The 72,089-nt window shown below is 43.4% G+C and overlaps 1 protein-coding gene across 1 annotated transcript; it reads right to left on the minus strand.

Moving 5' to 3' along the window:
* Positions 1-1,205: 1,205 nt before the first annotated feature.
* LOC135549260 (hormonally up-regulated neu tumor-associated kinase homolog A-like) lies at positions 1,206-54,702 on the minus strand. The gene is made up of 10 exons (XM_064979286.1): positions 54,130-54,702; positions 24,747-24,889; positions 23,643-23,792; positions 20,572-20,627; positions 12,979-13,114; positions 11,528-11,655; positions 10,588-10,714; positions 7,858-8,026; positions 2,920-3,079; positions 1,206-2,152 (listed from the first exon to the last, which is right to left on the minus strand). The coding sequence occupies exons 1-10, from the start codon at positions 54,445-54,447 to the stop codon at positions 1,413-1,415; spliced, it is 2,127 nt and encodes a 708-aa protein (XP_064835358.1). The 5' UTR covers positions 54,448-54,702; the 3' UTR covers positions 1,206-1,412.
* Between the last annotated feature and the right edge of the window lie 17,387 nt (positions 54,703-72,089).

The raw sequence follows: 72,089 nt of genomic DNA on the forward strand, positions 1-72,089 counted from the left end.
TGAATGTAAAATCTTAGTGAATGTTACACTAGAGTCCATAATTAGAACATGTAGTTTTCACAGGTAACATTAATTCACTACCACCTGGTTCCATTTGTCCAGAACACCTTGGCAATACCGGCAGGCAGAACACACACAGTACTATTATAGCACAGACTACAGTCAGAATTACTTAAGGTGACATGAATCATTCAGCTCTCTCTGTGTGTGTGTCACTCAGCTGTCTGTGTGTGTGTCACTCAGCTCTCTGTGTGTGTGTGTGTGTGTGTGTCACTCAGCTCTCTCAGTGTGGGTCACTCAGCTCTCTCTCTGTGTCACTCAGCTCTCTGTGTGTGTGTCACTCAGCTCTCTCTCTGTGTGTCACTCAGCTCTCTCTCTGTGTGTCACTCAGCTCTCTCTCTGTGTGTGTCACTCAGCTCTCTCTCTGTGTGTCACTCAGTTCTCTCTGTGTGTGTCACTCAGTTCTCTCTCTCTGTGTGTCACTCAGTTCTCTCTCTCTGTGTGTCACTCAGTTCTCTCTCTCTGTGTGTCACTCAGCTCTCTCTCTGTGTGTCACTCAGTTCTCTCTGTGTGTGTCACTCAGTTCTCTCTCTCTGTGTGTCACTCAGTTCTCTCTCTCTGTGTGTCACTCAGCTCTCTCTGTGTGTCACTCCGCTCTCTCTCTCAGTGTGTGTCACTCAGCTCTCTCGCTCTGTGTAACACTCAGCTCTCTCTGTGTGTCACTCAGCTCTCTCTCTCAGTGTGTGTCACTCAGCTCTCTCGCTCTGTGTGTCACTCAGCTCTCTCTCTGTGTGACACTCAGTTCTCTCTCTGTGTGTGTGTGTGTGTGTGTCACTCAGCTCTCTCTGTGTGTCACTCAGCTCTCTCTGTGTGTCACTCAGCTCTCTCTCTCTCTGTGTCTGTCACGCAGCTCTCTCTCTCTGTGTCACTCAGCTCTCTCTCTCTCTCTGTGTGTGTGTCACTCAGCGCTCTCTCTGTGTGTGTGTCACTCAGCTCTCTCTCTGTGTGTGTGTGTGTGTGTGTGTGTCACTCAGCTCTCTCTCACAGCACAATATACAACAATGACAGGTACCACTGTGGAGCTTGGTCGGTCACGTGTTCCAGTCACTGGTGTCACAACAAAGGCCTTTCGTCAGCCGAAACACTCGTTGACCATTTTATCCACCTTAGTCTTTCTCTATGTCTTTTAATGTTTAATGCATTAAACTATTGTAATAATAGTAATTATCTCTGTAACACCAAGAGGGTCTCTAGAGTCGTAGTGTTGTCATGGCGACTGCCTCTGCAGAGGACGGAATCCAAGGCTGCTCAGGAGTGAGCTCTCAAAAACGACCCCACCCTATCCCCTCGTTTCATAGTGCACTACTTTGGACCAGAGCCACATCATCATCTGTACCGCTACCCACAATGCTTCAGCAGAGGGTCTTGAGTGCCCCGGAGGCGCAGAGCAGCGTCTGCATGTGGTAAGGGGGCGGAGACACCAGATCCTCCTCCACCGCTTGCTCCGCCCTGAAACTGAACGGCTGGAAGGGAACCTTCTTCTTCAGGATCTGACCGATGCCCATAGAGGGGAACTTACTGTGCTGGGGGCTGTCTGGCTCAACGCTGCCCCCGGCGGACGGAGGACTGAACGCAGATGACGGGTTGAGGGGACTGAAGGCTGATTTGGGCGGGGAGAAGGCAGAACCTCCCGGGGGGCTGCCGAAGATACTAGTGGGGTTGTCACCCGAGTTAGAGGAGGTGTTTTTTGGCTGGGGGTTGACGATGAGGACGGGGGGGCTGGGGATAGTCGCCTTTTTTAGGTAGGACGAATCAGGGTGGAAGGCTGAGACGTGTCGCGGAGGAGAGAAGGTCCCATTGGTCAGTTTGTACCAGGGTGTGGCCGAGGCGGGGACCACGACGTCGTCGATTGTCTCAGCTTTGGCGAGGGAGTCGTAGGAGTGCATGCCGATTGGAGACGGAGCCGGGGGGGCAGGGATGTGGTCAGGGCTGGTATTGGCTGCCTGGAGGGTTTCTAGGTGCCTGGTTGGCTGTGACGTGTGGGGGAAGAGGGGGTGGATCTCTAGGTATTCCATGGAGGATGAGGCAACGGTGCCGGACGGGGCGAGAGGAGATGCACGGTGGAAGTTACCTGTCACCGCTCGCAGCAGACCTGAGAGAGATGAGGAAGAGGAGAGAGAGGAAGAGGAGAGAGAGAGAGAAAAGTGTTACCTTCTGGGCTGACGTGTATCCACACAACGGTGGTCTTTTTACCCTAAAATAAAACCAATCAGTCAATGAGACTGGACCACTCAGGAACACTCATCACCTCTTGGAAAGCCATTCTGGTGTGTCTCTGGCATGAAAATGTGTGTAAATGTCTTACTGAATAATCAAACTATCTTAGGGTTAGATTTTCAGAAGACTGAGGCGGGTTTTCCTCTAACCTTTTAACCAGAGTTCCCTAATGGGAAGTGGAGGGATGGAGTGGAGGGGAGGGATGGAGTGGAGGGATGGAGGAGGGGAGGGATGGAGGGGAGGGATGGGATGGAGTAGAGTGGAGGGATGGGGTAGAGGGGAGGGATGGGGTAGAGGGGGGGGTGGGTTAGAGGGGGAGGGGAGGGAGGGAGGGAAGGGATGGAGGGGAGGGATGGGATGGGATGGAGGGGAGGGAGGGAGGGAAGGGAGGGATGGAGGGGAGGGATGGGGTGGAGGGGAGGGATGGGATGGAGGGGAGGGGAGGGATGGGATGGAGGGGAGGGATGGGGTGGAGGGGAGGGATGGGATGGAGGGGAGGGATGGGATGGAGGGGAGGGATGGAGGGAGGGATGGAGGGAGGGGAGGGATGGAGGGAGGGATGGAGTGGAGGGGTGGAGGTCCATTGTTGTTGAGAGCAGTCAGTGTCTGTCTGCGTGTGTTTCTCTCTCTCCCTGGTCTCACCATTCCTGTGCTTCTTCTCCTTGCTCGGGCCCTTACTGACGGCCAGGTAGACAGGAGTCTGTTTCGGAGGGATGGTGACCTTCTCTACGTGTTTCCTCCACTGGGTTTGGAAGTACTCATTCTTCTCTGTCTTCTTCTCCTTCTCCTGGTACACCTTCTCCTGGAGGACAGAGACGTTATTACAACGTTTATTCAACCTGGTACACCTTCTCCTGGAGGACAGAGACGTTATTACAACGTTTATTCAACCTGGTACACCTTCTCCTGGAGGACAGAGACATTATTTCAACGTTTATTCAACCTGGTACACCTTCTCCTGGAGGACAGAGACGTTATTACAACGTTTATTCAACCTGGTACACCTTCTCCTGGAGGACAGAGACGTTATTACAACGTTTATTCAACCTGGTACACCTTCTCCTGGAGGACAGAGACATTATTTCAACGTTTATTCAACCTGGTACACCTTCTCCTGGAGGACAGAGACGTTATTACAACGTTTATTCAACCTGGTACACCTTCTCCTGGAGGACAGAGACATTATTTCAACGTTTATTCAACCTGGTACACCTTCTCCTGGAGGACAGAGACGTTATTACAACGTTTATTCAACCTGGTACACCTTCTCCTGGAGGACAGAGACGTTATTTCAACGTTTATTCAACCTGGTACACCTTCTCCTGGAGGACAGAGACGTTATTACAACGTTTATTCAACCTGGTACACCTTCTCCTGGAGGACAGAGACGTTATTACAACGTTTATTCAACCTGGTACACCTTCTCCTGGAGGACAGAGACGTTATTTCAACGTTTATTCAACCTGGTACACCTTCTCCTGGAGGACAGAGACGTTATTTCAATGTTTATTCAACCTGGTACACCTTCTCCTGGAGGACAGAGACATTATTTCAACGTTTATTCAACCTGGTACACCTTCTCCTGGAGGACAGAGACGTTATTTCAACGTTTACTCAACCTGGTACACCTTCTCCTGGAGGACAGAGACGTTATTTCAATGTTTATTCAACCTGGTACACCTTCTCCTGGAGGACAGAGACATTATTTCAACGTTTACTCAACCTGGTACACCTTCTCCTGGAGGACAGAGACGTTATTTCAACGTTTATTCAACCTGGTACACCTTCTCCTGGAGGACAGAGACATTATTTCAACGTTTATTCAACCTGGTACACCTTCTCCTGGAGGACAGAGACGTTATTTCAACGTTTATTCAACCTGGTACACCTTCTCCTGGAGGACAGAGACGTTATTACAACGTTTATTCAACCTGGTACACCTTCTCCTGGAGAACATCAAGCTTCCTCACTCAACAGAAACAGGAGATCGGCTCCTGCCATATTACTTTACATTGTTATTAAAACATTATAATAAATATTATTACAATGTCATTCAAGCATTATTCTAGAGTTACGCCTACTGCTTTTCGTGCAGAGAATATAATCACAGTAAGTTCCTGTCATTAACAGGTGGTTTAACAGAGAATATAATTACAGTAAGTTCCTGTCATTAACAGGTGGTTTAACAGAGAATATAATTACAGTAAGTTCCTGTCATTAACAGGTGGTTTCCTTACATTACAGTAAGTTCCTGTCATTAACAGGTGGTTTAACAGAGAATATAATTACAGTAAGCTCCTGTCATTAACAGGTGGTTTAACAGAGAATATAATTACAGTAAGCTCCTGTCATTAACAGGTGGTTTAACAGAGAATATAATTACAGTAAGCTCCTGCTATTAACAGGTGGTTTCCTTAAAGGAAAAACAGTGTTGTTCTACAGATATTTACAGTCTCAAGCGTTCTGATCTATTTGGTGTTAATTCTGCTGTTCTGTTTTGTTGTGCTTTCGTCTTGTTGCTATGCATGTTGCTAGTGAAAGCCCAGTCCTGTTAGTGAAGGACCAGTCCTGTTAGTGAAGGACCAGTCCTGCTAGTGAAGCACCAGTCCTGTTAGTGAAGGACCAGTCCTGTTAGTGAAGGACCAGTCCTGCTAGTGAAAGCCCAGTCCTGTTAGTGAAGGACCAGTCCTGCTGGTGAAGGCCCAGTCCTGCTGGTGAAGGCCCAGTCCTGTTAGTGAAGGCCCAGTCCTGTTAGTGAAGGACCAGTCCTGTTAGTGAAGGACCAGTCCTGTTAGTGAAGGACCAGTCCTGCTAGTGAAGGACCAGTCCTGCTAGTGAGGGCCCAGTCCTGCTGGTGAGGGCCCAGTCCTGTTAGTGAAGGCCTAGTCCTGCTAGTGAAGCACCAGTCCTGTTAGTGAAGGACCAGTCCTGCTAGTGAAGGACCAGTCCTGCTGGTGAGGGCCCAGTCCTGTTAGTGAAGGCCTAGTCCTGCTAGTGAAGCACCAGTCCTGTTAGTGAAGGACCAGTCCTGCTAGTGAAGGACCAGTCCTGCTGGTGAGGGCCCAGTCCTGTTAGTGAAGGCCCAGTCCTGTTAGTGAAGGCCCAGTCCTGTTAGTGAAGGACCAGTCCTGTTAGTGAAGGCCCAGTCCTGTTAGTGAAGGACCAGTCCTGTTAGTGAAGGCCCAGTCCTGTTGGTGAAGGACCAGTCCTGCTAGTGAAGGCCCAGTCCTGTTGGTGAAGGACCAGTCCTGTTAGTGAAGGCCCAGTCCTGTTAGTGAAGGACCAGTCCTGTTAGTGAAGGACCAGTCCTGTTAGTGAAGGCCCAGTCCTGTTAGTGAAGGACCAGTCCTGTTAGTGAAGGACCAGTCCTGCTAGTGAAGGCCCAGTCCTGTTGGTGAAGGACCAGTCCTGTTAGTGAAGGCCCAGTCCTGTTAGTGAAGGACCAGTCCTGTTAGTGAAGGACCAGTCCTGTTAGTGAAGGACCAGTCCTGCTAGTGAAGGCCCAGTCCTGTTGGTGAAGGACCAGTCCTGTTAGTGAAGGCCCAGTCCTGTTAGTGAAGGACCAGTCCTGTTAGTGAAGGACCAGTCCTGCTAGTGAAGGACCAGTCCTGCTAGTGAAGGACCAGTCCTGCTAGTGAAGCACCAGTCCTGTTAGTGAAGGACCAGTCCTGCTAGTGAAGGCCCAGTCCTGCTAGTGAAGGCCCAGTCCTGCTAGTGAAGGACCAGTCCTGTTAGTGAAGGCCCAGTCCTGTTGGTGAAGGACCAGTCCTGCTAGTGAAGGACCAGTCCTGCTAGTGAAGGACCAGTCCTGTTAGTGAAGGCCCAGTCCTGTTGGTGAAGGACCAGTCCTGCTAGTGAAGGACCAGTCCTGCTAGTGAAGGCCCAGTCCTGCTAGTGAAGGCCCAGTCCTGCTAGTGAAGGACCAGTCCTGTTAGTGAAGGACCAGTCCTGTTAGTGAGGGCCCAGTCCTGCTAGTGAAGGCCCAGTCCTGCTAGTGAAGGCCCAGTCCTGTTGGTGAAGGACCAGTCCTGCTAGTGAAGGACCAGTCCTGTTAGTGAGGGCCCAGTCCTGCTAGTGAAGGACCAGTCCTGTTAGTGAGGGCCCAGTCCTGTTAGTGAAGGCCCAGTCCTGCTAGTGAAGGCCCAGTCCTGCTAGTGAAGGACCAGTCCTGCTAGTGAAGGACCAGTCCTGTTAGTGAAGGCCCAGTCCTGTTGGTGAAGGCCCAGTCCTGTTAGTGAAGGCCCAGTCCTGTTAGTGAAGGCCCAGTCCTGTTAGTGAAGGCCCAGTCCTGTTAGTGAAGGACCAGTCCTGCTAGTGAAGGCCCAGTCCTGCTAGTGAAGGCCCAGTCCTGTTAGTGAAGGCCCAGTCCTGCTAGTGAAGGCCCAGTCCTGCTAGTGAAGGCCCAGTCCTGCTAGTGAAGGCCCAGTCCTGCTAGTGAAGGACCAGTCCTGCTAGTGAAGGCCCAGTCCTGCTAGTGAAGGACCAGTCCTGTTAGTGAAGGCCCAGTCCTGCTAGTGAAGGCCCAGTCCTGCTAGTGAAGGCCCAGTCCTGCTAGTGAAGGCCCAGTCCTGCTAGTGAAGGCCCAGTCCTGCTAGTGAAGGCCCAGTCCTGCTAGTGAAGGACCAGTCCTGCTAGTGAAGGACCAGTTATCTTGTCCAGATTGAATTAGCAGCTCTTTGTCATATCATCCAAAGTATTAGGATGGACAACAAAGGATCAAATCAAATCAAATTTATTTGTCACATACACATGGTTAGCAGATGTTAATGGTCACATACACATGGTTAGCAGATGTTATTGGTCACATACACATGGTTAGCAGATGTTAATGGTCACATACACATGGTTAGCAGATGTTAATGGTCACATACACATGGTTAGCAGATGTTAATGGTCACATACACATGGTTAGCAGATGTTATTTGTCACATACACATGGTTAGCAGATGTTAATGGTCACATACACATGGTTAGCAGATGTTAATGGTCACATGGTTAGCAGATGTTAATGGTCACATACACATGGTTAGCAGATGTTAATGGTCACATTCACATGGTTAGCAGATGTTAATGGTCACATTCACATGGTTAGCAGATGTTAATGGTCACATACACATGGTTAGCAGATGTTAATGGTCACATTCACATGGTTAGCAGATGTTAATGGTCACATACACATGGTTAGCAGATGTTAATGGTCACATACACATGGTTAGCAGATGTTAATGGTCACATTCACATGGTTAGCAGATGTTAATGGTCACATACACATGGTTAGCAGATGTTAATGGTCACATACACATGGTTAGCAGATGTTAATGCGAGTATAGCGAAATGCTTGTGCTTCTAGTTCCGACAATGCAGTAATAACCAACGAGTAATCTAGCTAACAATTCCAAAACTACTTTCTTATACACAGTGTAAGGGGATAAAGAATATGTACATAAGGATATATGAATGAGTGATGGTCGGCTGTATTCCAGGTGTTGTTTACCCTAACCTAGCATGTACTCCAGGTGTTGTGATAAAGTGTGTTATTATAAAGTGATAAAGTGTGTTATTATAAAGTTATAAACCTACCCTGTACTCCTTGGAGAGCCTCTTCATCTTGTTGTTGAGCAGGAAGTAGACAGCCAGGGTGTGACAGGCTCTGTTGGTGAGCACGGCACTCAGCACCTCGCTGTGTTTGTAGCCCATCCTCTCTGTCATATGCAGTAATACCATGTGGTTGATCTCCTCAATGTGGATCCTAGAGAGACAGAGAGACGTCAGCCATCAGACCTGTGTGTGTGTGTACCTGTTGAGGTAGGGTGCTCCAGTGTTAGTGTTAGCGTTAACAGGTTCACACACAGGTTAACTGGCTGAGGTAGGGTGCTTCAGTGTTAGCGTGAGCCAGTTGACCTGTGTGTGTACCTGTTGAGGTAGGGTGCTCCAGTGTTAGTGTTAGCCAGTTGACCTGTGTGTGTACCTGTTGAGGTAGGGTGCTCCAGTGTTAGTGTTAGCCAGTTGACCTGTGTGTGTACCTGTTGAGGTAGGGTGCTCCAGTGTTAGTGTTAGCCAGTTGACCTGTGTGTGTGTGTACCTGTTGAGGTAGGGTGCTTCAGTGTTAGCGTGAGCCAGTTGACCTGTGTGTGTACCTGATTAGGTAGGGTGCTTCAGTGTTAGTGCTAGCCAGTTGACCTGTGTGTGTACCTGTTGAGGTAGGGTGCTCCAGTGTTAGCGTTAGCCAGTTGACCTGTGTGTGTGTGTACCTGTTGAGGTAGGGTGCTCCAGTGTTAGCATTAGCGTTAGCCAGTTGACCTGTATGTGTACCTGTTGAGGTAGGGTGCTCCAGTGTTAGCGTTAGCCAGTTGACCTGTGTGTGTACCTGTTGAGGTAGGGTGCTTTAGTGTTAGTGTTAGCCAGTTGACCTGTGTGTGTACCTGTTGAGGTAGGGTGCTCCAGTGTTAGTGTTAGCCAGTTGACCTGTATGTGTACCTGTTGAGGTAGGGTGCTCCAGTGTTAGCGTTAGCCAGTTGACCTGTGTGTGTACCTGTTGAGGTAGGGTGCTCCAGTGTTAGCGTTAGCCAGTTGACCTGTGTGTGTACCTGTTGAGGTAGGGTGCTTTAGTGTTAGTGTTAGCCAGTTGACCTGTGTGTGTACCTGTTGAGGTAGGGTGCTCCAGTGTTAGCGTTAGCCAGTTGACCTGTGTGTGTACCTGTTGAGGTAGGGTGCTCCAGTGTTAGCATTAGCGTTAGCCAGTTGACCTGTATGTGTACCTGTTGAGGTAGGGTGCTCCAGTGTTAGTGTTAGCCAGTTGACCTGTATGTGTACCTGTTGAGGTAGGGTGCTCCAGTGTTAGCGTTAGCCAGTTGACCTGTGTGTGTACCTGTTGAGGTAGGGTGCTTTAGTGTTAGCGTTAGCCAGTTGACCTGTGTGTGTACCTGTTGAGGTAGGGTGCTCCAGTGTTAGTGTTCGCCAGTTGACCTGTATGTGTACCTGTTGAGGTAGGGTGCTCCAGTGTTAGTGTTAGCCAGTTGACCTGTATGTGTACCTGTTGAGGTAGGGTGCTCCAGTGTTAGTGTTAGCCAGTTGACCTGTATGTGTACCTGTTGAGGTAGGGTGCTCCAGTGTTAGTGTTAGCCAGTTGACCTGTGTGTGTACCTGTTGAGGTAGGGTGCTCCAGTGTTAGCGTTAGCCAGTTGACCTGTGTATGTACCTGTTGAGGTAGGGTGCTCCAGTGTTAGCGTTAGCCAGTTGACCTGTGTGTGTACCTGTTGAGGTAGGGTGCTCCAGTGTTAGCGTTAGCCAGTTGACCTGTGTGTGTACCTGTTAAGGTAGGGTGCTCCAGTGTTAGCATTAGCGTTAGCCAGTTGACCTGTATGTGTACCTGTTGAGGTAGGGTGCTCCAGTGTTAGCGTTAGCCAGTTGACCTGTGTGTGTACCTGTTAAGGTAGGGTGCTCCAGTGTTAGCATTAGCGTTAGCCAGTTGACCTGTATGTGTACCTGTTGAGGTAGGGTGCTCCAGTGTTAGTGTTAGCCAGTTGACCTGTATGTGTACCTGTTGAGGTAGGGTGCTCCAGTGTTAGCGTTAGCCAGTTGACCTGTGTGTGTACCTGTTGAGGTAGGGTGCTCCAGTGTTAGTGTTAGCCAGTTGACCTGTGTGTGTACCTGTTGAGGTAGGGTGCTCCAGTGTTAGTGTTAGCCAGTTGACCTGTGTGTGTACCTGTTGAGGTAGGGTGCTACAGTGTTAGCGTTAGCCAGTTGACCTGTGTGTGTACCTGTTGAGGTAGGGTGCTCCAGTGTTAGTGTTAGCCAGTTGACCTGTGTGTGTACCTGTTGAGGTAGGGTGCTCCAGTGTTAGTGTTAGCCAGTTGACCTGTGTGTGTACCTGTTGAGGTAGGGTGCTTTAGTGTTAGCGTTAGCCAGTTGACCTGTGTGTGTACCTGTTGAGGTAGGGTGCTCCAGTGTTAGCGTTAGCCAGTTGACCTGTGTGTGTACCTGTTGAGGTAGGGTGCTCCAGTGTTAGCGTTAGCCAGTTGACCTGTGTGTGTACCTGTTGAGGTAGGGTGCTCCAGTGTTAGCGTTAGCCAGTTGACCTGTGTGTGTACCTGTTGAGGTAGGGTGCTCCAGTGTTAGCGTTAGCCAGTTGACCTGTGTGTGTACCTGTTGAGGTAGGGTGCTCCAGTGTTAGCGTTAGCCAGTTGACCTGTGTGTATACCTGTTGAGGTAGGGTGCTCCAGTGTTAGCGTTAGCCAGTTGACCTGTGTGTGTACCTGTTGAGGTAGGGTGCTCCAGTGTTAGTGTTAGCCAGTTGACCTGTGTGTGTACCTGTTGAGGTAGGGTGCTCCAGTGTTAGCGTTAGCCAGTTGTAGCCAGGAATCAGACATGACCTGGTGGATGTTGGGTCTCTTTGCTGGATCTGGTTCTAACAGCTTCTTCATTAGACAGATGGCCGCTGTGGGGGGGAGAGGGGGAGAGAGAGAGAGAGAGAGGAGGGGAGGGAGGAGAGAGAGAGGAGAGGGGGGAGAGAGAGGGGGGGGGAGGGGGGAGGAGGAGAGGAGAGGGGTAGAGAGGAGGTGAGGGGGAGAGATAGATGGAGAGAGAGGAGGAGAGGGGAGGGGTGAGGGAGAGAGAGAGGAGAGAGAGAGAAGAGGGGAGGGGTGAGGGAGAGAGAGAGGAGAGAGAGAGATGGAGAGAGAGAGAGGAGGAGAGATGGAGGGAGAGTGAGAGAGACAGAGGAGGGAAGAGAGAGAGAGATGGAGAGAAATGGAGAGAGGAAGATGGAGGGAGAGAGTGACAGAGGAGGGGGAGAGAGAGAGAGACAGAGAGAGGAGGAGAGAGAGAGAGAAATGGAAAGAGAGAGAGAGAGAAGAGGGAATGGGGTGAGAATTTGTTAAAGCTACAGTCTGGGATTTGAAAAACAAGAAAACAGCCGCCAGCCACTTGTTTTGGTACATTTGTTTTCTGTGTCTGTCTCTGTGTGCTCTCGTCTCTGTGTGCTCTCGTCTCTGTGTGCTCGTCTCTGAGTGCTCGTCTCTGTGTGCTCGTCTCTGTGTGCTCGTCTCTGTGTGCTCGTCTCTGTGTGCTCGTCTCTGTGTGCTCGTCTCTGTGTGCTCGTCTCTGTGTGCTCGTCTCTGTGTGCTCGTCTCTGTGTGCTCGTCTCTGTGTGCTCGTCTCTGTGCTCGTCTCTGTGTGCTCGTCTCTGTGTGCTCGTCTCTGTGTGCTCGTCTCTGTGTGCTCGTCTCTGTGTGCTCGTCTCTGTGTGTACCTGTAGAGAGAGAGGGCGGTAGAGGGTTCATATCCTTGTCCACCATCTTCTGGTGCAGAGCCCTGAGACTGAAGGGCTCCGCGGTGAAGGGAAGGCTGCCAGTCAGCATGGCGTACATGTTCACTCCTCTGTAAGGGACAACATGCACAGCAACGTTACACACCCGTGCACAACACTCACCCAGCCACTAATACATGTCTTAATAAATGAGTTCCAGTGAACTGGTTGAGAAGTGATCTCGTAGTTCGAATAGACGTCTTTACTGTTTACAGTCCAGAAGTGTATTTATTCTGACAGAGAAATAGGGTGTGTGACATGAAATCTGTTTGTTGTAAACGGTAGACATGAAATCTGTTTGTTGTAAACGGTAGACATGAAATCTGTTTGTTGTAAACGGTAGACATGAAATCTGTTTGTTGTAAACGGTAGACATGAAATCTGTTTGTTGTAAACGGTAGACATGAAATCTGTTTGTTGTAAACGGTAGACATGAAATCTGTTTGTTGTAAACGGTAGACATGAAATCTGTTTGTTGTAAACGGTAGACATGAAATCTGTTTGTTGTAAACGGTAGACATGAAATCTGTTTGTTGTAAACGGTAGACATGAAACGCATTTGTTGTAAACGGTAGACATGAAACGCATTTGTTGTAAACGGTAGACATGAAATCTGTTCGTTGTAAACGGTAGACATGAAATCTGTTCGTTGTAAACGGTAGACATGAAATCTGTTTGTTGTAAACGGTAGACATGAAATCTGTTCGTTGTAAACGGTAGACATGAAATCTGTTCGTTGTAAACGGTAGACATGAAATCTGTTCGTTGTAAACGGTAGACATGAAATCTGTTTGTTGTAAACGGTAGACATGAAATCTGTTCGTTGTAAACGGTAGACATGAAATCTGTTTGTTGTAAACGGTAGACATGAAATCTGTTTGTTGTAAACGGTAGACATGAAATCTGTTTGTTGTAAACGGTAGACATGAAATCTGTTCGTTGTAAACGGTAGACATGAAATCTGTTTGTTGTAAACGGTAGACATGAAATCTGTTTGTTGTAAACGGTAGACATGAAATCTGTTTGTTGTAAACGGTAGACATGAAATCTGTTCGTTGTAAACGGTAGACATGAAACGCATTTGTTGTAAACGGTAGACATGAAATCTGTTTGTTGTAAACGGTAGACATGAAATCTATTCGTTGTAAACGGTAGACATGAAATCTGTTTGTTGTAAACGGTAGACATGAAATCTGTTCATTGTAAACTGTTGTGTAGAAAACCTGTCAGTTGTATGGTTTATGTACTCAAATCAAATTTTATTTGTCACATACACATGGTTAGCAGATGTTAATGCGAGTGTAGCGAAATGCTTGTGCTTCTAGTTCCGACCGTGCAGTAATAACCAACAAGTAATCTAACAATTAAGAAAAAACAGAGCAGTGCATACTCACATGGACCAGACGTCCACCTTGGGGCCGTACTTCTTGCGGGACAGTAGTTCTGGAGCAGCGTAGGCTGGACTCCCACACTGCGTACTGAACGGGTCTGAGTAACCCAGGATCCCTGCACAGTTACTGAGACCAAAATCTACAGGGGGGGAAACAGGTTCTGAATGTCATTTAGGTGTTCTTAAAAGAGGGAGAGCGAGTAACAACGTAAAGACCGAACTGGTTAGAAAGGTGAAAAAACAAGGACATTTCTAAGTGACCCCAAACTTTTGAATGGTTATGTTATCTGTTGTTAATGAGCTGTTTGGTTTTATAATGTATATTATCTGTTATTAATGAGCTGTTTGGTTTTATAATGTATATTATCTGTTATTAATGAGCTGTTTGGTTTTATAATGTATATTATCTGTTATTAATGAGCTGTTTGGTTTTATAATGTATATTATCTGTTATTAATGAGCTGTTTGGTTTTATAATGTATATTATCTGTTATTAATGAGCTGTTTGGTTTTATAATGTATATTATCTGTTATTAATGAGCTGTTTGGTTTTATAATGTATATTATCTGTTATTAATGAGCTGTTTGGTTTTATAATGTATATTATCTGTTATTAATGCGCTGTTTGGTTTTATAATGTATATTATCTGTTATTAATGAGCTGTTTGGTTTTATAATGTATATTATCTGTTATTAATGAGCTGTTTGGTTTTATAATGTATATTATCTGTTATTAATGAGCTGTTTGGTTTTATAATGTATATTATCTGTTATTAATGAGCTGTTTGGTTTTATAATGTATATTATAAACTGGCTGTTTTGAGCCCTGAGTTCTGATTGGCTGGTTGGATGTTGGTAACCAGTTTATAATAACAATAAGGCACGGCTGCTGTAATGATGTTGGTAACCAGTTTATAATAACAATAAGGCACGGCTGCTGTAATGATGTTGGTAACCAGTTTATAATAACAATAAGGCACGGCTGCTGTAATGATGTTGGTAACCAGTTTATAATAACAATAAGGCACGGCTGCTGTAATGATGTTGGTAACCAGTTTATAATAACAATAAGGCACGGCTGCTGTAATGATGTTGGTAACCAGTTTATAGTAACAATAAGGCACGGCTGCTGTAATGATGTTGGTAACCAGTTTATAATAACAATAAGGCACGGCTGCTGTAATGATGTTGGTAACCAGTTTATAATAACAATAAGGCACGGCTGCTGTAATCATGTTGGTAACCAGTTTATAATAACAATAAGGCACGGCTGCTGTAATGATGTTGGTAACCAGTTTATAATAACAATAAGGCACGGCTGCTGTAATGATGTCGGTAACCAGTTTATAGTAACAATAAGGCACGGCTGCTGTAATGATGTTGGTAACCAGTTTATAATAACAATAAGGCACGGCTGCTGTAATGATGTTGGTAACCAGTTTATAATAACAATAAGGCACGGCTGCTGTAATGATGTTGGTAACCAGTTTATAATAACAATAAGGCACGGCTGCTGTAATGATGTTGGTAACCAGTTTATAACAACAATAAGGCACGGCTGCTGTAATGATGTTGGTAACCAGTTTATAATAACAATAAGGCACGGCTGCTGTAATCATGTTGGTAACCAGTTTATAACAGCAATAAGGCACGGCTGCTGTAATGATGTTGGTAACCAGTTTATAATAACAATAAGGCACGGCTGCTGTAATGATGTTGGTAACCAGTTTATAACAACAATAAGGCACGGCTGCTGTAATGATGTTGGTAACCAGTTTATAATAACAATAAGGCACGGCTGCTGTAATGATGTTGGTAACCAGTTTATAATAACAATAAGGCACGGCTGCTGTAATCATGTTGGTAACCAGTTTATAGTAACAATAAGGCACGGCTGCTGTAATGATGTTGGTAACCAGTTTATAATAACAATAAGGCACGGCTGCTGTAATCATGTTGGTAACCAGTTTATAATAACAATAAGGCACGGCTGCTGTAATCATGTTGGTAACCAGTTTATAGTAACAATAAGGCACGGCTGCTGTAATGATGTTGGTAACCAGTTTATAATAACAATAAGGCACGGCTGCTGTAATGATGTTGGTAACCAGTTTATAGTAACAATAAGGCACGGCTGCTGTAATGATGTTGGTAACCAGTTTATAATAACAATAAGGCACGGCTGCTGTAATGATGTTGGTAACCAGTTTATAATAACAATAAGGCACGGCTGCTGTAATGATGTTGGTAACCAGTTTATAGTAACAATAAGGCACGGCTGCTGTAATGATGTTGGTAACCAGTTTATAATAACAATAAGGCACGGCTGCTGTAATGATGTTGGTAACCAGTTTATAATAACAATAAGGCACGGCTGCTGTAATGATGTTGGTAACCAGTTTATAATAACAATAAGGCACGGCTGCTGTAATGATGTTGGTAACCAGTTTATAATAACAATAAGGCACGGCTGCTGTAATGATGTTGGTAACCAGTTTATAATAACAATAAGGCACGGCTGCTGTAATGATGTTGGTAACCAGTTTATAATAACAATAAGGCACGGCTGCTGTAATGATGTTGGTAACCAGTTTATAGTAACAATAAGGCACGGCTGCTGTAATGATGTTGGTAACCAGTTTATAATAACAATAAGGCACGGCTGCTGTAATGATGTTGGTAACCAGTTTATAATAACAATAAGGCACGGCTGCTGTAATGATGTTGGTAACCAGTTTATAATAACAATAAGGCACGGCTGCTGTAATGATGTTGGTAACCAGTTTATAATAACAATAAGGCACGGCTGCTGTAATGATGTTGGTAACCAGTTTATAATAACAATAAGGCACGGCTGCTGTAATGATGTTGGTAACCAGTTTATAATAACAATAAGGCACGGCTGCTGTAATGATGTTGGTAACCAGTTTATAATAACAATAAGGCACGGCTGCTGTAATGATGTTGGTAACCAGTTTATAGTAACAATAATGCACGGCTGCTGTAATGATGTTGGTAACCAGTTTATAATAACAATAAGGCACGGCTGCTGTAATGATGTTGGTAACCAGTTTATAATAACAATAAGGCACGGCTGCTGTAATGATGTTGGTAACCAGTTTATAATAACAATAATGCACGGCTGCTGTAATGATGTTGGTAACCAGTTTATAACAGCAATAAGGCACGGCTGCTGTAATGATGTTGGTAACCAGTTTATAATAACAATAAGGCACGGCTGCTGTAATGATGTTGGTAACCAGTTTATAATAACAATAAGGCACGGCTGCTGTAATGATGTTGGTAACCAGTTTATAATAACAATAAGGCACGGCTGCTGTAATGATGTTGGTAACCAGTTTATAACAGCAATAAGGCACGGCTGCTGTAATGATGTTGGTAACCAGTTTATAATAACAATAAGGCACGGCTGCTGTAATGATGTTGGTAACCAGTTTATAATAACAATAAGGCACGGTTGCTGTAATGATGTTGGTAACCAGTTTATAATAACAATAAGGCACGGCTGCTGTAATGATGTTGGTAACCAGTTTATAATAACAATAAGGCACGGCTGCTGTAATGATGTTGGTAACCAGTTTATAGTAACAATAAGGCACGGCTGCTGTAATGATGTTGGTAACCAGTTTATAATAACAATAAGGCACGGCTGCTGTAATGATGTTGGTAACCAGTTTATAATAACAATAAGGCACGGCTGCTGTAATGATGTTGGTAACCAGTTTATAGTAACAATAAGGCACGGCTGCTGTAATGATGTTGGTAACCAGTTTATAATAACAATAAGGCACGGCTGCTGTAATGATGTTGGTAACCAGTTTATAATAACAATAAGGCACGGCTGCTGTAATGATGTTGGTAACCAGTTTATAATAACAATAAGGCACGGCTGCTGTAATCATGTTGGTAACCAGTTTATAATAACAATAAGGCACGGCTGCTGTAATGATGTTGGTAACCAGTTTATAATAACAATAAGGCACGGCTGCTGTAATGATGTTGGTAACCAGTTTATAATAACAATAAGGCACGGCTGCTGTAATGATGTTGGTAACCAGTTTATAATAACAATAAGGCACGGCTGCTGTAATGATGTTGGTAACCAGTTTATAATAACAATAAGGCACGGCTGCTGTAATGATGTTGGTAACCAGTTTATAGTAACAATAAGGCACGGCTGCTGTAATGATGTTGGTAACCAGTTTATAATAACAATAAGGCACGGCTGCTGTAATGATGTTGGTAACCAGTTTATAATAACAATAAGGCACGGCTGCTGTAATGATGTTGGTAACCAGTTTATAATAACAATAAGGCACGGCTGCTGTAATGATGTTGGTAACCAGTTTATAATAACAATAAGGCACGGCTGCTGTAATGATGTTGGTAACCAGTTTATAATAACAATAAGGCACGGCTGCTGTAATGATGTTGGTAACCAGTTTATAGTAACAATAATGCACGGCTGCTGTAATGATGTTGGTAACCAGTTTATAATAACAATAAGGCACGGCTGCTGTAATGATGTTGGTAACCAGTTTATAATAACAATAAGGCACGGCTGCTGTAATGATGTTGGTAACCAGTTTATAATAACAATAATGCACGGCTGCTGTAATGATGTTGGTAACCAGTTTATAACAGCAATAAGGCACGGCTGCTGTAATGATGTTGGTAACCAGTTTATAATAACAATAAGGCACGGCTGCTGTAATGATGTTGGTAACCAGTTTATAATAACAATAAGGCACGGCTGCTGTAATGATGTTGGTAACCAGTTTATAATAACAATAAGGCACGGCTGCTGTAATGATGTTGGTAACCAGTTTATAACAGCAATAAGGCACGGCTGCTGTAATGATGTTGGTAACCAGTTTATAATAACAATAAGGCACGGCTGCTGTAATGATGTTGGTAACCAGTTTATAATAACAATAAGGCACGGTTGCTGTAATGATGTAATGATGTAAGGCACGGCTGCTGTAATGATGTTGGTAACCAGTTTATAATAACAATAAGGCACGGCTGCTGTAATGATGTTGGTAACCAGTTTATAATAACAATAAGGCACGGCTGCTGTAATGATGTTGGTAACCAGTTTATAATAACAATAAGGCACGGCTGCTGTAATGATGTTGGTAACCAGTTTATAATAACAATAAGGCACGGCTGCTGTAATGATGTTGGTAACCAGTTTATAATAACAATAAGGCACGGCTGCTGTAATGATGTTGGTAACCAGTTTATAATAACAATAAGGCACGGCTGCTGTAATGATGTTGGTAACCAGTTTATAATAACAATAAGGCACGGCTGCTGTAATGATGTTGGTAACCAGTTTATAATAACAATAAGGCACGGCTGCTGTAATGATGTTGGTAACCAGTTTATAATAACAATAAGGCACGGCTGCTGTAATGATGTTGGTAACCAGTTTATAATAACAATAAGGCACGGCTGCTGTAATGATGTTGGTAACCAGTTTATAATAACAATAAGGCACTGCTGTAATGATGTTGTAACCATGATGTTGGTAACCAGTTTATAATAACAATAAGGCACGGCTGCTGTAATGATGTTGGTAACCAGTTTATAATAACAATAAGGCACGGCTGCTGTAATGATGTTGGTAACCAGTTTATAGTAACAATAAGGCACGGCTGCTGTAATGATGTTGGTAACCAGTTTATAATAACAATAAGGCACGGCTGCTGTAATGATGTTGGTAACCAGTTTATAATAACAATAAGGCACGGCTGCTGTAATGATGTTGGTAACCACGGCGAAGGGCTGTGTCCAGACAGTCCGTGTTGTGCATTAGAACAGCCCTCAGCCGCGGTATATTGGCTATATACCACACCCCCTCGGGCCTTCACCGCTTAAATACATGCGTTATAATGTACACTCCCCTTGGTATTTATTTGGACAATGAAGCTAAAACGTTTAATTTCAGCTCTATAATTCAGCCTTTTCAGATTTGATCAAATGTGTCATTTGAGGTGACAGTACTGAACGTCACCTGATATTTGAGGGTATTTTCATAGAGTGGAGCAGCGGTCTAAAAGCCGATGCATATTTGTTGATCAGAGCAGGGTTGGTTAGCAGAGAGACAGAGACAGAGCAAGGTTGGTTAACAGAGAGACAGAGACAGAGCAAGGTTGGTTAGCAGAGAGACAGAGACAGAGCAAGGTTGGTTAACACAGACACAGAGACAGAGCAGGGTTGGTTAACACAGAGACAGAGCAGGGTTGGTTAACACAGACACAGAGACAGAGCAGGGTTGGTTAAGAGAGACAGAGACAGAGGAGGGTTGGTTAACACAGACACATAGACAGTGCAAGGTTGGTTAACACAGAGACAGAGCAGGTTTGGGTAACAGAGAGACATAGACAGAGGAGGGTTGGTTAACACAGAGACAGAGCAGGGTTGGTTAACACAGAGACAGAGCAGGGTTGGTTAACACAGACAGAGCAGGGTTGGTTAACACAGACACAGAGCAGGGTTGGTTAACACAGACACAGAGCAGGGTTGGTTAACACAGACACAGAGCAGGGTTGGTTAACAGAGAGACAGAGCAGGGTTGGTTAACACAGACACAGAGCAGGGTTGGTTAACACATACACAGAGACAGAGCAGGGTTGGTTAACACAGACACAGAGACAGAGCAGGGTTTGTTAACACAGACACACAGAGACAGAGCAGGGTTGGTTAACACAGAGACAGAGCAGGGTTGGTTAACCCAGACACAGAGACAGAGCAGGGTTGGTTAACACATACACAGAGACAGAGCAGGGTTGGTTAACACAGACACACAGAGACAGAGCAGGGTTGGTTAACACAGACAGAGACAGAGCAGGGTTGGTTAACACAGACACACAGAGACAGAGCAGGGTTGCTTAACAGAGAGACAGAGCAGGGTTGGTTAACACAGACACACAGAGACAGAGCAGGGTTGCTTAACAGAGAGACAGAGCAGGGTTTGTTAACACAGACACACAGAGACAGAGCAGGGTTGCTTAACAGAGAGACAGAGCAGGGTTGGTTAACACAGACACAGAGCAGGGTTGGTTAACACAGACACAGAGCAGGGTTGGTTAACACAGAGACAGAGCAGGGTTGGTTAACACAGAGACAGAGCAGGGTTGGTTAACACATACACAGAGACAGAGCAGGGTTGGTTAACACAGACAGAGACAGAGCAGGGTTGGTTAACACAGACACACAGAGACAGAGCAGGGTTGGTTAACACAGACAGAGACAGAGCAGGGTTGGTTAACACAGACATACAGAGCAGGGTTGGTTAACACACACAGAGACAGAGCAGGGTTGGTTAGCACAGAGACAGAGCAAGGTTCGTTAACACAGACACAGAGACAGAGCAGGGTCGGTTAACACAGACAGAGCGGGGTTGGTTAACAGAGACAGAGCAGGGTTGGTTAACAGAGACAGCGCAGGGTTGGTTAACACAGACAGAGCAGGGTTGGTTAACACAGACAGGGCAGGGTTGGTTAACAGAGACAGGGCAGGGTTGGTTAACACAGACACAGAGCATGGTTGGTTAATTAAACAGTTGTACCTATGAGCTTGATGTGTTCATGTTCATCCAACAGCAGGTTTTCAATTTTCAGGTCCCTGTGAGACAGACACACAGAGGTCAACAGAGAACACAGAGGTCAACCTTTTCAGCACAGTGACCACACACACACTGTGACCACACACACACTGTGACCACACACACACTGTGACCACACACACACTGTGACCACACACACACAGTGACCACACACACACAGTGACCACACACACACAGTGACCACACACACACAGTGACCACACACACACACTGTGACCACACACACACTGTGACTACACACACACTGTGACTACACACACACAGTGACCACACACACACTGTGACCACACAAGTTCTGGCCTGGTTTAGATCTTATCTGTTGGAAAGATATCAGTTTGTCCCTGTGAACGGTTTGTCCTCTGACAAATCAACTGTAAATTTCGGTGTTCCTCAAGGTTCCGTTTTAGGACCACTATTGTTTTCACTATATATTTTACATCTTGGGGATGTCATTCGAAAACATAATGTTAACTTTCACTGCTATGCGGATGACACACAGCTGTACATTTCAATGAAACATGAAACAAGCCCCAAAATTAACCTCGCTGGAAGCATGTGTTTCAGACATAAGGAAGTGGATGGCTGGAAACTTTCTACTTTTAATCTCGGACAAAACAGGGATGATTGTTCTAGGTCCCAAGAAACAAAGAGATCTTCTGTTGAATCTGACAATTAATCTTGATGGTTGTACAGTCGTCTCAAATAAAACTGTGAAGGACCTCGGCGTTACTCTGGACCCTGATCTCTCTTTTGAAAAACATATCAAGACCATTTCAAGGACAGCTTTTTTCCATCTACGTAACATGGCAAAAATCTGAACATTTCTGTCCAAAAATGTATCCATGCTTTTGTTACTTCTCGGTTAGACTACTGCAATGCTCTACTTTCCGGCTACCCGGATAAAGCACTAAATAAACTTCAGTTAGTGCTAAACACGGCTGCTAGAATCCTGACTAGAACCAAAACATTTGATCATATTACTCCAGTGCTAGCGTCCCTACACTGGCTTCCTGTCAAAGCAAGGGCTGATTTCAAGGTTTTACTGCTAACCTACAAAGCATTACATGGGCTTGCTCCTACCTAGCTCTCTGATTTGGTCCTGCCGTACATACCTACACGTACGCTACGGTCACAAGACTCAGGCCTCCTAATTGTCCCTAGAATTTCTAAGCAAACAGCTGGAGGCAGGGCTTTCTCCTATAGAGCTCCATTTTTATGGAATGGTCTGCCTACCCATGTCAGAGACGCAAACTCGGTCTCAACCTTTAAGTCTTTACTGAAGACTCATCTCTTCAGTGGGTCATATGATTGAGTGTAGTGTGGCCCAGGAGTGGGAAGGTGAACGGAAAGGCTCTGGAGCAACGAACCACCCTTGCTGTCTCTGCCTGGCCGGTTCCCCTCTTTCCACTGGGATTCTCTGCCTCTAACCCTATTACAGGGGCTGGGTCACTGGCTTACTGGGGCTCTCTCATGCCGTCCCTGGAAGGGGTGCGTCACCTGAGTGGGTTGAGTCACTGACGTGGTCTTCCTGTCTGGGTTGGCGCCCCCCCTTGGGTTGTGCCGAGGCGGAGATCTTTGTGGGCTATACTCAGCCTTGTCTCAGGATGGTAAGTTGGTGGTTGAAGATATCCCTCCAGTGGTGTGGGGGCTGTGCTTTGGCAAAGTGGGTGGGGTTATATCCTTCCTGTTTGGCCCTGTCTGGGGGTGTCCTTGGATGGGTCCACAGTGTCTCCTGACCCCTCCTGTCTCAGCCTCCAGTATTTATGCTGCAGTAGTTTATGTGTCGGGGGGCTAGGGTCAGTTTGTTATATCTGGAGTACTTCTCCTGTCCAATTCGGTGTCCTGTGTGAATCTAAGTGTGCGTTCTCTAATTCTCTCCTTCTCTCTCTCGGAGGACCTGAGCCCTAGGACCATGCCCCAGGACTACCTGACATGATGACTCCTTGCTGTCCCCAGTCCACCTGGCCGTGCTGCTGCTCCAGTTTCAACTGAACCGCGGCCCTAGGACCATGCCCCAGGACTACTTGACATGATGACTCCTTGCTGTCCCCAGTCCACCTGAACATCTTGGCCATGTTCTGTTATAATCTCCACCCGGCACAGCCAGAAGAGGACTGGCCACCCCACATAGCCTGGTTCCTCTCTAGGTTTCTTCCTAGGTTCTGGCCTTTCTAGGGAGTTTATCCTAGCCACCGTGCTTCTACACCTGCATTGCTTGCTGTTTGGGGTTTTAGGCTGGGTTTCTGTACAGCACTTTGAGATATCAGCTGATGTACGAAGGGCTTTATAAATACATTTGATTTGACCACACACACACTGTGACCGACTGTCAATGTATAGTAGTACATTAGTATAGTCTGATCACTCAGACTGTCCTCCCGACATTGTGTGTGTCTACATGTGTGTGTGTGTGTGTGTCTACCTGTCTGAGTGTCTATGTCTGTGTGTGTGTCTACCTGTGAGTGTGTGTGTGTCTACCTGTGAGTGTGTGTTTACCTGTGTGTGTGTGTGTGTGCGTCTACCTGTGTGTGCGTCTACCTGTGTGTGTGTGTGTCTCCCTCTACCTGTGTGTGTGTGTGTCTTCCTGTGTGTGTGTGTCTTCCTGTGTGTGTGTGTCTACCTGTGTGTGTGTCTACCTGTGTGTGTGTGTGTGTGTGTGTGTGTGTGTGTGTGTGTGTGTGTGTGTGTGTGTGTGTGTGTGTGTCTACCTGTGTGTGTGTGTGTGTGTCTACCTGTGTGTGTGTGTGTGTGTCTACCTGTGTGTGTGTGTGTGTCTACCTGTGTGTGTGTGTGTGTGTGTGTGTCTACCTGTGTGTGTGTGTGTGTCTGTGTGTCTACCTGTGTGTGTGTGTGTCTACCTGTGTGTGTGTCTACCTGTGTGTGTGTGTGTGTGTGTGTCTACCTGTGTGTGTGTGTGTGTGTGTGTGTGTCTACCTGTGTGTGTGTCTGTGTGTCTACGTGTGTGTGTGTGTGTGTGTGTGTGTGTGTGTGTGTGTGTGTGTGTGTGTGTGTACCTGTGCACCACTCCAGCTCTGTGTAGATGTTCCACAGCCATCACCAGCTGCCGAACGTATTTCTGAGTCTCTCTCTCGTCCAGCTTCTTCTTATCGTAGATCCGGTTCATGAGGTTTCCTCCAGGACACAACTCCATCACCAGGTAGTAACTGATGATAACAGAACACAACTCCATCACCAGGTAGTAACTGATGATAACAGAACACAACTCCATCACCAGGTAGTAACTGATGATAACAAAACACAACTCCATCACCAGGTAGTAACTGATGATAACAAATGACAGGACACAACTCCATCACCAGGTAGTAACTGATGATAACAGAACACAACTCCATCACCAGGTAGTAACTGATGATAACAGAACACAACTCCATCACCAGGTAGTAACTGATGATAACAGAACACAACTCCATCACCAGGTAGTAACTGATGATAACAGAACACAACTCCATCACCAGGTAGTAACTGATGATAACAAACACAACTCCATCACCAGGTAGTAACTGATGATAACAAATGATGACACAACTCCATCACCAGGTAGTAACCGATGATAACAGAACACAACTCCATCACCAGGTAGTAACTGATGATAACAGAACACAACTCCATCACCAGGTAGTAACTGATGATAACAGAACACAACTCCATCACCAGGTAGTAACTGATGATAACAGAACACAACTCCATCACCAGGTAGTAACTGATGATAACAGAACACAACTCCATCACCAGGTAGTAACTGATGATAACAGAACACAACTCCATCACCAGGTAGTAACTGATGATAACAGAACACAACTCCATCACCAGGGAGTAACTGATGATAACAGAACACAACTCCATCACCAGGTAGTAACTGATGATAACAAATGACAGGACACAACTCCATCACCAGGTAGTAACTGATGATAACAGAACACAACTCCATCACCAGGTAGTAACTGATGATAACAGAACACAACTCCATCACCAGGTAGTAACTGATGATAACAAAACACAACTCCATCACCAGGTAGTAACTGATGATAACAGAACACAACTCCATCACCAGGTAGTAACTGATGATAACAAATGACAGGACCAGTATAGTATAGTACCTGTTCTCAGTCTCCAGTATGTCCAGAAGCTGGGTGATGTTAGGATGTCTGATCATCTGTTGGATTTGACCTTCTCTACGGAGGTTCTTAGTCACGTAAGAGTCCTTCTTCGCCTTCCTCTTATCGATCACCTTTACCGCGACCTGGGACAGGGAGGAGGTGGGGGGGAGTGAGAAAAAAATACACAAATCAGTCTAGATTCTGGCTGCGTTTCAAACTCATTAAAGACACCCTCTCCTACCCTCGCCTCGCCCTGGCCCCTCCTACCCTCGCCTCTGGCCCTCTCCTACCCTCGCCTCTGGCCCTCTCCTACCCTCGCCTCTGGCCCTCTCCTACCCTCGCCTCTGGCCCTCTCCTACCCTCGCCTTTTGCCCTCTCCTACCCTCGCCTCTGGCCCTCTCCTACCCTCGCCTCTGGCCCTCTCCTACCCTCGCCTCTGGCCCTCTCCTACCCTCGCCTCTGGCCCTCTCCTACCCTCGCCTCTGGCCCTCTCCTACCCTCGCCTCTGGCCCTCTCCTACCCTCGCCTCTGGCCCTCTCCTACCCTCGCCTCTGGCCCTCTCCTACCCTCGCCTCTGGCCCTCTCCTACCCTCGCCTCTGGCCCTCTCCTACCCTCGCCTCTGGCCCTCTCCTACCCTCGCCTCTTGCCCTCTCCTACCCTCGCCTCTGGCCCTCTCCTACCCTCGCCTTTTGCCCCTCTCCTGGCCCTCTCCCCTCGCCTCTGGCCCCTCTCCTACCCTCGCCTCTTGCCCTCTCCTACCCTCGCCTCTGGCCCTCTCCTACCCTCGCCTCTTGCCCTCTCCTACCCTCGCCTCTGGCCCTCTCCAACCCTCGCCTCTGGCCCTCTCCTACCCTCGCCTCTGGCCCTCTCCTACCCTCGCCTCTGGCCCTCTCCTACTAGGCCTCGCCTCTGGCCCTCTCCTCATTCGCCTAGCCCTCCTACCCGCCTCTGGCATCTCCTACCCTCGCCTCTGGCCCTCTCCTACCCTCGACATGCCTCTATACCCTTGCCTGTTTGTATATAAAGCACCCTCGCTACCTTTTGCCCTCTCCTACCCTCGCATTTCCGGCCCGGTCCTGAAACCCTCGCCGCCAGTTTGCCCTCTCAGACAGCCCGACTCTCGCCACTCTCTGGGACACCCCGCCTCGCTTGCCTCTCTCAGCCCGCCTCGCCCTCTCCTGGGACTCCCGACCTCGCCTCTCTCTGAGACCCCCGCCTCTGGCCCTCTCCTGGGACCCCGCCTCTGGCCCTCTCCTGGGACCCCGCCTCTGGCCACTCTCTACCCTCGCCTCGCCACTCTCCTACCCTCGCCCTGGCCACTCCTGGGACCCTCGCCTTTTGCCCTCGCCTACCCTCGCCCTTTTGCCCTCTCCTACCCTCGCCTTTTGCCCTCTCCTAGCCTCGCCTCTGGCCCTCTCTGGGACAGCCCAACCTCGCCTCTGGCCCTCTCCTACCTCGCCTCTTGCCCTTGGGGGAATCCCCTGTATATAGTAACCATATCTGTCGTCGGTCCAAACGATTAGCTAGGCAGGCTAACCTTAGTTAGCTAATTAATTTGCTAGCTATAATACAGTAGGCATCTATTAATAATGATATATTTAATATAAGTAGACATGCAATGCAATTGGCTGTCCACTCCCTGTATATAGTAACCTGTCCTGGTCTGTCTCCACTCCCTGTATATAGTAAGCACCCACAAGCTACCAGAGGCAGAAAACACAATCGTCATGGGACGAACAGGTGAAACATTTCCGGCCAAAGGGCGGTCCATTTAAAATGAATTCCGCCCTGCAAGTGTGAACTCGTCAGACGTCAGACAGCCCGACCTCGCCACTCTCTGAGACAGCCCGACCTCGCCACTCTCTGAGACAGCCCGACCTCGCCACTCTCTGGGACAGTAACCCCGACCTCGCCACTCTCTGGGACAGCCCGACCTCGCCACTCTCTGGGACAGCCCGACCTCGCCACTCTCTGTAGACAGCCCGACCTCGCCACTCTCTGAGACAGCCCGACCTCGCCACTCTCTGAGACAGCCCGACCTCGCCACTCTCTGAGACAGCCCGTCCCTCGCCACTCTCTGAGACAGCGACCTCGACCTCTCCTGAGACAGCCCGACCTCGCCACTCTCTGAGACAGCCCGACCTCGCCACTCTCTGGGACAGCCCGACCTCGCCACTCTCTGGGACAGCCCGACCTCGCCACTCTCTGGGACAGCCCGTCCCACGCCACTCTCTGGGACAGCCCGACCTCGCCACTCTCTGGGACAGCATGACCTCGCCACTCTCTGGGACAGCCCGACTTCCTGTATATAGTAACCTGTCCTGTCCTGGTCTGTCTCCACTCGCTGTATATAGTAACCTGTCCTGTCCTGGTCTGTCTCCACTCGCTGTATATAGTAACCTGTCCTGTCCTGGTCTGTCTCCACTCGCTGTATATAGTAACCTGTCCTGGTCTGTCTCCACTTCCTGTATATAGTAACCTGTCCTGGTCTGTCTCCACTCCCTGTATATAGTAACCTGTCCTGTCCTGGTCTGTCTCCACTCGCTGTATATAGTAACCTGTCCTGTCCTGGTCTGTCTCCACTCGCTGTATATAGTAACCTGTCCTGTCCTGGACTGTCTCCACTCGCTGTATATAGTAACCTGTCCTGGTCTGTCTCCACTCCCTGTATATAGTAACCTGTCTTGGTTTCTCCTACTATAGCAGCACAGTGTGTGTTCATTAGGAGAGTTGTGTCTTTGTGGCAGATGGAAGACATTAACAAACCATTTGGCTGCCCTTCCTCACATTTAACAGCCCAGGGACCACGTCCTGGTCTGCGCAGGCACGCACGCACACACACACACACACGCACACACACAAATGACTCTATGCCACAGGCCAAATAAGGTCTTTCTCAGTTAATTACAACAAACAGCAGATTATGAGACCTCCCACTGTCTCAATCCCACTCCCTCCACTACCTCCCACTGTCTCAATTCCACTACCTCCCACTGTCTATAGTAACCTGTCCTGGTCTGTTTCCTCCCACTGTCTCTGTACCTCCCAGTAACCAATCCCCTACCTGTCTCCACCTCCCTGGTCTCAATGTCCACTACCTCCACTACCTCCCACTGTCTCAATCCCACTACCTCCTGTCTCAATCCCACCACCTCCCACTGTCTCAATCCCACTACCTCCCACTGTCTCAATTCCACTACCTCCACTACCTCCACTGTCTCCATCCCACTACCTCCACTAACCCCCACTGTCTCAGTCCCACTACCTCCACTACCTCCACTGTCTCCATCCCACTACCTCCACTACCCCCCACTGTCTCAATCCCACTACCTCCACTACCTACCACTGTCTCAATCCCACTACCCCCACTACCTCCCACGGTCTCAATTCCACTACCTCCCGGTGGTCTCAATCCCATTACCTCCCACTGTCTCAATCCCACTACCTTCCACTGTCTCAATCCCACCCTCCTCACCCACTGTCTAACATCCCCACCTCCATCTCCCACGGTCTCGCACGCAGGCACCACCCACTACCTCCCACTGTCTCAATCCCACTACCTCTCACAAATCTCAATTCCACAACCCACTACCTCCCACTGTCTCAATCCCACAGATTACCTCCACCACCTCCCACGGTCTCAATTCCACTACCTCCACTACCTCCCACTGTCTCAATTACCCCCACTACCTCCCACTGTCTCAATTCCACTACCTCCCACGGTCTCAATTCCACTACCTCCCACTGTCTCAATCCCACTACCTCCACCACCTCCCACGGTCTCAATACCTCCACTACCTCCCACTGTCTCAATCCCACTACCTCCCACTGTCTCACTGTCCACTAACTCCCACTACCTCCCACTGTCTCACTACCTCCACTGCCTCCCACTGTCTCAATCCCACTACCCCCACTACCTCCCACTGTCTCAATCCCACTACCCCCACTACCTCCCACTGTCTCAATTCCACTACCTCCCACGGTCTCAACTCCCACTAATCCCACTACCTCCCACTGTCTCAATCCCACTACCTCCACTACCTCCCACTGTCTCAATCCCACTACCTCCACTACCTCCCACTGTCTCAATCCCACTACCTCCACTACCTCCCACTGTCTCAATCCCCACTCCCACGGTCTCAATTCCACTACCTCCCACTGTCTCAATCCCACTACCTCCACTACCTCCCACTGTCTCAATCCCACTACCTCCACTACCTCCCACTGTCTCAATCCCACTACCTCCCACTGTCTCAATCCCACTACCTCCACTACCTACCACTGTCTCAATCCCACTACCCCCACTACCTCCCACTGTCCACTACCTCCACTACCTCCCACTGTCTCAATCCCACTACCTCCCACTGTCTCTCCCACTACCTCCCACTGTCTCAATCCCACTACCTCCACTACCTCCCACTGTCTCAAATCCCACTACCTCCCACTGTCTCAATCACTACCTCCACTACCTCCCACTGTCTCAATCCCACTACCTCCACTACCTCAATCCCACTACCTCCACTACCTCCCACTGTCTCCATCCCACTACCTCCCACTGTCTCAATTCCACTACCTCCCACGGTCTCAATTCCACTACCTCCCACTGTCTCAATCCCACTACCTCCCACTGTCTCAATCCCACTACCTCCACCACCTCCCACTGTCTCAATCCCATTACCTCCACCACCTCCCACTGTCTCAATCCCACTACCTCCACTACCTACCACTGTCTCCTCCCCTCCCACTGTCTCCCTCCTCCCCTCCCACCTCGTCTCCTCCTCCCCTCCCACTCGTCTCCCTCCTCCCACCTCCACCACCTCCCACTGTCTCCTCCCACCTCCTCCACCTCCCCTCCACCTCTCCCTCTCTCCTCGCTTCCCATCTCCCCTGCCACCCTCTCCTCCCCTCCCCTCCCACCTCACTCCACCCCACCCCCTTCCACCTCGCTCCACCCCACCTTTGTCCTCCCCTCCCACCCTCGCTCCACCCACCTCTGTCCTCCCCTCCCACCTCGCTCCACCCCACCTGTCCTCCCCTCCCACCTCTCTCCTCCCCTCCCACCTCACTCCACCCCACCCCACCCCCTTCCACCTCGCTCCACCCCACCTTTGTCCTCCCCTCCCACCTCGCTCCACCCCACCTCTCTCCTCCCCTCCCACCTCTCTCCTCCCCTCCCTCCTCTCTGACTGTTATTGCCAAATGTTTGCATCATCCACACAAAGAGAACGAGAGGAGGAGGGGGGAAAAGGAGAAGAGCTTTCTCTCTCTCTGCTCTCCTCAGCAACAGAGTGAAAAGGGGTACAGGGAAGGGGGGGGTCTAATTCAAGTCACACACACACACACAGGTATACGACATCGCAGCCCCGAGCTGATGGAATTACTATGAAACACAAATACCTTTTATCAAAGACATAATTTAATATGTAAGTACCTCAATGTGCATATAAAATGTATATGAGATTGAGAGAGAGAGGGGTAGAGAGAGAGAGAGAGAGAGAGAGACCTAAATGCCAGAACCTGACACCCTCAGCACACAGGGGGACAAACACCTGCCTGGAGGTGACAGCATTCCCTCCCCCATATTCCCCCCTAGGCACAACTATGACAACATAATCAACAAAAACGGGTCACAACTCCTGCAGCTCTGTCGCACGCTGGGTATGTACATAGTCAATGGTAGGTTTCGAGGGGACTCCTATGGAAGGTACACCTACAGCTCATCTCTTGGCAGTAGTACTGTCGACTACTTTATCACTGACCTCAACCCAGAGTCTCTCAGAGCGTTCACAGTCAGCCCACTGACACCCCTATCAGACTACAGCAAAATCACAGTCGACATGAACAGAGCAATACTCAATCATGAGGCATCAAAATCAAATGAACTGAGAAATAAATCAAATCAAATCAAATTTTATTTGGTCACATACACATGGTTAGCAGATGTTAATGCGAGTGTAGCGAAATGCTTGTGCTTCTAGTTCCGACAATGCAGTAATAACCAACAAGTAATCTAACTAACGATTCCTAAACTTATTGTCTTATACACAGTGTAAGGGGATAAAGAATATGTACATAAGGATATATGAATGAGTGATGGTACAGAGCAGCATAGGCAAGATACAGTAGATGGTATCGAGTACAGTATATACATATGAGATGAGTATGTAAACAAAGTGGCATAGTTAAAGTGGCTAGTGATACATGTATTACATAAAGATGCAGTAGATGATATAGAGTACAGTATATACGTATACATATGAGATGAATAATGTAGGGTATGTAAACATTATATTAGGTAGCATTGTTTAAAGTGGCTAGTGATATATTTACATCAATTCCCATTATTAAAGTGGCTGGAGTTGAGTCAGTGTGTTGGCAGCAGCCACTCAATGTTAGTGGTGGCTGTATAACAGTCTGATGGCCTTGAGATAGAAGCTGTTTTTCAGTCTCTCGGTCCCAGCTTTGATGCACCTGTACTGACCTCGCCTTCTGGATGATAGCGGGGAGAACAGGCAGTGGCTCGGGTGGTTGATGTCCTTGATGATCTTTATGGCCTTCCTGTAACATCGGGTGGTGTAGGTGTCCTGGAGGGCAGGTAGTTTGCCCCCGGTGATGCGTTGTGCAGACCTCACTACCCTCTGGAGAGCCTTACGGTTGAGGGCGGAGCAGTTGCCGTACCAGGCGGTGATACAACCCGCCAGGATGCTTTCGATTGTGCATCTGTAGAAGTTTGTGAGTGCTTTTGGTGACAAGCCGAATTTCTTCAGCCTCCTGAGGTTGAAGAGGCGCTGCTGCGCCTTCTTCACGATGCTGTCTGTGTGGGTGGACCAATTCAGTTGTCTGTGATGTGTATGCCGAGGAACTTAAAACTTGCTACTCTCTCCACTACTGTTCCATCGATGTGGATAGGGGGGTGTTCCCTCTGCTGTTTCCTGAAGTCCACAATCATCTCCTTAGTTTTGTTGACGTTGAGTGTGAGGTTATTTTCCTGACACCACACTCCGAGGGCCCTCACCTCCTCCCTGTAGGCCGTCTCATCGTTGTTGGTAATCAAGCCTACCACTGTTGTGTCGTCCGCAAACTTGATGATTGAGTTGGAGGCGTGCGTGGCCACGCAGTCGTGGGTGAACAGGGAGTACAGGAGAGGGCTCAGAACACACCCTTGTGGGGCCCCAGTGTTGAGGATCAGCGGGGAGGAGATGTTGTTACCTACCCTCACCACCTGGGGGCGGCCCGTCAGGAAGTCCAGTACCCAGTTGCACAGGGCGGGGTCGAGACCCAGGGTCTCGAGCTTGATGACGAGCTTGGAGGGTACTATGGTGTTGAATGCCGAGCTGTAGTCGATGAACAGCATTCTCACATAGGTATTCCTCTTGTCCAGATGGGTTAGGGCAGTGTGCAGTGTGGTTGAGATTGCATCGTCTGTGGACCTATTTGGGCGGTAAACAAATTGGAGTGGGTCTAGGGTGTCAGGTAGGGTGGAGGTGATATGGTCCTTGACTAGTCTCTAGGTAGTCGTTTAGCTCAGTTACCTTAGCTTTCTTGGGAACAGGAACAATGGTGGCCCTCTTGAAGCATGTGGGAACAGCAGACTGGTATAGGGATTGATTGAATATGTCCGTAAACACACCAGCCAGCTGGTCTGCGCATGCTCTGAGGGCGCGGCTGGGGATGCCGTCTGGGCCTGCAGCCTTGCGAGGGTTAACACGTTTAAATGTTTTACTCACCTCGGCTGCAGTGAAGGAGAGACCGCATGTTTCCGTTGCAGGCCGTGTCAGTGGCACTGTATTGTCCTCAAAGCGGGCAAAAAAGTTATTTAGTCTGCCTGGGAGCAAGACAACCTGGTCCGTGACTGGGCTGGATTTCTTACTGTAGTCCGTGATTGACTGTAGACCCTGCCACATGCCTCTTGTGTCTGAGCCGTTGAATTGGGATTTTACTTTGTCTCTGTACTGACGCTTAGCTTGTTTGATAGCCTTGCGGAGGGAATAGCTGCACTGTTTGTACTCGGTCATGTTACCAGACACCTTGCCCTGATTGAAAGCAGTGGTTCGCGCTTTCAGTTTCACACGAATGCTGCCATCAATCCACGGTTTCTGGTTAGGGAATGTTTTAATCGTTGCTATGGGAACGACATCTTCAACGCACGTTCTAATGAACTCGCACACCGAATCAGCGTATTCGTCAATGTTGTTATCTGACGCAATACAAAACATGTCCCAGTCCACGTGATGGAAGCAGTCTTGGAGTGTGGAGTCAGCTTGGTCGGACCAGCGTTGGACAGACCTCAGTGTGGGAGATTCTTGTTTTAGTTTCTGTCTATAGGCAGGTATCAGTAAAATTGAGTCGTGGTCAGCTTTTCCGAAAGGGGGGCGGGGCAGGGCCTTATATGCGTCGCGGAAGTTAGAGTAGCAGTGATCCAAGGTTTTTCCACCCCTGGTTGCGCAATCGATATGCTGATAAAATTTAGGGAGTCTTGTTTTCAGATTAGCCTTGTTAAAATCCCCAACAACAATGAATGCAGCCTCCGGATAAATGGTTTCCAGTTTGCAAAGAGTTAAATAAAGTTCGTTCAGAGCCATCGATGTGTCTGCTTGGGGGGGATATATACGGCTGTGATTATAATCAAAGAGAATTCTCTTGGTAGGTAATGCGGTCTACATTTGATTGTGAGGAATTCTAAATCAGGTGAACAGAAGGATTTGAGTTCCTGTATGTTTCTGTGATCACAGCACGCCTCGTTAGCCATAAGGCATACACCCCCACCCCTCTTCTTACCAGAAAGGTGTTTGTTTCTGTCGGCGCGATGCGTGGAGAAACCCGTTGGCTGCACCGCTTCGGATAGCGTCTCTCCAGTGAGCCATGTTTCCGTGAAGCACAGAACGTTACAGTCTCTGATGTCCCTCTGGAATGCTACCCTTGCTCGGATTTCATCAACCTTGTTGTCAAGAGACTGGACATTGGCAAGAAGAATGCTAGGGAGTGGTGCACGGTGTGCCCGTCTCCGGAGTCTGACCAGAAGACCGCCTCGTTTCCCTCTTTTTCTGAGTCGTTTTTTTTGGTCGCTGAATGCGATCCATTCCGTTGTCCTGTTTGTAAGGCAGAACACAGGATCCGCGTCGCGAAAAACATATTCTTGGTCGTACTGATGGTAAGTTGACGCTGATCTTATATACAGTAGTTCTTCTCGACTGTATGTAATGAAACCTAAGATGACTTGGGGTACTAATGTAAGAAATAACACGTAAAAAAAACAAAAAACTGCATAGTTTCCTAGGAACGCGAAGCGAGGCGGCCATCTCTGTCGGCGCCCCCCTATAACAAATGCTATAGATGGAAGGAAAGTATTGTGGAAATCTAACAAAAAACTATTAGGCAACAACAAATTAGGGCCGGGCGTTATGGCCAAAATATTATATCACAGTATTTAAAAAATAAAAAATAATAATAAATTGGACGGTATGACAGTATTTCTTTGTTTTTTTAATTCTATAAGTTCTACATGAGAGGCCCTAGGGTGCTTTATGAGTAGTGAGTGGCCCTAGGGTGCTTTATGAGTGGACCTAGGGTGCTTTATGAGTAGTGAGTGGCCCTAGGGTGCTTTATGAGTAGTGAGTGGCCCTAGGGTGCTTTATGAGTAGTGAGTGGCCCTAGGGTGCTTTATGAGTAGTGAGTGGCCCTAGGGTGCTTTATGAGTAGTGAGAGGCCCTAGGGTGCTTTATGAGTAGTGAGTGGCCCTAGGGTGTTTTATGAGTAGTGAGTGGCCCTAGGGTGCTTTATGAGTAGTGAGTGGACATAGGGTGCTTTATGAGTAGTGAGTAGCCCTAGGGTGCTTTATGAGTAGTGAGTGGCCCTAGGGTGCTTTATGAGTAGTGAGAGGCCCTAGGGTGCTTTATGAGTAGTGAGTGGCCCTAGGGTGCTTTATGAGTAGTGAGTGGCCCTAGGGTGCTTTATGAGTAGTGAGTGGCCCTAGGGTGCTTTATGAGTTTTATGAGTAGTGAGTGGCCCTAGTGAGTGGCCCTAGGGTGCTTTATGAGTAGTGAGTGGCCCTAGGGTGCTTTATGAGTAGTGAGTGGCCCTAGGGTGCTTTATGAGTAGTGAGTGGCCCTAGGGTGCTTTATGAGTAGTGAGAGGCCCTAGGGTGCTTTATGAGTAGTGAGTGGCCCTAGGGTGTTTTATGAGTAGTGAGTGGCCCTAGGGTGCTTTATGAGTAGTGAGTGGACATAGGGTGCTTTATGAGTAGTGAGTAGCCCTAGGGTGCTTTATGAGTAGTGAGTGGCCCTAGGGTGCTTTATGAGTAGTGAGAGGCCCTAGGGTGCTTTATGAGTAGTGAGTGGCCCTAGGGTGCTTTATGAGTAGTGAGTGGCCCTAGGGTGCTTTATGAGTAGTGAGTGGCCCTAGGGTGCTTTATGAGTGGCCCTAGGGTGCTTTATGAGTAGTGAGTGGCCCTAGGGTGCTTTATGAGTAGTGAGTGGCCCTAGGGTGCTTTATGAGTAGTGAGTGGCCCTAGGGTGCTTTATGAGTAGTGAGTGGCCCTAGGGTGCTTTATGAGTAGTGAGTGGCCCTAGGGTGCTTTATGAGTAGTGAGTGGCCCTAGGGTGCTTTATGAGTAGTGAGTGGCCCTAGGGTGCTTTATGAGTAGTCAGTGGCCCTAGGGTGGCAACATTCTAAGTGACTTCAGTGTCTTTCTCCATTTTGATTGGTTTATACTGTTCAACTTCAACCAAAACTAATTCCAGATATTTGACCATTTCCTGCACTCAATTGCCAGTGGTGGAAAAAGTAGGCAGTTGTCATACTTGAGTAAAAGTAGACACGTGAAAAGACAATGCCTCTGGGGTGGCAGGGTTGCCTAGTTAGAGCGTTGGACTAGTAACCAAAAGGTTGCAAGTTCGAATCCCCCAGCTGACAAGGTACAAATCTGTCGTTCTGCCCCTGAACAGGCAGTTAACCCACTGTTCCTAGGCCGTCATTGAAAATAAGAATTTGTTCTTAACTGACTTGCCTAGTAAAATAAAGGTAAAATAAAAGTAAAAAAAAAAAAAGTAAAAGTGAAAGTCACCCAGTAAAATACTACTTGAGTAAAAGTCTAAAAAGTATTTGGTTTTAAATGTACTTAAGTATCAAAAGTAAAATTATAAATAATTTCAAATTCCTTATATTAAGTAAACTAGATGGCGCCATTTTCTTTTTTCTTTATTTATGGATAACCAGGGGAACACTCCAACATTTAGACATAATTTACAAACAAAGGATTTGTGTTTAGTGAGTCCTCCAAATCAGAGGCAGTAGGGATGACCAGGGATGTTCTCTGTTTAGTGAGTCCTCCAGATCTGAGGCAGTAGGGATGACCAGGGATGTTCTCTGTTTAGTGAGTCCTCCAGATCAGAGGCAGTAGGGATGACCAGGGATGTTCTCTGTTTAGTGAGTCCTCCAGATCAGAGGCAGTAGGGATGACTAGGGATGTTCTCTTGATAAGTGTGTCAAAATCTAACGAGTACCTCTGTTTGTCAGAGAGAATGTATGGAGTAGAAAGTACATTATTTTCCTTAGGAATGTAGTAAAGTAAAAGTAGTCAAAAAAAACCATGTAAATTAAAGTACAGATACCAACCAAAAGAATGAAGTAGTACTTGAAAGTATTTTTACTGAAGTACTTTACACTACTGCTCAGTATTTCATTTCCACGATATAAATAACCTAGGACTTATTTCTAACTAAATGTTGCGATTTGACTTGCGAATTCGAGCAAAACTGTTGGAATCATGGAAATATAATGACTATTCTAATTCGATAGTTAGAATATAATTAGTGGGCACATTGAATACATTGTTTGACATAACAACAAATGAAAATGCCAGGGAGGAGTTATTGTGACAGGGTAGAAACTAAAGTGTTGATAAGTGTTTCCTAGGGGACCTTATAATCTTTGACTACATTGCATGTTCTCTTAGCTACTTCATGTAGCTAACATATTCTTGCTTTGCAAATTCCTCTGATTTAGAAGATACTGTTGCACAAACAACATGCTGATTTAGGTCTACATCACTGGTATTATCAGGCAGTATTAGCTATCTACGTTTGCTCTTAATCAGTACATGTATTAGCTAGCTAGCTATTAGCATTAGAGGCTAACAATTAGCATCTCACAAGATTTAGGGCAACTTGCGAAGAAAAGACAAACTTGCTGTTTGCAGATGTAAAAAATAAGCTAATAGTGTCATTATAGAACGCTAGTGGATTTATATTAAGAAGCAAAGTGAAAACAGCATCGTTGTCATCATTGTCAGAACTGGAAGCACAAGCATTTCGCTACACTCGCATTAACATCTGCTAACCATGTGTATGTGACAAATAAAATTTGATTTGATTTGTTGCATGTGCTGCATTGACCATGCAGACTGAACACAAGTGTCTCTTGGTTGAGGAACATCAAATGCGCTCCTTGAGTGACAGGGGGCGTGGCTAGGTCTGTGTGGAAGGAGAGAAAGAGCCGAGAGAGATTACTGAAGTAGCTAAAAGGAAACTATAAACATGGTCGTTACACACAGAGTAACGTATTTAACAAACCAAACATTCAAATCCTGGTATAGAAGGTAAAGTAAAACCCAAACCGGTCACTGCATCAATACCTGTATATCTTGAACATCTTGGCCATGTTCTGTTATAATCTCTACCCGGCACAGCCAGAAGAGGACTGGCCACCCCACATAGCCTGGTTCCTCTCTAGGTTTCTTCCTAGGTTTTGGCTTTTCTAGGGAGTTTTTCCTAGCCACCGTGCTTCTACACCTGCATTGCTTGCTGTTTGGGGTTTTAGGCTGGGTTTCTGTACAGCACTTTGAGATATCAGCTGATGTACGAAGGGCTATATAAATAAATTTGATTTGATTTGATATCATAAAATACGCTCTACTGCCCAGTCCTATAACAAATTCAATATATTTGACCTCTCAGCTTCTCAAATCTAAAAGACAAGGCAAGAAGGGCATTCTATGCCATCAAAAGGAAAATAAAATTCGACATACCAATTAGGATTTGGCTAAAAATACTTGAATCAGTCATAGAGCCCATTGCCCTTTATGGTTGTGATGTCTGGGGTCCGCTCACCAACCAAGACTTCACTAAATGGGACAAACACCAAATTGAGACTCTGCACGCAGAATTCTGCAAAAATATCCTCCGTGTACAACGTAGAACACCAAATAATGCATGCAGAGCAGAATTAAGCCGATACCCACTAATTGTCAAAATCCAGAAAAGAGCTGTTCAATTACTCAATCACCTAAAAGGAAGCGATTCCCAAACCTTCCATAACAAAGTCATCACCTACAGAGAGATGAACCTGGAAAAGAGCCCCCTAAGCAAGCTGGTCCTGGGGCTCTGTTCACAAACACAAACACACCCTACAGAGCCCCAGGAAAGCAGCCCAATTAGACCCAACCAAATCATGAGAAAACAAAAAAGATAATTACTTGACACATTGGAAAGAATTAACAAAAAAAAAATGGGAAAACTAGAATGCTATTTGGCCCTAAACAGAGAGTACACAGCGGCAGAATACCTGACCACTGTGACTGACCCAAAATTAAGGGAAGCTTTGACTATGTACAGACTCAGTGAGCATAGCCTTGCTATTGAGAAAGGCCGCCGTAGGCAGACATGGCTCTCAAGAGAAGACAGGCTATGTGCTCACTGCCCACAAAATGAGGTGGAAACTGAGCTGCACTTCCTAACCTCCTGCCCAATGTATGACCATATTAGAGAGACATATTTCCCTCAGATTACACAGATCCACAAAGAATTTGAAAACAAACCCAATTTTAATAAACTCCCATATCTACTGGTTGAAATACCAGTGTGCCATCACCACAGCAAGATTTGTGACCTGTTGTCACAAGAAAAGGGCAACCAGTGAAGAACAAACACCATTGTAAATACAACCCATATTTATGTTTGAAATGTCTTTATTCTTTTGAAATTTCTGTGAGTGTAATGTTTACTGTTAATTTTTATTGTTTATTTCACTTTTTTATATTATCTACCTCACTTGCTTTGGCAATGTTAACACGTTTCCCCATGCCAATAAAGCCCTTAAATTGAGAGATGCAGAGAGAGAGAGACACACAGAGAGAGACACACAGAGAGGGAAACACAGAGAGAGACCCTGACACACAGAGAGACCCTCACAGAGAGAGAGAGACCCTGACACACAGAGAGACCCTCACAGAGAGAAAGAGACACTGACACACAGACATGCAGTGGAGTTGGGGTGAGGTCACTACTAGACAGCAGAACAGTCTGTATGTTTGAGCAAAGCTACTGAAGAGACCTCTTCACAGCACAGCCACTACCCTGCACGTGGTACAGAACACACACTGCAGTAAATATTGACAATAGTCAAGATGGGTTTTGGGAAGGAGTGTGTGTGTGTGTGTGTGTGTGTGTGTGCGTGCGTGCGTGCGTGCGTGCGTGCGTATCTCTCTCTCACTGTGTTGGTTGGCCATCCACACCTGGCACTATAAGAGCCTATTCATAATGATAACATTAAACAGAGATGATAACATTAAACAGCGATGATAACATTAAACAGAGATGATAACATTAAACAGCGATGATAACATTAAAGTGTGTTATTAACAGCTCAGATTAAACAGCGATGATAACATTAAACAGAGACGATAACATTAAGATGTGTTATTAACAGCTCAGATTAAACAGCGATGATAACATTAAACAGAGACGATAACATTAAGATGTGTTATTAACAGCTCAGATTAAACAGCGATGATAACATTAAAGTGTGTTATTAACAGCTCAGATTAAACAGCGATGATAACCTTAAACAGAGATGATAACATTAAACAGAGATGATAACATTAAGGTGTGTATTAACAGCTCAGATTAAAGGCTATCCACCAGTACATGTGTTATTATATATTAGACATTAGTCATTGTATAGTAGACCTATCAGACACTAGTAGACCTAACAGTCATTGTATAGTAGACCTATCAGTCATTATATAGTAGACCTATCAGTCATTATATAGTAGACCTATCAGTCATTGTATAGTAGACCTATCAGTCATTGTATAGTAGACCTATCAGTCATTGTATAGTAGACCTATCAGTCATTGTATAGTAGACCTATCAGTCATTGTATAGTAGACCTATCAGTCATTGTATAGTAGACCTATCAGTCATTGTATAGTAGACCTATCAGTCATTATATAGTAGACCTATCAGACACTAGTAGACCTATCAGTCATTGTATAGTAGACCTATCAGTCATTATATAGTAGACCTATCAGTCATTGTATAGTAGACCTATCAGTCATTGTATAGTAGACCTATCAGTCATTATATAGTAGACCTATCAGTCATTATATAGTAGACCTATCAGTCATTGTATAGTAGACCTATCAGTCATTAGACCTATATAGTAGACCTATCAGTCATTGTATAGTAGACCTATCAGTCATTGTATAGTAGACCTATCAGTCATTGTATAGTAGACCTATCAGTCATTGTATAGTAGACCTATCAGTCATTATATAGTAGACCTATCAGTCATTATATAGTAGACCTATCAGTCATTGTATAGTAGACCTATCAGTCATTATATAGTAGACCTATCAGACACTAGTAGACCTATCAGTCATTATATAGTAGACCTATCAGTCATTGTATAGTAGACCTATCAGTCATTATATAGTAGACCTATCAGTCATTATATAGTAGACCTATCAGACACTAGTAGACCTATCAGTCATTGTATAGTAGACCTATCAGACACTAGTAGACCTATCAGTCATTATATAGTAGACCTATCAGTCATTGTATAGTAGACCTATCAGTCATTGTATAGTAGACCTATCAGTCATTATATAGTAGACCTATCAGTCATTATATAGTAGACCTATCAGTCATTATATAGTAGACCTATCAGTCATAGTAGACCTATCAGACATTAGTAGACCTATCAGTCATTGTATAGTAGACCTATCAGACTCTAGTAGACCTATCAGTCATTTATATAGTAGACCTATCAGTCATTGTATAGACCTATCAGTCATTGTATAGTAGACCTATCAGTCATTGTATAGTAGACCTATCAGTCATTGTATAGTAGACCTATCAGTCATTATATAGTAGACCTATCAGTCATTGTATAGTAGACCTATCAGTCATTATATAGTAGACCTATCAGTCATTATATAGTAGACCTATCAGTCATTATATAGTAGACCTATCAGTCATTGTATAGTAGACCTATCAGTCATTATATAGTAGACCTATCAGTCATTATATAGTAGACCTATCAGTCATTATATAGTAGACCTATCAGTCATTATATAGTAGACCTATCAGTCATTATATAGTAGACCTATCAGTCATTATATAGTAGACCTATCAGTCATTATATAGTAGACCTATCAGTCATTATATAGTAGACCTATCAGTCATTCATATAGTAGACCTATCAGTCATTATATAGTAGACCTATCAGTCATTATATAGTAGACCTATCAGTCATTATATAGTAGACCTATCAGTCATTATATAGTAGACCTATCAGACATAGTAGACCTATCAGTCATTATAGTAGACCTATAGTAGACCTATCAGTCATTGTATAGTAGACCTATCAGTCATTATATAGTAGACCTATCAGTCATTGTATAGTAGACCTATCAGTAGACCTATCAGTCATTGTATAGTAGACCTATCAGTCATTATATAGTAGACCTATCAGTCATTATATAGTAGACCTATCAGTCATTATATAGTAGACCTATCAGTCATTATATAGTAGACCTATCAGTCATTATATAGTAGACCTATCAGTCATTATATAGTAGACCTATCAGTCATTATATAGTAGACCTATCAGTCATTATATAGTAGACCTATCAGTCATTATATAGTAGACCTATCAGTCATTATATAGTAGACCTATCAGTCATAGTAGACCTATATAGTAGACCTATCAGTCATTGTATAGTAGACCTATCAGTCATTATATAGTAGACCTATCAGTCATTATATAGTAGACCTATAGTAGTAGACCTATCAGTCATTGTATAGTAGACCTATCAGTCATTGTATAGTAGACCTATCAGTCATTATATAGTAGACCTATCAGTCATTATATAGTAGACCTATCAGTCATTATATAGTAGACCTATCAGTCATTATATAGTAGACCTATCAGTCATTGTATAGTAGACCTATCAGTCATTATATAGTAGACCTATCAGTCATTATATAGTAGACCTATCAGTCATTATATAGTAGACCTATCAGTCATTATATAGTAGACCTATCAGTCATTATATAGTAGACCTATCAGTCATTATATAGTAGACCTATCAGTCATTATATAGTAGACCTATCAGTCATTATATAGTAGACCTATCAGTCATTATATAGTAGACCTATCAGTCATTATATAGTAGACCTATCAGTCATAGTAGACCTATATAGTAGACCTATCAGTCATTATATAGTAGACCTATCAGTCATTGTATAGTAGACCTATCAGTCATTATATAGTAGACCTATCAGTCATTATATAGTAGACCATTATATAGTAGACCTATCAGTCATTATATAGTAGACCTATCAGTCATTATATAGTAGACCTATCAGTCATTATATAGTAGACCTATCAGTCATTATATAGTAGACCTATCAGTCATTGTATAGTAGACCTATCAGTCATTATATAGTAGACCTATCAGTCATTATATAGTAGACCTATCAGTCATTGTATAGTAGACCTATCAGTCATTGTATAGTAGACCTATCAGTCATTATAGTAGACCTATCAGACCTAGTAGACCTATCAGTCATTATATAGTAGACCTATCAGTCATTATATAGTAGACCTATCAGTCATTATATAGTAGACCTATCAGTCATTATATAGTAGACCTATCAGTCATTATATAGTAGACCTATATATAGTAGACCTATCAGTCATTATATAGTAGACCTATCAGTCATTATATAGTAGACCTATCAGTCATTATATAGTAGACCTATCAGTCATTATATAGTAGACCTATCAGTCATTATATAGTAGACCTATCAGTCATTATATAGTAGACCTATCAGTCATTATATAGTAGACCTATCAGTCACATATAGTAGACCTATCAGTCATTATATAGTAGACCTATCAGTCATTGTATAGTAGACCTATCAGTCATTATATAGTAGACCTATCAGTCATTATATAGTAGACCTATCAGTCATAGTAGACCTATCAGTCATTATATAGTAGACCTATCAGTCATTATATAGTAGACCTATCAGTCATTATATAGTAGACCTATCAGTCATTATATAGTAGACCTATCAGTCATTATATAGTAGACCTATCAGTCATTGTATAGTAGACCTATCAGTCATTGTATAGTAGACCTATCAGTCATTGTATAGTAGACCTATCAGTCATTATATAGTAGACCTATCAGTCATTATATAGTAGACCTATCAGTCATTGTATAGTAGACCTATCAGTCATTAGACCTATAGTAGACCTATCAGTCATTATATAGTAGACCTATCAGTCATTGTATAGTAGACCTATCCATTATAGTAGACCTATCAGTCATTATATAGTAGACCTATCAGACACTAGTAGACCTATCAGTCATTATATAGTAGACCTATCAGTCATTAGACCTATAGTAGACCTATCAGTCATTGTATAGTAGACCTATCAGTCATAGTAGACCTATATAGTAGACCTATCAGTCATTATATAGTAGACCTATCAGTCATTGTATAGTAGACCTATCAGTCATTATATAGTAGACCTATCAGTCATTATATAGTAGACCTATCAGTCATTATATAGTAGACCTATCAGTCATTATATAGTAGACCTATCAGTCATTATATAGTAGACCTATCAGTCATTATATAGTAGACCTATCAGTCATAGTAGACCTATCAGTCATTATATAGTAGACCTATCAGTCATTATATAGTAGACCTATCAGTCATTATATAGTAGACCTATCAGTCATTGTATAGTAGACCTATCAGTCATTATATAGTAGACCTATCAGACATTATATAGTAGACCTATCAGTCATTGTATAGTAGACCTATCAGTCATTATATAGTAGACCTATCAGTCATTATATAGTAGACCTATCAGTCATTATATAGTAGACCTATCAGTCACATAGTAGACCTATCAGTCATTATATAGTAGACCTATCAGTCATTAGACCTATATAGTAGACCTATCAGTCATTGTATAGTAGACCTCATCAGTATAGTAGACCTATCAGACATTATATAGTAGACCTATCAGTCATAGTAGACCTATCAGACACTAGTAGACCTATCAGTCATTGTATAGTAGACCTATCAGTCATAGTAGACCTATCAGTAGACCTATCAGTCATTGTATAGTAGACCTATCAGTCATTGTATAGTAGACCTATCAGTCATTATATAGTAGACCTATCAGTCATTATATAGTAGACCTATCAGACACTAGTAGACCTATCAGTCATTATATAGTAGACCTATCAGTCATTATATAGTAGACCTATCAGTCATTATATAGTAGACCTATCAGTCATTATATAGTAGACCTATCAGTCATTATATAGTAGACCTATCAGTCATTGTATAGTAGACCTATCAGTCATTATATTAGACCTATCAGACACTAGTAGACCTATCAGTCATTATATAGTAGACCTATCAGTCATTATATAGTAGACCTATCAGTCATTATATAGTAGACCTATCAGACACTAGTAGACCTATCAGTCATTATATAGTAGACCTATCAGTCATTATATAGTAGACCTATCAGTCATTATATAGTAGACCTATCACCTATCAGTCATTATATAGTAGACCTATCAGATAGTAGACCTATAGTAGACCTATCAGTCATTATATAGTAGACCTATCAGTCATTATATAGTAGACCTATCAGTCATTATATAGTAGACCTATCAGTCATTATATAGTAGACCTATCAGTCATTATATAGTAGACCTATCAGTCATTATATAGTAGACCTATCAGTCATTGTATAGTAGACCTATCAGTCATTATATAGTAGACCTATCAGACACTAGTAGACCTATCAGTCATTATATAGTAGACCTATCAGTCATTATATAGTAGACCTATCAGTCATTGTATAGTAGACCTATCAGTCATTATATAGTAGACCTATCAGTCATTATATAGTAGACCTATCAGTCATTATATAGTAGACCTATCAGTCATTGTATAGTAGACCTATCAGTCATTATATAGTAGACCTATCAGTCATTATATAGTAGACCTATCAGTCATTATATAGTAGACCTATCAGTCATTATATAGTAGACCTATCAGTCATTGTATAGTAGACCTATCAGTCATTGTATAGTAGACCTATCAGTCATTATATAGTAGACCTATCAGTCATTATATAGTAGACCTATCAGTCATTATATAGTAGACCTATCAGACACTAGTAGACCTATCAGTCATTATATTATATAGTAGACCTATCAGTCATTATATAGTAGACCTATCAGTCATTATATAGTAGACCTATCAGTCATTATATAGTAGACCTATCAGTCATTATATAGTAGACCTATCAGTCATCAGTCATATAGTAGACCTATCAGTCATTATATAGTAGACCTATCAGTCATTATATAGTAGACCTATCAGTCATTATATAGTAGACCTATATAGTAGACCTATCAGTCATTATATAGTAGACCTATCAGTCATTATATAGTAGACCTATCAGACATTATATAGTAGACCTATCAGTCATTATATAGTAGACCTATCAGTCATTATATAGTAGACCTATCAGTCATTATATAGTAGTAGACCTATCAGTCATTATATAGTAGACCTATCAGTCATTATATAGTAGACCTATCAGTCATTATATAGTAGACCTATCAGTCATTATATAGTAGACCTATCAGTCATTATATAGTAGACCTATCAGTCATTGTATAGTAGACCTATCAGTCATTGTATAGTAGACCTATCAGTCATTATATAGTAGACCTATCAGTCAGTAGACCTATATAGTAGACCTATCAGTCATTGTATAGTAGACCTATCAGTCATTATATAGTAGACCTATCAGTCATTATATAGTAGACCTATCAGTCATTATATAGTAGACCTATCAGTCATTATATAGTAGACCTATCAGTCATTATATAGTAGACCTATCAGTCATTTATAGTAGACCTATCAGACACTAGTAGACCTCAGTCATTATATAGTAGACCTATCAGTCATTATATAGTAGACCTATCAGTCATTATATAGTAGACCTATCAGTCATTTATAGTAGACCTATCAGACTAGTAGACCTATCAGTCATAGTAGACCTATCAGTCAGTATAGACCTCAGATCAGTCATTATATAGTAGACCTATCAGTCATTATATAGTAGACCTATTCATATAGTAGACCTATCAGTCATTATATAGTAGACCTATCAGTCATTATATAGTAGACCTATCAGTCATTATATAGTAGACCTATCAGTCATTATATAGTAGACCTATCAGTCATTATATAGTAGACCTATCAGTCATTGTATAGTAGACCTATCAGTCATTATATAGTAGACCTATCAGTCATTATATAGTAGACCTATCAGTCATTATATAGTAGACCTATCAGACACTAGTAGACCTATCAGTCATTGTATAGTAGACCTATCAGTCATTATATAGTAGACCTATATAGTAGACCTATCAGTCATTATATAGTAGACCTATCAGTCATTATATAGTAGACCTATCAGTCATTATATAGTAGACCTATCAGTCACATAGTAGACCTATCAGTCATTGTATAGTAGACCTATCAGTCATTATATAGTAGACCTATCAGTCATTATATAGTAGACCTATCAGTCATTATATAGTAGACCTATCAGTCATTATATAGTAGTAGACCTATCAGACACTAGTAGACCTATCAGTCATTATATAGTAGACCTATCATCATTATATAGTAGACCTATCAGTCATTATATAGTAGACCTATCAGTCATTATATAGTAGACCTATCAGTCATTATATAGTAGACCTATCAGTCATTATATAGTAGACCTATCAGTCATTATATAGTAGACCTATCAGACATATAGTAGACCTATCAGTCATATAGTAGACCTATCAGTCATTATATAGTAGACCTATCAGACATAGTAGACCTATCAGTCATTGTATAGTAGACCTATCAGTCATTATATAGTAGACCTATCAGTCATTATATAGTAGACCTATCAGTCATTATATAGTAGACCTATCAGACCTATCAGTCATTGTATAGTAGACCTATCAGTCATTATATAGTAGACCTATCAGTCATTGTATAGTAGACCTATCAGTCATTATATAGTAGACCTATCAGTCATTGTATAGTAGACCTATCAGTCATTATATAGTAGACCTATCAGTCATTGTATAGTAGACCTATCAGTCATTATATAGTAGACCTATCAGTCATTATATAGTAGACCTATCAGACACTAGTAGACCTATCAGTCATTATATAGTAGACCTATCAGACACTAGTAGACCTATCAGTCATTGTATAGTAGACCTATCAGTCATTATATAGTAGACCTATCAGTCATTATATAGTAGACCTATCAGTCATTGTATAGTAGACCTATCAGTCATTATATAGTAGACCTATCAGTCATTATATAGTAGACCTATCAGTCATTATATAGTAGACCTATCAGTCATTGTATAGTAGACCTATCAGTCATTATATAGTAGACCTATCAGTCATTATATAGTAGACCTATCAGTCATTATATAGTAGACCTATCAGTCATTATATAGTAGACCTATCAGTCATTGTATAGTAGACCTATCAGTCATTATATAGTAGACCTATCAGTCATTATATAGTAGACCTATCAGTCATTATATAGTAGACCTATCAGTCATTATATAGTAGACCTATCAGTCATTATATAGTAGACCTATCAGTCATTATATAGTAGACCTATCAGTCATTATATAGTAGACCTATCAGTCATTATATAGTAGACCTATCAGTCTAGTAGACCTATCAGTCATTATATAGTAGACCTATCAGTCATTGTATAGTAGACCTATCAGTCATTATATAGTAGACCTATCAGTCATTGTATAGTAGACCTATAAGTCATTGTATAGTAGACCTATCAGACATAGTAGACCTATCAGTCATTATATAGTAGACCTATCAGTCATTGTATAGTAGACCTATCAGTCATTATATAGTAGACCTATCAGTCATTGTATAGTAGACCTATCAGTCATTGTATAGTAGACCTATCAGTCATTATATAGTAGACCTATCAGTCATTGTATAGTAGACCTATCAGTCATTATATAGTAGACCTATCAGTCATTATATAGTAGACCTATCAGACACTAGTAGACCTATCAGTCATTATATAGTAGACCTATCAGTCATTGTATAGTAGACCTATCAGTCATTGTATAGTAGACCTATCAGTCATTATATAGTAGACCTATCAGTCATTATATAGTAGACCTATCAGTCATTGTATAGTAGACCTATCAGTCATTGTATAGTAGACCTATCAGTCATTATATAGTAGACCTATCAGTCATTATATAGTAGACCTATCAGTCATTATATAGTAGACCTATCAGTCATTGTATAGTAGACCTATCAGTCATTGTATAGTAGACCTATCAGTCATTATATAGTAGACCTATCAGACACTAGTAGACCTAACAGTCATTGTATAGTAGACCTATCAGTCATTGTATAGTAGACCTATCAGTCATTATATAGTAGACCTATCAGACATTATATAGTAGACCTATCAGTCATTATATAGTAGACCTATCAGTCATTATATAGTAGACCTATCAGTCATTGTATAGTAGACCTATCAGTCATTGTATAGTAGACCTATCAGTCATTATATAGTAGACCTATCAGTCATTGTATAGTAGACCTATCAGTCATTGTATAGTAGACCTATCAGTCATTATATAGTAGACCTATCAGTCATTATATAGTAGACCTATCAGTCAGTGTATAGTAGACCTATCAGTCATTGTATAGTAGACCTATCAGTCATTATATAGTAGACCTATCAGTCATTATATAGTAGACCTATCAGTCATTGTATAGTAGACCTATCAGTCATTATATAGTAGACCTATCAGTCATTGTATAGTAGACCTATCAGTCATTATATAGTAGACCTATCAGTCATATAGTAGACCTATCAGTCATTATATAGTAGACCTATCAGTCATTATATAGTAGACCTATCAGTCATTATATAGTAGACCTATCAGTCATTATATAGTAGACCTATCAGTCATTATATAGTAGACCTATCAGTCATTGTATAGTAGACCTATCAGTCATTATATAGTAGACCTATAGTAGTCATTATATAGTAGACCTATCAGTCATTATATAGTAGACCTATCAGTCATTATATAGTAGACCTATCAGTCATTATATAGTAGACCTATCAGTCATTGTATAGTAGACCTATCAGTCATTATATAGTAGACCTATCAGTCATTATATAGTAGAACTATCAGTCATTATATAGTAGACCTATCAGTCATTATATAGTAGACCTATCAGTCATTATATAGTAGACCTATCAGTCATTATATAGTAGACCTATCATTATATAGTAGACCTATCAGTCATATAGTAGACCTATCAGTCATTATATAGTAGACCTATCAGTCATTATATAGTAGAACTATCAGTCATTGTATAGTAGACCTATCAGTCATTGTATAGTAGACCTATCAGTCATTGTATAGTAGACCTATCAGTCATTGTATAGTAGACCTATCAGTCATTGTATAGTAGACCTATCAGTCATTATATAGTAGACCTATCAGTCATTATATAGTAGACCTATCAGTCATTGTATAGTAGACTATCAGTATATATAGTAGACCTATCAGTCATTATATAGTAGACCTATCAGTCATTATATAGTAGACCTATCAGTCATTATATAGTAGACCTATCAGTCATTATATAGTAGACCTATCAGTCATTATATAGTAGACCTATCAGTCATTATATAGTAGACCTATCAGTCATTATATAGTAGACCTATCAGTCATTATATAGTAGACCTATCAGTCATTATATAGTAGACCTATCAGTCATTGTATAGTAGACCTATCAGTCATTATATAGTAGACCTATCAGTCATTATATAGTAGACCTATATAGTAGACCTATCAGTCATTTATAGTAGACCTATCAGTCATTGTATAGTAGACCTATCAGTCATTGACCTATATAGTAGACCTATCAGTCATTATATAGTAGACCTATCAGTCATTATATAGTAGACCTATCAGACACTAGTAGACCTATCAGTCATTATATAGTAGACCTATCAGTCATTATATAGACCTATCAGACACTAGTAGACCTATCAGTCATTATATAGTAGACCTATCAGTCATTATATAGTAGACCTATCAGTCATTAGACCTATCAGTCCAGTAGACCTATCAGTCATTATATAGTAGACCTATCAGTCATTGTATAGTAGACCTATCAGTCATTATATAGTAGACCTATCAGTCATTGTATAGTAGACCTATCAGTCATTATATAGTAGACCTATCAGTCATTGTATAGTAGACCTATCAGTCAGACCTATCATTATATAGTAGACCTATCAGACATTGTATAGTAGACCTATCAGTCATTATATAGTAGACCTATCAGTCATTGTATAGTAGACCTATCAGACACTAGTAGACCTATCAGTCATTATATAGTAGACCTATCAGAGACTAGTAGACCTATCAGTCATTGTATAGTAGACCTATCAGTCATTATATAGTAGACCTATCAGTCATTGTATAGTAGACCTATCAGTCATTATATAGTAGACCTATCAGACACTAGTAGACCTATCAGTCATTATATAGTAGACCTATCAGTCATAGTAGACCTATCAGTCATTATATAGTAGACCTATCAGTCATTGTATAGTAGACCTATCAGTCATTGTATAGTAGACCTATCAGACACTAGTAGACCTATCAGTCATTGTATAGTAGACCTATCAGTCATTATATAGTAGACCTATCAGTCATTAGTATAGTAGACCTATCAGTCATTATATAGTAGACCTATCAGTCATTATATAGTAGACCTATCAGTCATTGTATAGTAGACCTATCAGTCATTATATAGTAGACCTATATAGTAGACCTATCAGTCATTGTATAGTAGACCTATCAGTCATTGTATAGTAGACCTATCAGTCATTATATAGTAGACCTATCAGTCATTATATAGTAGACCTATCAGACATTATATAGACCTATCAGTCATTATATAGTAGACCTATCAGTCATTATATAGTAGACCTATCAGTCATTATATAGTAGACCTATCAGTCATTGTATTAGACCTAGTATAGTAGACCTATCAGTCATTGTATAGTAGACCTATCAGACACTAGTAGACCTATCAGTCATTATATAGTAGACCTATCAGTCATAGTAGACCTATCAGTCATTATATAGTAGACCTATCAGTCATTATATAGTAGACCTATCAGTCATTATATAGTAGATTGTATAGTAGACCTATCAGTCATTGTATAGTAGACCTATCAGTCATTATATAGTAGACCTATCAGTCATTATATAGTAGACCTATCAGACATATAGTAGACCTATCAGTCATTATATAGTAGACCTATCAGTCATTATATAGTAGACCTATCAGTCATTACCTATCAGTCATTATATAGTAGACCTATCAGTCATAGTAGACCTATCAGTCATTGTATAGTAGACCTATCAGTCATTGTATAGTAGACCTATCAGTCATTATATAGTAGACCTATCAGTCATTGTATAGTAGACCTATCAGTCATTATATAGTAGACCTATCAGTCATTATATAGTAGACCTATCAGTCATTATATAGTAGACCTATCAGACACTAGTAGACCTATCAGTCATTATATAGTAGACCTATCAGTCATTATATAGTAGACCTATCAGTCATTATATAGTAGACCTATCAGTCATTATATAGTAGACCTATCAGTCATTGTATAGTAGACCTATCAGTCATTATATAGTAGACCTATCAGTCATTATATTGACCTATATAGTAGACCTATCAGTCATTATATAGTAGACCTATCAGACACTAGTAGACCTATCAGTCATTATATAGTAGACCTATCAGTCATTATATAGTAGACCTATCAGTCATTATATAGTAGACCTATCAGTCATTGTATAGTAGACCTATCAGTCATTGTATAGTAGACCTATCAGTCATTATATAGTAGACCTATCAGTCATTGTATAGTAGACCTATCAGTCATTATATAGTAGACCTATCAGTCATTATATAGTAGACCTATCAGTCATTATATAGTAGACCTATCAGTCATTATATAGTAGACCTATCAGTCATTATATAGTAGACCTATCAGTCATTATATAGTAGACCTATCAGACAGTCATTATATAGTAGACCTATCAGTCATTATATAGTAGACCTATCAGTCATTATATAGTAGACCTATCAGTCATTGTATAGTAGACCTATCAGTCATTGTATAGTAGACCTATCAGTCATTATATAGTAGACCTATCAGTCATTGTATAGTAGACCTATCAGTCATTATATAGTAGACCTATCAGTCATTATATAGTAGACCTATCAGTCATTATATAGTAGACCTATCAGTCATTATATAGTAGACCTATCAGTCATTGTATAGTAGACCTATCAGTCATTATATAGTAGACCTATCAGTCATTGTATAGTAGACCTATCAGTCATTATATAGTAGACCTATCAGTCATTGTATAGTAGACCTATCAGTCATTGTATAGTAGACCTATCAGACACTAGTAGACCTATCAGTCATTATATAGTAGACCTATCAGTCATTATATAGTAGACCTATCAGTCATTGTATAGTAGACCTATCAGTCATTGTATAGTAGACCTATCAGTCATTATATAGTAGACCTATCAGACACTAGTAGACCTATCAGTCATTGTATAGTAGACCTATCAGTCATTGTATAGTAGACCTATCAGTCATTGTATAGTAGACCTATCAGTCATTGTATAGTAGACCTATCAGTCATTGTATAGTAGACCTATCAGTCATTATATAGTAGACCTATCAGTCATTATATAGTAGACCTATCAGTCATTGTATAGTAGACCTATCAGTCATTGTATAGTAGACCTATCAGACACTAGTAGACCTATCAGTCATTATATAGTAGACCTATCAGTCATTGTATAGTAGACCTATCAGTCATTGTATAGTAGACCTATCAGTCATTATATAGTAGACCTATCAGTCATTATATAGTAGACCTATCAGTCATTGTATAGTAGACCTAACAGTCATTATATAGTAGACCTATCAGACCTACACTAAAGTGATATAATTGTAAAATAACAATGACATTTATATGTGAAGTGTCTATTCATATGTGAAATGTCTATTTATATGTGAAGTGTCTATATGTGAAGTGTCTATTTATATGTGAAATGTCTATTTATATGTGAAATGTCTATATGTGAAGTGTCTATTTATATGTGAAGTGTCTATTTATATGTGAAGTGTCTATTTATATGTGAAGTGTCTATTTATATGTGAAGTGTCTATTTATATGTGAAGTGTCTATTTATATGTGAAGTGTCTATTTATATGTGAAGTGTCTATTTATATGTGAAGTGTCTATTTATATGTGAAGTGTCTATTTATATGTGAAGTGTCTATTTATATGTGAAGTGTCTATTTATATGTGAAATGTCTATTTATATGTGAAATGTCTATTTATATGTGAAGTGTCTATATGTGAAGTCTCTATTTATATGTGAAATGTCTATTTATATGTGAAGTGTCTATTTATATGTGAAGTCTCTATTTATATGTGAAGTGTCTATTTATATGTGAAGTGTCTATTTATATGTGAAGTGTCTATTTATATGTGAAGTGTCTATTTATATGTGAAGTGTCTATTTATATGTGAAGTGTCTATTTATATGTGAAGTGTCTATTTATATGTGAAATGTCTATTTATATGTGAAATGTCTATTTATATGTGAAGTGTCTATTTATATGTGAAGTGTCTAAGTTTTTAATAGTATTGTAATCCAGTTATCAAAGTTGTCAAACTCAGGAATAAATCCTCACATCAAGTTGACTGGTAAAATGGGTCACCTGAGAAAAAAATCTAACTGTTTTTCGTCCCTTGCTGAAAATAATCATTCCACATGCATGGAAAAATGGAAAAAAAGTATTCGTGCATCAGTAAAAACTGTCAACTAGCCCTACCTTCTCTCCAGTCATGGCGTGAAGTCCCTCTCGGACTTTAGCGAAAGAGCCCTCTCCAAGTTTCCTCCCGATCAAGTAGTTTCCGACCCGCTTAGTGTGGTAAAAATTACGGAGGATATCCGCAGCAGGACTGCCGAGAGAAGCCGGGATATCGTTCTCCGGGGTAGAGACCGGGGCTTTACTCCCGGGGACAACGTTCTCCGGTGTGGAGGCCGGGGCTTTACTCCCGGGGACAACGTTCTCCGGTGTGGAGGCCGGGGCTTTACCCCCGTGTAAGCGGGGACTATCGACAACCATGTCAACGCCAGCAGCTGGCATAAAAACTCCTAACTATCAAACTACAAAAGCACGGTTTATTTTCACCCTTTAGAGAAGTTTCCAACTGTCCGTCCTTGTCTCCTGCGCTCTAAACCTGGCAGGTCCGGTATGTGAGGAGCATCTGAAGTCAGACAAAGTCCCGTCTGCCCCTTCCTGTCCTTTGTCCCCGTTGATTGTAAATAGGCCAATTTAACCGGAACCAGAGCCACCTGTTCAACCAACGCGTCAACATGCAGTGTGCGTTTTTCAAACACTTAAACGGTCTCATAAAGAAAATATAAATCAAAATAGGCTTCTTGACTGAGAAATAAATATCTAAATATTTCCAAAAGTTGCCAAAATGTGTTAAAAGGGAGTGTAAATATTAAAGAACTTCTCTCTCGGTCACTCAATCTATATTTTCTGGAGCTGAGCGTTCCTTTCCGGTGGGTGGTTATTGGACTTGAGACTGAAGAACGCTGTAGGGTTTGAAGCGACTTTCCCGGTTCAGTGGGTGGGCGTCACTTGTTTGTGAGAAAACGCTTCTGACTCGGTAACCGGGTTGTGCTGTACTCCTATCAGACGCGGCGGCGGGAGCAGACGTGAGACCCCCCCCCCCCCCCTCACACCTCTCAAGTCAATTCAAAGGGCTCTCTCCTCTCCAAATACAGTAGCCGCCCCTGCAGCTCAAACAAAGGCTGGTCTAACTCTTCCGGAGACTGGATATGGGGATGATATCACCTGGCTCTCTCTCTTCCCTGATTGGAAGGTGACTCCTGGTAGCTGGAGAATATGGATCATGATTAATGAGTCTATTGATTTGTCTCGCTGTTTGGCGAGAGCCACCCTTCCTCCCATCCTCCTAAGGAGTCGTGTCTTGAATATAGATAACGTTGTGGTGTAAACTAGGCTATGTTATTAACCATGAATAGTCTATAAACGTAAATTATGTGTCATGTCTAAGCTAATATGGGGGGGGGGTTGCATGTTATTTTTTTAGGAACAAAGAAATGTTTTGATGTATGATGTTGAAACTTGCGTAAAAAGGCTGTGACGCTCCACTCCACACGATCAGCTCTGTTACCAAAATAACACGGAGAGAGAATGCGTACCGAATAACCAGATGAGCTACACACCAACATGCTTGTCTAATGGACATATATTTATACAGTGATGTCTCAAGACAAATATGACAGTGTTCTGCTCTAAATTACATTCTAAAGACAGCAACCTTTGTGTTGTCTTTCTATGAGTGTGTTATTAGTGCAGTCAAACGCAAAGGATACAGCTATTGTATCAGATGAGTTGGTCTTCAATACAAGAGAAGTAGCACGCGGGGAAACTAAAACGGGTTTCCTTTTCTCCGTTTATTCATCACCGTGGAGAAGCAGGCTATTTTAATTCATGAATTAATGATAATTGAAGTGAACAAAGAGCAACAGAGTCCCTTTGAAGGTCTCTTCATCTGAGAGGAATGAGCTCAGTCTCTCTCCTGTCAGTCTCTATAAACACACACACACACACACACACACACACACACACACACACATACATACATAGTCTGTCAACACTTAAAGGGTTCATCAGTCTGTCAACCCTTAAAGGGTTTATCAGTCTGTCAACACTTAAAGGGATTATCAGTCTGTCAACACTTAAAGGGTTTATCAGTCTGTCAACCCTTAAAGGGATTATCAGTCTGTCAACCCTTAAAGGGATTATCAGTCTGTCAACCCTTAAAGGGTTTATCAGTCTGTCAACACTTAAAGGGATTATCAGTCTGTCAACCCTTAAAGGGATTATCAGTCTGTCAACCCTTAAAGGGATTATCAGTCTGTCAACCCTTAAAGGGATTATCAGTCTGTCAACACTTAAAGGGTTCATCAGTCTGTCAACCCTTAAAGGGATTATCAGTCTGTCAACCCTTAAAGGGATTATCAGTCTGTCAACCCTTAAAGGGTTTATCAGTCTGTCAACACTTAAAGGGTTTATCAGTCTGTCAACCCTTAAAGGGTTTATCAGTCTGTCAACACTTAAAGGGTTTATCAGTCTGTCAACCCTTAAAGGGTTTATCAGTCTGTCAACCCTTAAAGGGTTTATCAGTCTGTCAACCCTTAAAGGGATTATCAGTCTGTCAACACTTAAAGGGTTTATCAGTCTGTCAACCCTTAAAGGGATTATCAGTCTGTCAACCCTTAAAGGGTTTATCAGTCTGTCAACCCTTAAAGGGATTATCAGTCTGTCAACCCTTAAAGGGATTATCAGTCTGTCAACCCTTAAAGGGTTTATCAGTCTGTCAACACTTAAAGGGATTATCAGTCTGTCAACACTTAAAGGGATTATCAGTCTGTCAACACTTAAAGGGATTATCAGTCTGTCAACACTTAAAGGGATTATCAGTCTGTCAACCCTTAAAGGGTTCATCAGTCTGTCAACCCTTAAAGGGATTATCATAGTCTAAATGTGTACACATACACACAGCAGTGTTCTAGAATATTGGACCGTGAGCTTTCATACTTTTATAATTCTCAGCGCAGCTCAAGCAATTTCTCCCACTTTCAACACATTCAAATGAATGGAAAACACCCACTGGAGCCACATTGGTTGGGAATTGTGGGAAGGTAGACATTTTTGGCTTCGCCCCCCCGCCCAGCGGATGGTGGTCTCAGAGCTGAGTAGTTATGGGTCTATGGACTATCTCGTCTTAGCGTCTATTGAATCTGATTTACGCTATAAAAGGGTTGATTATAGTTCAAAACGTGTGTACATTTTGGACAATTGACTTTCATACTTTAGGAATTCTCAGAACAGGCTCAAATAATTTCTCCAAACTGACACATTCGAATGAATAGATGATTAGTACTGCAGACGTGTTGGTTGGGAATTATGGGAGATGGACATTCGCTCTGTGTATTCCCTGTCAAATGGTGGTTTCAGAGTCAAGTACCTACTGTATGTCACAATGGGCCGCAGGACTATCGGGTCCCAGTGTCTGTGGACTGTGATTCACACTTCATGTAATGCAGTGTGTTTCAGTGTGCTGGAAACAAAAGTATACATCTCACACACTGTGTCAGATAGTGTTGAAATCTATTCCCTCACACACTGCGTCAGATATAGTGTTGGAATCTATTCCCTCACACACTGTATCAGATAGTGTTGAAATCTATTCCCTCACACACTGTGTCAGATATAGTGTTGGAATCTATTCCCTCACACACTGTGTCAGATATAGTGTTGGAATCTATTCCCTCACACACTGTGTCAGATATAGTGTTGGAATCTATTCCCTCACACACTGTGTCAGATATAGTGTTGGAATCTATTCCCTCACACACTGTGTCAGATATAGTGTTGGAATCTATTCCCTCACACACTGTGTCAGATATAGTGTTGGAATCTATTCCCTCACACACTGTGTCAGATATAGTGTTGGAATCTATTCCCTCACACACTGTGTCAGATATAGTGTTATGAATCCTTTTCCACCTACACACTGTGTCAGAAAAGCATTTTAAGAAATCTAGGCGTTGCCATGGTGCAAATCATGATCAATCAATCGTGACCATATTTTAGTTGTTGGAACACAATATTGGTTAACACTGTGTTTTTCAGATTTTATTTTGGAATCTTGGGAATTCCCTCAACATTGAATTATTCTTGGCATTTATAGCCTAGGAAATGTACTATTTAATTGTTCTGGAATCAAATTCAGCTCACACACTGTGTCAGATATAGTGTTGGAATCTACTGGACCTTGCTGTCACACACTGTGTCAGACAAGTTGGACCAAATATTCCCTAAAACAAGAATGTGTCAGATCTGTTGGTAATATATATTCGATCTCACACACTGTCTTCAGATAGTGTTGTAATGTAGTTGAATCACACACTGTGCTCAGATATATGTCAGGAATATATATCTTCAATATGACTGATATTATCAGATATAGTGTTGCAGAATCTATTGACCCCATTATACACTGTGTCAGATATAGTGTTGGAATCTAAATTCCCTCACACCTACACTGTGTAAAATGATAGTGTTAATTCATTCCCAATCACACTGCTGTTCATTGAATATTTATTGCCATTACCATTAGTATCTATCTATTTACCCTGCTACTAGTTAGTATCTATCTATACCCTGCTACTGGTTAGTATCTATCTATTTACACCGTGTACTGGTTGTATCTATCTATTCCCTGCACACACCCTGTACGGTGTCAGAGGAATAGATATAGCTACTGGTTTTGAGGTTACATCCCAATATTACACTTGATAAGCAAAACTGTTTAGCATAGAATTTACCTGTATTTTTGTCACTAAAAATAACAAAACTTTATTCATTAAGAAAAATATGAATCCTTTTCCACCTATGAGGTTACTGTCTGCAGGAAAAGCATTTTAAGACATCAAGAGGCGTTGCCATGGTGCAAATCATGATCAATACAATCATATTTTGGGCGGAAGGTTACAAAATGATGTTGTTTTTACCATATATTTTGGGCTTGGAACTTGTTAGTATCTATCTATTACACAATGCTTGGTTTATTGTATCTATTTACCCTGCAAACTGTTAGTATCTATCTATTTACCCTGCTGTTTTTACCATATTTTATTTTGTTAAATGTCTTGGAAAAAACTCAATCATCTATTACCCTGCATTTATAGCCTAGGAAATGCTACTGGTTATATTATCTATTCTACGGCTGCAAACTGTCAGTATCTATCATTTACATAGTGGCTACCACCTTGCTTTGTCTACTGGTTGTATCTGTCTAGACCCTGCTACTGGTTAAATCAGACATCTATTTACGACCAAATACTGGTTAGTAACTATCTATTTACCATCTATTGGTTAGACTCTAAATATTACGATCTCTACAATGTTATTTCTATTTACCCTGCTACTGGTTGTATTGTACTGTTGAATGAGCTATCAGCTAGGTGCTCTATGTATGTCAGCTACTGGTTATATCTTCTATATGACTGCTATTATTAGTATCTATCTATTTATTACTATTAGTGTCATTTACCCTGTCACTTTGTATCTATCATACCTGCTACTGGTTAGTATCTAGCGATATATTTACCCTGTTAATGGTTAGTGTCTATTTACCCTACACTGATGCTAAAATGACTATTGATTACATTCTATTTACCCTGCTACTGGTTAGTGTTCATTACCCTGCTATTTATTGCCATTACCATTAGTATCTATCTATTTACCCTGCTACTAGTTAGTATCTATCTATTTACCCTGCTACTGGTTAGTATCTATCTATTTACCCTGCTACTGGTTAGTATCTATTTACCCTGCTACTGGTTAGTATCTATTTACCCTGCTACTGGTTAGTATCTATCTATTTACCCTGCTACTGGTTAGTGTCTATCTATTTACCCTGCTACTGGTTAGTATCTATCTATTTACCCTGCTACTGGTTAGTATCTATTTACCCTGCTACTGGTTAGTATCTATCTATTTACCCTGCTACTGGTTAGTATCTATCTATTTACCCTGCTACTGGTTAGTATCTATTTACCCTGCTACTGGTTAGTATCTATCTATTTACCCTGCTACTGGTTAGTATCTATCTATTTACCCTGCTACTGGTTAGTATCTATTTACCCTGCTACTGGTTAGTATCTATCTATTTACCCTGCTACTGGTTAGTATCTATCTATTTACCCTGCTACTGGTTAGTATCTATCTATTTACCCTGCTACAGGTTAGTATCTATTTACCCTGCTACTGGTTAGTATCTATTTACCATGCTACTGGTTAGTATCTATTTACCCTGCTACTGGTTAGTATCTAGCTATTTACCCTGCTACTGGTTAGTATCTATCTATTTACCCTGCTACTGGTTAGTATCTGTCTATTTACCCTGCTACTGGTTAGTATCTATCTATTTACCCTGCTACTGGTTAGTGTCTATTTACCCTGCTACTGGTTAGTATCTATCTATTTACCCTGCTACTGGTTAGTATCTATCTATTTACCCTGCTACTGGTTAGTATCTATCTATTTACCCTGCTACTGGTTAGTATCTATTTACCCTGCTACTGGTTAGTATCTATCTATTTACCCTGCTACTGGTTAGTATCTATCTATTTACCCTGCTACTGGTTAGTATCTATCTATTTACCCTGCTCTGGTTAGTTTACCCTGCTACTGGTTAGTATCTATTTACCCTGCTACTGGTTAGTATCTATCTATTTACCCTGCTACTGGTTAGTATCTATTTACCCTGCTACTGGTTAGTATCTATCTATTTTTACCCTGCTACTGGTTAGTATCTATCTATTTACCCTGCTACTGGTTAGTATCTCTATTTACCCTGCTACTGGTTAGTATCTATCTATTTACCCTGCTACTGGTTAGTATCTATTTACCCTGCTACTGGTTAGTATCTATCTATTTACCCTGCTACTGGTTAGTATCTATCTATTTACCCTGCTACTGGTTAGTGTCTATTTACCCTGCTACTGGTTAGTATCTATCTATTTACCCTGCTACTGGTTAGTATCTATCTATTTACCCTGCTACTGGTTAGTATCTATTTACCCTGCTACTGGTTAGTATCTATCTATTTACCCTGCTACTGGTTAGTATCTATCTATTTACCCTGCTACTGGTTAGTATCTATCTATTTACCCTGCTACTGGTTAGTATCTATTTCTATTTACCCTGCTACTACTGGTTTATCTATCTATTTACCCTGCTACTGGTTAGTATCTATCTATTTACCCTGCTACTGGTTAGTATCTATCTATTTACCCTGCTACTGGTTAGTATCTATCTATTTACCCTGCTACTGGTTAGTATCTATCTATTTACCCTGCTACTGGTTAGTATCTATCTATTTACCCTGCTACTGGTTAGTATCTATCTATTTACCCTGCTACTGGTTAGTATCTATTTACCCTGCTACTGGTTAGTATCTATCTATTTACCCTGCTACTGGTTAGTATCTATTTACCCTGCTACTGGTTAGTATCTATCTATTTACCCTGCTACTGGTTAGTATCTATCTATTTACCCTGCTACTGGTTAGTATCTATTTACCCTGCTACTGGTTAGTATCTATTTACCCTGCTACTTGTTATTTACCCTGCTACTGGTTAGTATCTATCTATTTACCCTGCTACTGGTTAGTGTCTATTTACCCTGCTACTGGTTAGTATCTATCTATTTACCCTGCTACTGGTTAGTATCTATTTACCCTGCTACTGGTTAGTATCTATCTATTTACCCTGCTACTGGTTAGTATCTATCTATTTACCCTGCTACTAGTTAGTATCTATCTATTTACCCTGCTACTGGTTAGTATCTATCTATTTACCCTGCTACTGGTTAGTATCTATTTACCCTGCTACTGGTTAGTATCTATCTATTTACCCTGCTACTGGTTAGTATCTATCTATTTACCCTGCTACTGGTTAGTATCTATCTATTTACCCTGCTACAGGTTAGTATCTATTTACCCTGCTACTGGTTAGTATCTATCTATTTACCCTGCTACTGGTTAGTATCTATCTATTTACCCTGCTACTGGTTAGTATCTATCTATGTACCCTGCTACTGGTTAGTATCTATCTATTTACCCTGCTACTGGTTAGTATCTATCTATTTAATCAATATTCATAATGGAGATAGTTTGATTTGTATAATTGTTTTTTTGTGTTGTCATTCCAGGTGTTTTGGATGCCACCAAGGCCACATGTTGTGCTGTTTGCCCAGAGGAGGATGAAGGGTCATGGATGAAGAGGTGCATTTACGCCTTTGGGGCAGATGGTACCCCTACTCTACTGGTTAGTACACATGGCCAACCGTGGGGCAGATGGTTACCCTGCAACTGGTTAACATGGCCAACCGTGGGGCAGATGGTTCCTCTGTGAACATGGCCAACCGTGGGGCAGATGGTGCCTCTGTGAACATGGCCAACCGTAATGGCAGATGGTGCCTCTGTGAACATGGCCAACCGTGGGGCAGATGGTGCCTCTGTGAACATGGCCAACCGTGGGGCAGATGTGCTGTTTGCCCAGAGGGGGATGATGGTGCCTCTGGATGAACATGGCCAACCGTGGGGCAGATGGTGCCTCTGTGAACATGGCCAACCGTGGGGCAGATGGTTCCTCTGTGAACATGGCCAACCGTGGGGCAGATGGTGCCTCTGTGAACATGGCCAACCGTGGGGCAGATGGTGCCTCTGTGAACATGGCCAACCGTGGGGCAGATGGTTCCTCTGTGAACATGGCCAACCGTGGGGCAGATGGTTCCTCTGTGAACATGGCCAACCGTGGGGCAGATGGTGCCTCTGTGAACATGGCCAACCGTGGGGCAGATGGTGCCTCTATGAACATGGCCAACCGTGGGGCAGATGGTGCCTCTGTGAATATGGCCAACCGTGGGGCAGATGGTGCCTCTGTGAACATGGCCAACCGTGGGGCAGATGGTGCCTCTGTGAACATGGCCAACCGTGGGGCAGATGGTGCCTCTGTGAACATGGCCAACCGTGGGGCAGATGGTTCCTCTGTGAACATGGCCAACCGTGGGGCAGATGGTTCCTCTGTGAACATGGCCAACCGTGGGGCAGATGGTGCCTCTGTGAACATGGCCAACCGTGGGGCAGATGGTGCCTCTATGAACATGGCCAACCGTGGGGCAGATGGTGCCTCTGTGAATATGGCCAACCGTGGGGGAGTGATTGCCCACCTGCAGGGGGGCATATAATCCCAATCCACTGTATACCACATCGGTTTGTAACGATGATAAATTCTCTATGATTTAGTTTTATTTACTAGCAGAGAATGTTAAACAATAGTGTATGTGTATGTGTCATTTGGCCTGTGGCATAGAGTCTACATGTGTGTGTGTGTGTGTGTGTCATTTGGCCTGTGGCATAGCGTCTACATTTGTGTGTGTGTGTGTGTGTGTGCGTGTGTGTGTGTGTGTGTGCGTGCGCTGGAATGATAAATACCACAGAATTATTATTTTCTGTACAAGAGACAGGGGGAAGGAGACAGGGGGAAGGAGACGGGGGGGGAAGGAGACGGTTGGGAAGGAGACGGGGGGAAGGAGACGGGGGGAAGGAGACGGGGGGGGGAAGGAGACGGGGGGGAAGGAGACGGGGGAGGAGACGGGGGGAAGGAGACGGGAGGGAAGGAGACTGGCGGGAAGGAGACGGGGGGGGGAAGGAGACGGGGGGAAGGGAGACGGGGGGGAAAGAGACAGGGGTGGAGGAGACGGGGGGGAAGGGAGACGGGGGGGGGGGGGAGGAGACGGGGGGGAAGGAGACGGGGGGAAAGAGACGGGGGGGGGACGGGGGGGAGACGGGGGGGAAGGGAGACGGGGGAAGGAGACGGGGGGGGGGGAAGGAGACAGGTGGAGGGAGGAGACAGGTGGGGTGGGAAGGAGACAGGTGGGGAAGGAGACAGGTGGGGAAGGAGACGGGGGACGGGCGGAGGGGAAGGAGACGGGGGGAAGGAGACGGGGGGGGAAGGAGACGAGGGGGAAGGAGATGGGGGGAAGGAGACGAGGGGGGAAGGAGACAGGTGGAGGGAGGAGACGGGTGGGAAGGAGACAGGTGGGGAAGGAGACAGGTGGGGAAGGAGACGGGGGGGAAGGAGACAGGTGGGGAAGGAGACAGGTGGGGAAGGAGACAGGTGGGGAAGGAGACAGGTGGGGAAGGAGACAGGTGAGGAAGGAGACAGGTGGGAAGGAGACAGGTGGGGAAGGAGACAGTGGGGAAGGAGACAGGGGGAATGAGACAGGGGGGAAAGAGACAGGTGGGGAAGGAGACTGGGGCGGGGAGGAGACAGGGGGGGAAGGAGACGGGGGAAGGAGATGGGAGGAGACGAGGGGGGGAGGAGACTAGGGGGAGGAGACAGGTGGAGGGAGGAGACAGGTGGGAGGGAGGAGACGGGGGACGGGCGGAGGGGAAGGAGATGGGGGGAAGGAGACGAGGGGGAAGGAGATGGGGGAAGGAGACAGGTGGAGGGAGGAGACGGGGGACGAGGGGGTGAAGGAGGGGAAGGAGACAGGGGGAAGGAGATGGGGGGAAGGAGATGAGGGGGAAGGAGACAGGTGGAGGGAGGAGACGTGGGGAAAGGAGACTGGGGGGAGGAGACGGGGGGGAAGGAGACGGGGGAGGAGACGGGGGGAAGAGACAGGGGGTGAAGGAGACAGGGGGAGGGAGGAGACGGGGGGGGCGGAGGGGAAGGAGACAGGGGGAAGGAGATGGGAGGGAAGGAGACGAGGGGGAAGGAGACGGGAGGAAGGAGACGGGGGGGAGGAGACGGGGGGGGGTGGAGGAGACAGGTGTAGGGATGAGTCCTGAGTGGTTATGTGTCCTATGGTGGGTTTAGATAATTTAATAAGAGTTTAAATGAAATTGAAAAGATATAATCTTTTCTCCAGAACATACTGGAGTTGGTGCAGTTTATGCTGGTGTTGCCCACTTCAGCTGCCCGGTGTGAGCGAGGCTTCTCTGCGCAGAACCGGATTTAAGAATTCCACAAGAAGCTGCCCTGGGATCTCCACCACAGAAGCCCTGATGAGGATCAGCCTGGAGGGGTCTTCTGTCGAGGAGTTGTGGATCCCACTCCTGCCGTGGACCGCTGGCAGACCTCCTCTGACCTCGCATGCCAGACGGCCAACATACAGCAGCAGCTGGACATCTGATATCCTTTGCGTCTTCTCGGGTCAACGTGTGATTTTGGTGGTATGTGCTGTTCCACAGATGTGTCCCCCTTAGTACACACTCACACACGCAGTATAAATATGTATGTTTTAAATTGTTTGTTAATAAACTGTGTTACTTTATTTTTCACTCCTAAATTTCTCTGTGTGGTCCTACATTTTTTACATTTAGGAGCACATGTACTCCTTGGGAAAAAGGTTAATGTAGAGCCTTGTGATGTACTGGGTCATACACACTACCCTCTGTAGTGCCTTGTGATGTACTACTGGGTCATACACACTACCCTCTGTAGAGCCCTGTGATGTACTGGGTCATACACACTACCCTCTGTAGAGCCCTGTGAGTCATACACACTACCCTCCCTGTAGAGCCCTGTGATGTACTGGGTCGTACACACTACCCTCTGTAGAGCCCTGTGATGTACTGGGTCATACACACTACCCTCTGTAGAGCCTGTGATGTACTGGGCCGTACACATACCCTCTGTAGAGCCCTGTGATGTACTGGGTCTACCCTCTGTAGAGTCTGTGATGTACTGGGTCGTACACACTACCCCCTGTGATGTACTGGGTCGTACACACTACCCTCTGTAGAGCCCTGTGATGTACTGGGTCAAACACACTACCCTCTGTAGAGCCCTGTGATGTACTGGGTCATACACACTACCCTCTGTAGAGCCCTGTGATGTACTGGGCCGTACACACTACCCTCTGTAGAGCCCTGTGATGTACTGGGTCGTACACACTACCCTCTGTAGAGCCCTGTGATGTACTGTGATGTACTACCCTCTGTAGATGTACCCTGTGTACTGGGTCATACACACTACCCTCTGTAGAGCCCTGTGATGTACTGGGTCGTACACACTACCCTCTGTAGAGCCCTGTGATGTACTGGTACACACTACCCTCTGTAGAGCCCTGTGATGTATACACACTACCCTCTGTAGAGCCCTGTGATGTACTGGGTCATACACACTACCCCTCTGTAGAGCCCTGTGATGTACTGGGTCGTACACACTACCCTCTGTAGAGCCCTGTGATGTACTGGGTCATACACACTACCCTCTGTAGAGCCCTGTGATGTACTGGGTCGTACACACTACCCTCTGTAGAGCCTCTGTAGAGCCCTGTGATGTACTGGGTCGTACACACTACCCTCTGTAGAGCCCTGTGATGTACTGGGTCATACACACTACCCTCTGTAGAGCCCTGTGATGTACTGGGTCGAACACACTACCCTCTGTAGAGCCCTGTGATGTACTGGGTACACACTACACTACCCTCTGTAGAGCCCTGTGATGTACTGGGTCATACACACTACCCTCTGTAGAGCCCTGTGATGTACTGGGTACACATAGAGCCCTGTGATGTACGTACACACTACCCTCTGTCTGTCATACACACTACCCTCTGTAGAGCCCTGTGATGTACTGGGTCATACACACTACCCTCTGTAGAGCCCTGTGATGTACCCTCTGTAGAGCCCTGTGATGTACTGGGTCATACACACTACCCTCTGTAGAGCCCTGTGATGTACTGGGTCACACACTACCCTCTGTAGAGCCCTGTGATGTACTGGGTCAAACACACTACCCCCTGTCTGTAGATGAGCCTCTGTAGAGCCCTGTGATGTACTGGGTCATACACACTACCCTCTGTAGAGCCCTGTGATGTACTGGGTCATACACACTACCCTCTGTAGAGCCCTGATGACTGGGTCATACACACTACCCTCTGTAGAGCCCTGTGATGTACTGGGTCAAACACACTACCCTCTGTAGAGCCCTGTGATGTACTGGGTCATACACACTACCCTCTGTAGAGCCCTGTGATGTACTGGGTCAAACACACTACACTACCCTCTGTGATAGAGCCCAGGATGCCCTGTGACTGTGAGCCCTGTGATGTACTGGGTCATGCACACAGTCTCCTGATGTACTGGGTCGTACACACTACCCTCTGGAATACCCTGCCCTTCACGATGTCTTGGAGACTACCCTCTGTAGAGCCCTGTGATGTACTGGGTCATACACACTACCCTCTGTAGAGCCCTGTGATGTACTGACCCATACCACTACCCTAGAGCCCTGTGATGTGATGTACTGGGTCATGTAGCCCCACACTACACCTCTGTAGAGTTAAGCCCTGTGATGTACTGGGCCATACACACTACCCTCTGTAGAGCCCTGTGATGTACTGGGTCATACACACTACCCTCTGTAGAGCCCTGTGATGTACTGGGTCATACACACTACCCTCTGTAATGAGCCCTGTGATGTACTGGGTCATACACACTACCCTCTAGAGCCCTAGATACTGGGCTGTGATGTACTGGGTCAATGATACCCTCTGTAGATAGGACCCTGTGATGTACTGGGTCGTAACTGGGAACACACTACCCTCTGTAGAGCCCTGTGATGTACTGGGTCATACACTACCCTCTGTAGAGCCCTGTGATGTACTGGTTACCCTCTGATAGGCCCTGTGATGTAACACAATGATTCTGTAGATAGGCCCTGTGATGATACTGGGTTAGATACAACAAGCCCTGTGATGATACATGGTTAGATGGAACAACTGTAATGATGTACATACCCTACCCTCTGTAGAGCCCTGATATTCATCGATAAATACAGAGCACAAGTACAACCCTTTTTACTGGTAAGGAAACAAACATTCACTGTAATATTTCAATAAATCACCTGTGACAATAGCTACTGGGTCGTGACATTGTCGTGCAGTGACCCTGTGATGTACTGGGTCAGCTCGTCATTAACATGGAGCTAAGACAGCGAAAACGTGGTTCACTTGCACACTACCCTCTGTAGAGCCCTGTGATGTACTGGGTCAAAATACCCTCTGTAGAGCCCTGTGATGTACATACACACTACCCTCTGTAGAGCCCTGGATGATGTACTGGGTCAAACACATGAGCCCTACTGTACCCTCTGTAGAGCCCAGTTGTGATGTACTGGGTCATACACACTACCCTCTGAAGAGCCCTGTGATGTACTGGGTCATACACTTCCCAAATAGGGAGAAAAACTCAAAACCCACACTACCCTCTGTAGAGCCCTGTGATGTACTGGGTCATACACACTACCTCTGTAGAGCCCTGTGATGTACTGGGTCATACACACTACCCTCTGTAGAGCCCTGTGATGTACTGGGTCATACAAACCCTCTGTAGAGCCCTGTGATGTACTGGGTACCCTCTGTAGAGCCCTGTGATGTACTGGGGAAGTCATCTGTAGAGGGAGAAAAACTGGGTCACAACCCTCTGTAGAGCCCTGTGATGTACTGGGGCAGTACTCATATTACCACTACCTACTGCAAGAGCCCTGTGATGTAATACATATTTGTATGACTGGGCCCAGTAGCACATGATGTACTGGGTCAAACACACCCCTTTTCCTGGATTGAATGTCTTAGAGCCCTGTGATGTACTGGGTCATACACACTACCCTCTGTAGAGCCCTGTGATGTACTGGGTCAAACACACTACCCTCTGTAGAGCCCTGTGATGTACTGGGTCAAACACACTACCCTCTGTAGTGCCTTGCGGTCGGAGGCTGAGCAGTTGCCGTACCAGGCAGTGATGCAACCAGTCAGGATGCTCTCGATGGTGCAGCTGTAGAACCTTTTGAGGATCTGAGGACCCATGCCAAATCTTTTCAGTCTCCTGAGGGGGAATAGGCTTTTCCGTGCCCTCTTCACGACTGTCTTGGAGAGCTTGGACCATGTTAGTTTGTTGGTGATGTGGACACCAAGGAAATTAACCATACCCTGACCCATACCCTGACCATGTTAGTTTGTTAGGTGATGTAACCAACTTCATGTAGATCCATACTCCCCCCCTCAGAAGAAAGGCACACGGACACCCACACTTCAGGTTAACTCGGTTTTTATCTGCAGTAAAATGTATAAAGCAGTGATGACAGGAGGTGACAGGACACAATATAACTGTTAGATAGGACCAACAGTAATGATACATGGTTAGATAGGACCAACAGTAATGATACATGGTTAGATAGGAACACCAGTAATGATACATGGTTAGATAGGAACAACAGTAATGATACATGGTTAGATAGGACCAACAGTAATGATACATGGTTAGATAGGAACAACCGTAATGATACATGGTTAGATAGGAACAACAGTAATGATTACATGGTTAGATAGGACCAACAGTAATGATACATGGTTAGATAGGAACAACCGTAATGATACATGGTTAGATAGGAACAACAGTAATGATTACATGCCCTCAAAGTGAAGTGATATTCATCGATAAATACAGAGCACAAGTACAACCCTTTTTATATAAACCTTCTAAGGTAGTAAGGAAATAAACATTCACTTAATATTTCAATAAATCACCTGCTGACAATAGCTAGCGTGACATTGTCGTGCAGTGACCAACGGTGCTATAGTCAGCTCGTCATTAACATGGCTAGCTAAGACAGCGAAAACGTGGTTCACTTGCTGAAATAGGTCTTCGATACATTAACGGCAAAATAAATATATACATAGTCACATTTGCTATTGACTTTAGGATATATGAACCAGTTTTCCAAAAACATGATTGTGTTATACTGTTTTAAACAGTTTTTATATACAGAGGAAGGACACACAAACCTGCTCTCAGAATATCTCTCTCAGACTGAGGAGCGGGCAGACCAACTTCCCAAATAGGGGAGAAAAACTCAAAACCCACTAGTTGTTCTTTCAAAGAAAATAATACAAGTAATGTAATGTCGGAAGACCTCTCATATTACCAACCTTACTGCAATGGCAGCAAATATATATTTTTATGAATTCAGTAGCACATAATGAAAGGAAACTTTATTTAAAAACACCCCTTTTCCTGGATTGAATGGCTTCACCCGCGAACTGCAGCGTTCTTTGATATCTACATTTTTCGCCCAAGGTTGATGGAAACTACATTTTCACTGTGTTACAGTGATGTGGACACCAGGGAACTGTCCCTATTCATGACTGTCTTGGTGTGTTTGGACTGTTCTAGTTTGTTGTTGATGTGGACGCCAAGGAACTTGAAGATCTCAACCTGCTCCACTACAGCCCTGTCAATGAGAATGGGGGCATGTTCGGTCCTTTTCCTGCAGTTCACAATCATCTCCTTTGTCTTGATTATGTTGAGGGAGAGGTTGTTGTCCTGGCACCACACGGTCAGGTCTCTGACCTCCTCCTTATAGGCTCTCTCATCGTTGTTGGTGAACAGGTCTACCACTGTTGTGTCGTCGGGCAAACTTAATGATGGTTTGGAGTCGTGCCTGGCCGTGCATTCATGAGTGAACAGGGAGTACGGGAGGGGACTGGGCAGGCACCCCTGAGGGGCCACCATGTTGAGGATCAGTGTGTCGGATGTTTTGTTACCTACCCTTACCACCTGGGGGCGGCCCGTCAGGAAGTCCAGGATCCAGTTGCAGATCCATTAAATACAGACAGAATATAGACAAACAATACAGACAGAATATAGACAAACAATACAGACAGAATATAGACAAACAATACAGACAGAATATAGACAAACAATACAGACAGAATATAGACAAACAATACAGACAGAATATAGACTAACAATACAGACAGAATATAGACAAACAATACAGAAGAATATAGACAAACAATACAGACAGAATATAGACAAACAATACAGACAGAATATAGACAAACAATACAGACAGAATATAGACAAACAATACAGACAGAATATAGACAAACAATACAGACAGAATATAGACAAACAATACAGACAGAATATAGACAAACAATACAGACAGAATATAGACTAACAATACAGACAGAATATAGACAAACAATACAGACAGAATATAGACAAACAATACAGACAGAATATAGACAAACAATACAGACAGAATATAGACTAACAATACAGACAGAATATAGACTAACAATACAGACAGAATATAGAATATAGACAAACAATACAGACAGAATATAGACAAACAATACAGACAGAATATAGACAAACAATACAGACAGAATATAGACAAACAATACAGACAGAATATAGACTAACAATACAGACAGAATATAGACAAACAATACAGACAGAATATAGACTAACAATACAGACAGAATGTAGACTAACAATACAGACAGAATATAGACAAACAATACAGACAGAATATAGACAGAATATAGACAAACAATACAGACAGAATATAGACAAACAATACAGACAGAATATAGACAAACAATGCAGACAGAATATAGACAAACAATACAGACAGAATATAGACAAACAATACAGACAGAATATAGACAAACAATACAGACAGAATATAGACAAACAATACAGACAGAATATAGACTAACAATACAGACAGAATATAGACAAACAATACAGACAGAATATAGACAAACAATACAGACAGAATATAGACAAACAATACAGACAGAATATAGACAAACAATACAGACAGAATATAGACTAACAATACAGACAGAATATAGAATATAGACAAACAATACAGACAGAATATAGACAAACAATACAGACAGAATATAGACTAACAATACAGACAGAATATAGACAAACAATACAGACAGAATATAGAATATAGACAAACAATACAGACAGAATATAGACAAACAATACAGACAGAATATAGACTAACAATACAGACAGAATATAGACAAACAATACAGACAGAATATAGACTAACAATACAGACAGAATATAGACAAACAATACAGACAGAATATAGACAAACAATACAGACAGAATATAGACAAACAATACAGACAGAATATAGACAAACAATACAGACAGAATATAGACTAACAATACAGACAGAATATAGACAAACAATACAGACAGAATATAGACTAACAATAAACAATACAGACAGAATATAGACAATACAACAATACAGACAGAATATAGACAAACAATACAGACAGAATAT

The sequence above is a fragment of the Oncorhynchus masou genome, chromosome 12, assembly GCF_036934945.1.
Source record: "Oncorhynchus masou masou isolate Uvic2021 chromosome 12, UVic_Omas_1.1, whole genome shotgun sequence".
Lineage (NCBI taxonomy): Eukaryota > Metazoa > Chordata > Actinopteri > Salmoniformes > Salmonidae > Oncorhynchus > Oncorhynchus masou.

Coding starts and splice junctions, on each gene's coding strand:
- LOC135549260 (XM_064979286.1), bottom strand. CDS start 54,447: ATGCCAGCTGCTGGCGTTGACATGGTTGTCGATAGTCCCCGCTTACAC. Junction 11,656..12,978: donor AAGGTGGACGTCTGGTCCAT/GTGAGTATGCAC, acceptor TGTCCCTTACAG/AGGAGTGAACATGTACGCCA. Junction 10,715..11,527: donor ACCGCCCTCTCTCTCTACAG/GTACACACAGAG, acceptor TCCCCCCCACAG/CGGCCATCTGTCTAATGAAG.